The sequence below is a fragment of the Passer montanus genome, unplaced genomic scaffold (genome assembly GCF_014805655.1).
Source record: "Passer montanus isolate IOZ18808 unplaced genomic scaffold, ASM1480565v1 scaffold32, whole genome shotgun sequence".
Lineage (NCBI taxonomy): Eukaryota > Metazoa > Chordata > Aves > Passeriformes > Passeridae > Passer > Passer montanus.
In genome coordinates, this window is record NW_024367930.1 from 5942803 (window position 1) to 6014891 (window position 72089).

The following is a 72089-nucleotide window of genomic DNA, read 5'->3' on the forward strand; positions in this document are numbered from 1 at the left end:
GTCAACTGTCTCAAAGTTTTAAGAGAATGTAGGAAAAATTCTCATTACAGCTGCCTGCTTTTGCAGCCGATGTCCTGTGCAAACAGACTGCAGAGCATTTTGGAAAAGAGGCATCAGTAGCAATGGCATGTTTTCAAGAAACTGTTTTAAAGCAAAAATGCATTAAAATGTAATACTATGCATTGAAATGTAGCATAATGCTGTTCTAACTGTAATAAAAAGGGCACACTTCAGTTAGGCTCGCACTGAACCAAACACAGTCTCTGTTTGCCAAGGCACAGAAACAGCAACATAAACCAGGAACAGGATGGCTAAGGAAAGAATTGGTCATCTCTTCCTGGGAATAGGACATCTGAGTGAGAGATGATGTTGAGAAATTACTGCTATTCCATCAGCCTTCAGTGAGTTTGTGTCAGACATGCTTAGGGTATGGGACACAGGGTAACTTTAACAGGGAAGAACTGAATGCAGATCTCTTGACTAATCTGATATTTTTAAAATCAAGCTGGCTTGAGTAACATCATCCAAGGCTAAAGCACTGCTGAAAGGTCATAGTGAGTTACCCATAGTCAGAATGCTGAGGCTCTCTCAGACCCAGCATTACTGAACATTTTCATCTGTTACCAAGAAGATAGAGAGCATACTTGTTAAATACACACATGACAGTAATCCACAAGGGACCTCAGAGTATTTTAAGGGAATAAATGGATTCTAAGTGATGGATTGAAGCTGCTGTCTGGAAAAAAAAAAGAAGAAAAGGGGCTATGCAATAGCAACGAAGAAAGATACTGCAGGAAGATAGCAGAAATTAGTCTTGCAAATCCAGAATAGTGAAGCTCTGTGGAAAATGGGTGAAATGGAACATGATATAGGCACAAAAACCAAAGAAAAAGAAAAGATTGTTCTGGGATACAAAAACATGAAACAATTTGTTGCTCAGATAATGCTAAACTACTTGCCCAGTTTGGGTGCCACAGTTCAAGGAAGATTTGAACAAACTGTAGGGAGTTCATGGAAGAGCAAACAGAAAGATCAGATTTTCAAAGTCATAAATGTGTGAACAGACAGCTTCTTAGCTTAGAGAAAAGGTGACAGGTTCTGTTAAAAGTTTTCAAATATTCAACATAATACATAGAATGTTGTGGAAAAGGTTCAGAAAAAGAGTAGGAAGGAACTTGTCAAGTAATCAGGGACTTGTCAAGTAATCACGCAATGCATTTTTGTAGCCAGTATGTGAGCAGTTGAGGCATGTACATTTAAAGTCACAAGTGTGAATGGAGAGCAGTTAGTCTCAGGCTTTAAAATTATTTCTTTAAATTTGGCTCACTTAAAGCTAGGAAATTGACATGGCTTCCTGGGTAAACTTCAGTCATCCTGATGAACATGTGCAATGATGTTTGGATAACAAAAGAGAGAGCATGACCACAGTGATGCTTAATTGAGCTAAATACACATATAATCATTCCTATTATAGTGAAGTACTGTAGCATTTAGATGAAGTAAACCTCTAACAAGAGCCTGCAAATATTTTATCGTGTGGCTGTTTCTTCTCTAGCTTGCACTGATGGGGATGAGGAAATGCTCTATTGTAATCCATGGTGCTAGGCAACTGTTAAATATGCTTTGGCATACCAGTATTAAGGCAGACTACTGTCTTATATTATTTGCTTTTTAGCAAATTGTTCATTACTGTTATAAGTGAATAGGCAGAACGCAAAGAAACGCCTCCCAAAATAGCTAAGAAGAACATATGGACCTAATGTCAAACTGCTGATGATCACAGGGCAGAACTTTTTTATACAAATCAGGAAAAGACAAATACGTGTAGCCTTTGTCTTCAATCATCTTTTGCTGCTCAAGTTTCTTATCAAAGGAGTCTTACCCAGATTCTGGCTACATTAAATTTGCATTTTATATAGCCTAATTCATCTGTATCTTTAGGAAAAGCTGTTGCCACTCATGTGCCAATCTGCCTAACCCAGGTAAGCTTATGGCAATATCCTACACTGGTAGCAGTCAATTTATCTGGGAAGAGAAAATACGCTCATTCATTCTGGCCTTCTTTTTTTTGTTCTAATAGGAATTTGGTAAACAGTTAAAAGGAGGAGAACAAACAAAGTCTATGGTTATTTCACATTTGTAGTTAGAAATTCTTTTCTGGGCATGACCTGAATTCTTTGGTCTTCTCTAACCCTGTCTGTGGTGAATGGAGATGGAGGGCACAACCCTAATTTAAAACCACTATCTATCATTTAATTTTATTTATATTATTTTATTCTTTGTTGGCTTCTCAGCTGAAGTTAAATGCTCTGGAATTTACTTGAATAGTTCATGATTTTTTTTTCACAGGAGAAAGTGAAATATTCCTTATCTTCCTGAGCAGTAGTTTTCTTTAAGCCTTTTCTCTATGCTTTCTGTGCACTTGCATTAAACTTTCCCTATATCCTTTAAAAAAATATGCAATCTCATCCAAGTGTGAATTCAGAAAAGCAGAGAACCATGTTTGGCTCTTTTCCTGAAAAGGGCAGATGGGGTTCTTGGCATTCGTTCATTCTTTATTTCTGAGTATTGGGTTGGGCACAGTTTTAAACAGTCTTTGCTTGTTGGTTTTTTCCCTCCAAGATTTGGTCAGCCTGAATTCTAGAACAGCTGGATCTTTTGTGAAAAATAAATGTCAAAATATCCCTTGGGTCCTAGATCAGCAACTTCTTTCTTCCAGTCTTTCATGTTGCAGAGTGACTGATTGTGCCTGACAGTGCTGTGCTTCATAAACCTTTCTTTCCAGTTGTTTCTGACAAATGTAAGGAAATATCTCCAGATATTGCTTTAGACTAACAACCTGTCCTTGGTTTTCTTGCTGAAAGCTCACTAAGATCTTATTATTCAGAACTTTGCAATTCCTGAGAGGAATAACTTCTTTAAGCTGGACTGGAAATTTAGATAATATAGCAATATTTTCTTGAACCCACTATTTACAGTAAAGAAGAGGAAAAATGTGGATGAAACAATGAAAATTATATCAGGTATTAGCTGATGAGAATGAAACATTCTGTAAGTTTGTGGATATTTTCTATTAAAACAGAACAGCAAACCTGATTAGTCCATTAGAGTAGTGCTAAGAGTTGCCTCAGATCCCACTTTGTACTTGGAAAACCAGAAGAAATGTGTTTTCAAAATATGAAATAATATTGGGATTTCTTTTTTGGGATATAAATACCCTCAGCTTTCCAAAGGACTTTGTGCATCACCTGTAGATGTTAAAGATGGAAAAGCCTTATTCAATCATGAACAAAGCTGTTACAGGTTTTTATTCTCTGAAGCAGAGTTTCTAGCATTGTGCTCTGCTGGTTTTGTATTCTCTCAACAATAAGGCTACCTTATCTCTTTCTCAGGAGGCTACTCCACTGCCTGATAGGGGTCACTGCCAGGAAAGATGTATGGGTATCAGCAGCAGCAGGTAACACAGCAGCTAAGACACTATAAGCCTAAATAAGGCTTTGACCACAAAAGAGAATAAGACTTTACCCAGGTCTCAGTGGTGGTGAGAAACTGGAACAGACTTTGTTGGCCAGAGAACCTGTGGGTGTCCTGTCCCTGGCTTTGCTCAAGGCTGGGTTGGACAGGGCTTTGCTGGCCTAGTGGAAGATGTTCCCACCCCATGTCAGGGAGGTTGGAGGTGGCTGATCTTTAAAGATTCCTCACAAACCAAACCATTCAATGAGTCTATGAAATACGTGAGATATTAGGTGTACTGATTCCAAGAGCTCTGGTGCAGCAGTGTATGGACAGTCATTCTGTAGCGAGCTGGTGCTGACCCTTTAACACAGAGAAACTCAGTCTGGGCTTTGGGCTGCTTGAGTTCACAGCAAGGATAAAACTTTACGACATCACTGCTGGATTTATGTCACCTAAAATTAATTCTGAGCAACACTTCTGAAAATTCATCATTACTTGTGAAATATTCTAATTAACCAGGGGACAGTGACTGATAGCTAATCAATGCTGGTGAAACTGGGCTTCTAAAACTTGTCACAGAAGTTACAGTTTCATACTGTGCATTCCAGTCATTGCCCTGGAGCACATTAAATATATCCTCTCTGTGTTTTTTATTACCATATTTTGGGCATTTCCAGGCAATCGATATTCACCTTTTTGCATGGCTTGAATACGTTGTGGACACTTGAACCTTTTAATTCTTCTTTATAGCTTCATCCAATTTGTTTTGCTTGCTTTTGTACTCTGACTTTTTTACTGACAAACTGCAAATGGTGCCGTCTACCAGCCAGGACTGAAGGCAGTTCAGCACATGGAGTCACTCTGGAGCTGCAGAAGCAGGGATTTTTACCTTCCCGATTGCTAAGCAGCAGCTGTAATAAGGCTGAAATGTGTGTATTAATTTTTCTGTATAGCTGCTCAGTTATGTGAATCTTTCAGCTCATCAATAAAGTCAGTTAGCTCAGTGCTTGCAAAATACCAAGGAAGCAGGTTATGTTGTTAGGGATGTTTTAATAGTTCTTCAACCCAATCACTAAACTAGTAATGAAGTTTCTCCTCTGTAGTACCTTTCCAGTATATTTTTGATATGCTTGTAATCTTCTTAGATGTCTGTAGAATTCTTAAAATCTCTGGTGGCTGAGCGGTTGCTGAGGTAGCCTGTTACAGACTTAATGAGGAAAATAGCCAAGAGAAGGAACTTTCTGATAGGCAAAGCTAATCAACCAATAAAGCCTGTTTAGAAATCTCCTGCAGCATTTCTTGGCCTAGGGTGCCCCAGTTCTGGGAAGAAACACTGGAAATAATTCTGTCTGCGTGCTGGATATATGGATGTATCGTGGCTTATCTTTGCAGCCAAGCCCACAGTCAAAGCATTACCAGTATCCAGTTGTTACCACATCAACTCCTTAAGGGTATGCAAAGTGTGACAGGGAAAGCAGGGGGGTATGTTGTGTGCATATGTGTATTAGTGTGAGGGGAATATTAACTGAAGGAATCTCTATTTTGCTTTGGTGGGAAGCTGACTATGTTGTCTTTTGACCTGAGAACCAGATAAATAACTGCACCAAGTTTTTTTCCTGTTTTCCTCAACATGAACCTGAATTCAGGATACTGAATCCAACAGAGGCTCTGTGAATTTATAGTGGTAAACCTCTGCCTGCACCACCTTTCCCATGGTACTGACTTGATTTTTTTCTTTTTTCCAAACTCTTTTCTTTGCCCATATTGCCATACCCATTGAGTCTTTTGGGGTGTGTTTGATAGAGGAGATTCCTGATGAGGAGATGAATCAGTGAGTCTGATGTGTCAGATGTACATTGACATCTACTAACCAAAATGAGTGTGTTAAAATAATGGGTAGCTGTGATCACAGTGTCTGGTTAACCTTTGAGCTCCTGTGACATCCTCTACCAACAGCATTTTTTTGGTAAGGAAACAAGAAACCCTTCTGTTTTCCATGTGCCTCATTCACAGTCTTAGCCTGCTCCAGTTGTGTTATCTCAGTTCCTTTCAAGCAAGAGGGCAGATCCATGTCCTGCCTTCCCTCTTCTTGTGTGTTTTTGTGAATCTGTGTCCTTTTCCTTCATGAAATACATCTATCTGCAATTTCAGTTTCACAGAATTGAGGGCAACCTCTTGGGACAGTACTGCTGTGCACAGCCCACCTCTCTTCATCAAGATGCACAACTCTATTTTCAGGAAGTAGGGCAGTTCTCAAGGCTTTGAATTGAGTTGTTTTATTTTTGTTTTTCTTTATTAGTTGCTTTATACATATGACAATATGTAATGTGTTTGATATCAGGTTTTAACAGTGCAAGTATTTTGGATTTCAATACCCTATTGAACAGAAAACTGTGTTGGTCAGAGAGTGAAACTTCATATTTCAACTGTGTTGTTCCTTAATTAAGTAGTGCTAAATATGGGTAGGAATCTGATTCCAGAGTCTTTCAAAAAAGCAATTTATCTATATATTATTTTTCAATATCCCTCTAAATTAAGGATAATTGAGATTATGGTCTGCTTCTCACCAGGGAGTCTTAAAATACATGTCTTTAAATGCTGGACAGTGTCAAACAAATCTCTGGCTAGTTAAAATACACAAGAAAACTGGTTTTGATAAAAGCAATTGGTAATTTGGTTGCACTTTGTGCTGGGGAGAGTATGCCAATGAAGTGCAAGTAGCAGTCTAAGGGAAGTTTATTTTTCAATGTGGAATGAACAAGGGTTGAAAATGTGCTTTTCTATCCATGTTCTACTTTGTATGTTACTTTCTGTGTGAGCTAAGCTTTTCCAATGGTTATGCAAATGGACATCCTTGTGTCATCAGAGACATATTTTTGTTTATGCAGACTGATACACGTGAAATCCAAGTTCTCTCATTGCAGGCAAGAGCTGTTGAATATAGATTTGCTGTCACTAACACTCTTTATTCCTTTGATTTCTCATGTGCATTTTCACCACGGCATAATTTTTTTTGGTCATTTGGATATCTGGCTTGGGCACATGACATTCCTCTGCTTTATATCCTTGAGGAATCTGCATCTACCTTCTGCTGGGTTGTATGTAATGGTGACAACTCTGGCAGTGCTGTGCCTCCCAGCACCAGGGAATATCTCAGGCACCCCATGGCACTTTTCTTTGTCTCCAGACAACTAGACAGCCCCCCAAAGAAAGTAATGTGATCAACTTGGTGCTGTCTTGACACCTTTTTTGGTGTCTGTCAGAGGGAATATGACTTACAGGGTCCACCAAGGTGTGTGGGATCAAGAGGTCAGTCGCACTGTCCAAATTCCGTGCTCTGAATGGCATCAGGTCTCTCTGGTATTTAATCTTTAGATTGCAGCATCTGTCCTGGATTTTAACCTTTTCTGCCTAACTAAGGGAAAAAGTGCTAATGCTCTAAACTAGCTGATACAGTGAAGCATTGACATGTTTTGGTAGCTTAAAGAAGTGCCAAGGTTTATTGTAGTGAAACAGAGGTTGTATTTGCATTTGGTTCTGCAAATCTAATCTCATCAAAGTTAAGACAGCCGAGATAAACCTCAGGCAACTCCATACATAACATAACTGCTTTATGCAGTCATACTTAGCAGAGCAGCTCTATATTCCCAGGACAACTGTGGCCTGTTTTTTAGGGTGTATTGGAGTGTTTCTGTTTTTAATATACAGGTCTGACTTTGAGGAGGAGAAAAACATGCCTTTTGTAAGTTTTTCATGCTGAGAAGACAATTAAAAGTAATTGCTTCTGTTTCTAAAGTAAAACATGCCTTTTAAAAAGTATAAAATTCACCAGCACCCAGGGAGACACTTCTGCCATGTAGAGACGGTTTCCGTATTTCACTTCGTAGGTGCTCCCATCTGCCCCTCTTAAAGCAGTTCTTCCAGAGAAATGAAGAAGTTTCCTGAAACAAAGCCAGTATAAAAGGAAACTCAACACACCAAAAATAGAAAAGTGAAATAAAAGTGATCATTGCATCAGTTTAAAGGCTTTTTTGCAAATTGCCTTATAAAAATAAACAGTGTCAACTGCTGTGATAAGCAGAGATATTTTAAGGTTGAGATGTTTCATATACATACAGTCATATACAACTCCAATGTTAATTATAAATGAAGATTATATTGATAAACTAATTTTGTCTTGCTTCTTTAGTGTACAAGTTGTTTTACTGATAAACTCTTACAAATAGAGGAAAATAATGTTTCTACTTGAACCTTGAGAGGAGACAGAACAATGTCTGGATGGATTCAGAAACGAATCCTGACCTAATGACTAATTTTTATGAAACAGTTTAAGACAGAGTCCCAGAACAGAATATTCCACATTTGGGATTTGCAATTTTACGCCTGGAAATAAAGACATGTATAACACACAGGTGTAGGGCACACTTTTGCTCTTTCCAGGTTATGGACTTTATTTTTTTTTAATGTAACTATTTCACAAGGAAGAACAACTGGACAGGTATTAGTTTTGCCAACTACCTAATGCTTATGCTCCCTAGAGTATGGGTAGAAGTTGGATTCTTGCCAAATACTATGGGGAAAACCCACAGAACCAGTTCCCTTTGCAGCCTTTCAAATAATTACAAACTCGTGAGTTTCACACAGTGTCATCAGTGTTTTCTGACTTACTAAACTAGCCAAATCAATTTTTTTTTTCCAATTCCCTTTGGACTTTCTCTGTAGCTCAACTTCCTGAGCAGAAAATTGTCCAATGAAGAAATAAATAAATCAAAACCATCTCAGTCTCTGAAGTGATAGTAGACTTAATGGAGACCAGAGCCTCTCTGTGAAAAAGTTTGGTTTTCAGAATCTCTGTTGATGTAGCCATAGGCATAGAAAGTACTTTTAGAGGTAAGGTTGGAGGAGGAGACTGGGGCACTGGTAGGATGTTTGGGAGACCTGGTGCCCTGACATCTTGCACTCCATAGAGTTCTTGCAGGGTTGGGGCGAATGGCTTTGCCTCTCTGTATCAGTTACTCAGTTGTAAAATGGGGACAGCTGTACTCCTCTATTTCTCAGAGGACTTGTGAAAATAAAGGCATTAAAGATTGTGTAGCCATCTGTTGCTATGGTGATGAGGCTTATATAGGCACTGAAGAACCAAGATTAGAAAATAATATGTCTCCTTGTACAACTTATTTAGAATATGGATGGGTGGTGCTGACGTAGAAGGTCTGGTTCTGCCTCCAGTAACGTGGTTACTGATTCTCAGTGGGGACAGGAGCAGTCCTCAGTAGATTACAACAGACACTTTCGTTAAACTCTGTTATTTTAAATGCTTCAAATTGGGTCAGTTGCATAATGTCTTGTGGTAGCCTGTTGTACCAGATAAAAATGATGTGCAGGATTTTAACACCTGCTGTAATTGCTAGATGCTTCCACATTTTTTGTCAGGTATTGCAGCTAAGGTGAATGCAGTGAAAATACGGAAATTTGGCACGGGGGGAGATTAGTAAAATTCCTGTAGGTATTGTGGGATAGAGTGGGGAAACTTTAAAGGGTAAGGGACTTCTGTGTTTCAGATATGTGGGAGTGCTGTGACAGCAAGCAAACTATGGATGAGTCAGAGGACATGGAGCAAAGGGCTCAGGGAAAATGGGGTCAGTGGGATACCTGTGATACTGCCATTGTTAGGGAAGAAGAAACAGCTTCTGTGAAGTGGTTTAGTCTGCAGAAATAAATTTGATATCCAGAGACAGATTTTGCAAATCCCATTTTTTCCCTTATCTTCCAGTACCGTGATAATACCATCAGTACATCAATACCATCAATGTTGTTGAATAATTTAGATTGGAAGGTACCCCGAGGTCCTCTGCTCTAACACCTCCCCACTCCTGCCTGGGCTGATGCACATGCCTTGCTGCTGGCTGGATCCAAGCTACAGCTCTGGGACTGCCTTGTACCCCTTCCCACTGCCTCTCAGCCTTGGTCTGCCTGGGCATCTCTTGGACTGCATTGCTTTCCATCATCTCTGTTTCCACAAGAACATATTTAGAACAGGGAACTTTAATAACCACTTGGTTCTAATAGGTGAAACATTTTGGGTCAGCTGTAGGATGTTTGTTTTTAAACAGCCTTTAAATATGAATATATATGAAATACATCCCCTAAATCTGATATTGAGAGAAGTTCCAGAGATCCATGTCTCATTTCCAGATGGAAGATGGACTGGCTTAATGTATCTGTGAATTATTTGGAACATTTTAAAGATATTCCTCTTTCCCCTGCACCTGAGAGGTAAATATCACAGGATAGTGAATTTGTCTCATTCTTATACTAGGGAAGCAGCTATTCCTTTCCAGGCTTTTTGGTCCATCTTAAATATTCTGTTTCTTTTCAAACTTCACATGACTTTTTTTTTCCCCAGTGTATTTGTGTCTGTGAGTTATTCTAACATCCAGTTCTCACCCAGCTGCTTTTGTCCAGTTTTGCTCCTTTTTCATCTGATGTGTCTGGTACAGCAGGAACATAGGAGCTGGTAAAATAAACAGAGCAGCTAAATGATTGCATGCTCCTGCTTGACCACTGTGAGTTTTTTCTGGTATTTAACCAAGGCAAAAATGACCACTAAATGCAAAATTCTCTGAAGAAAGAGAAACATAAGAAGCCTTCCTTATTTTTTGTATTTTGCCATGGCATTTTAGTTAGAAGCAATAGGAAAACACACATTATTTTCTCACATAGGGGAGAGACATTGATTTTAATGCTGAGAAAAATTTATTTTGGTAGTTATCTGTACATCACAGGTAATTTTGTGAGTAACTTTCTTTAAAAGCAATAAAACTGTGTTAAGTGCCCAAGTAAATATTCTTCTTAACTGTTATCTAGTGTTTAGTAAATAATTTTAGGAGGAAGGGTTCTTGTTTCCTTGAGTTTATATTTAGTTTGTTTAGTCATTCTTTGCTCTTTCAGGTGATTAAGCTAAAGCTCAAATTTTACCTTCCTGTGCCTTTGAATCATTGCACTTTCATTTGCTTCTCTTGCCTGAAGTAAAAGCCAATCATCCTGTGTGAATGCACCTCAGAAATTCCACAGGTGCTACATGGAAAACCAACTTATAAATTCAATTTAGACAGAGTTGGATGCTGCTGAAACATAAAAGTAAAGTCTACATAACTGTGCTGCTGCTGGGACTATGATCTGGGAGATGATCTCCTGAGTGGGGCATGAAAACCTATGGGAATTGCTGGCAGGGCTCAGGCTGATCTTGTACTGGCTGCAATACCTCCACAAGCTCCACTGCCTGGGCTGGCCCATGGGGAAACAGGAGTGACTGCTCTCATGGCTAATGGCTGGGATACAAATGTCAACCTCTTCCTCCTTGCCACTGCCTCTGTGTTGAAGGGAGCAGAATTCCTGGCTTTCTCCCAGCAGTCTGAGACTTTGGTTCACCAGGGATATTTTCACGGAGGGATTGCAAAGCTCTCTTCAGCATGTTTGTAATTAGCAGGCTGTGGCACAGGGCTGCTGAGACATGGCATGTGGCCTTGCAAAAGCAGTTTCCTTGTCACATTCTCCCTTGGAGGATGATTGAGTTCTCTGTTATCATCTGAGGCAGGGAGGGGATGAGCAGATGGAGTGCTGCCACCAAATGGGAGCAGTGCATCATTCCTGGTGAGCCCTGTTTGCTCCTAGCACCTGGGTGAACCCATAGGGAGCAAAGCACGCATGTAAATGGCCCAGACTATCTTTAAAATATCCTGTTTCAGTATTCTCCAAACAGCTCACAGCTTATTGAAGGGTAAGTGTTATGTCCACAAGGTGGGTTTCCATTGCTGTGCCAAACATTCAGTGAAAGGATTCCTGTGCCAGAAGCCTTTGGACCTTCATTGCATCTCTGCTGCAAACATGCTCTGCTTTACACACTGGACCAGTGCGGTTCAAAGGCCAGTGGATTACACCTGGAGGAATGTCACACAGAGAATGACCATTTCAAAGTTAAGTTGCAGCTGATATAGCTGTGGGGTCCCTGGCTGTAGCACTGTCATCCCATTTCAACCCTCAATAACTCAGTGGGTCTGATTATGGTCTCACTCAGCTATGCTTATGCCAGAAGGCTTCTATGAGGGTGTTATTGTTTGTTTTTAACTGTGTCAAGAACAAGAACAGAGCTCTTGGGGGAAAATCTAGATAACTAGAATCTTTCTGTGGAATTTGGCTCATTCTCTGCTGTCCCTTATCCTGACTTTTAGGTTATGGGGCATTAGAGAGTAGGGTCTCTGAAAATGACCAATACAAATCACCAGCTGCAGTTCTATGTTTTGTGTCATCTTCTTTGCCCAAGAAGAGAAATTATTTAAGTTGTATTTATATTTTCTCTAATAGCTGAGATTTTCTTACTGTCTGAATTAAGAGCATTTGGTTTGGGAAAATAAGTAAAAAAAGATAAAGATATTTTCTCCCTTAATGTATATTCAAGAAAATTTCAAGGATGTGGTGATGTTCAGAAATCGATGAAAACTAGATGAGATTTAAATATTAAGAGGCAGGAAATTTCCTTCAGGTGAAGGATGACATTTGCATAGAAACAAGAATGACTCATATGTTGTTAGGTGAATGTCTAGCTAGAATCTAAAATTCCTGTGCATCAGTCACCTTTTACCTTAGATGGCAATAGGAAATATGCTAAGCAGGGTACCCAATATTTCATCATGTTTCAACACAGGGACTGACTGCAGAGAATTCATAAATAAATTGTAGCAAAATGAGATGCTGAACCAAATTTTATCACTGCACAGGCAAAACTTGCAGTGCTTTTAATGGAAAGACTGAACTTTTCTTTCTCTTTTTACCATGAAAACCATGCAAGAAGACGGGACATCTTGTAGCAACTACTTTAGAAGCCATTAACTTCACTTTTGTAGTTTAAATTATATGGGAAAAAAGGTACTGATTTATTTTCTTTACCACATCTCTTCTTTACCTAGAATTATAGTTTCTCAAAACAGAATATCCAAAGGTAGAAAGACTCTACTAAGTTCTGTTGATCTGTGGTACCAAAATGGAAGTGATTGTTTTGGACATAATGTTCTTGCTGTAAAGTTTTGAACCAGCTTTCCTGCAGAGAATTTGTTTCAAGTTCAGTTCCTCATCTCAATTTTTTATTATGAGTTAACAGTTCAGACAGGTTAACATCAACAGATTTTAGTAATTGTTTTCCATTAGGAGGGCAACTCAGCCAGAACTGGAACCTGATCCTCTCAGCTACTAATTCTGTTGCTACAACCACTAGGTAAGGTAAACTTTTCTGTAACTTACACTTCTTCAGAACTCTTAGATTTCTGTCACTTGTGAAAATATGTATCCAACGCCAGCTCGGCTCTTTAATACTTCCCCATATTTTTTTTTCCATTTTTACCTTGTGTCTATGAATTCCCTGCTTATTGGATTTTGAAAATGCTCCATGCAACTACTGCAACTACCCTAAAAAGAAAAAATATTTCTTTCATAATGGTGGCAAGGTAAAAATAGATGAAAATTTTAACTTTTATTTGCTTCTTTGTGCAAAACATCCAAGTGATTGTAGCACCTTTGTCACAGAGACTTGAATTTTAGTGTCTGCTGGAGAGAAAATATGTGACACAGAAACTTCCCTCTTTGTGCAAAACATCCAAGTGATTGTATCACCTTTGTCACAGAGACTCTTGAATTTTGGTGTCTGCTGGAGAGAAAATATGTGACACAGAAACTTCCCCAGTTTGTATTGACAGAGGCCAGCACTTCTCATCTGCAGTATTTCTCATTAGTTCTGGGTGAATTCAAAGAGATATGTGTATGAATCTGCAAAACACTCTTTAGATGAGATTTAAATACATAGTCTGATGATGAGTAGACTTCAGGAAATCTGTGCAACAACAAAATCACCCACTGGTGAGTAAGGCTGACAAATTTTTGGTAGTTCCCTGAAGGGCAGCACTCTGTAGTTTGTGATCATGCAGTTTCCCACTATGACTGGGGATCCTGGAGTTTTGATTTTTAATTTAAAATGGGGTATTTTCCCTTCATTTCTATCAGAGTGAATAAGAAATGACTCCACATCTTACTGGAAAGCAAAGGAGTGCAAAAAGTGTCTTAATAATTTTCTGTGGGGAAATCTTTAAGACCTGGTTGCTGGACTGGTACAGTGATACTTTTGTGTATTTCTTTTCATGGGCCGTGGGATTATTTCTGTATAAGGAAATGTTGTGTGGTTGAAAAGTGTAGCTGTTTGCTACTTGGAGTGATTTTTGCCTAATATTATAGTAGTTTTCAGGGACTAAGCTAAAGCAAACTTACGCTGTCTCTGTGTCCCATAAAGGAATACAATTATCTGTGGATGTCTCTAATCATGTTTTCAAAAGTAGTCGAATACATAAAAACCCTGACCAACTCACAGAGGAGCATTAAGTGCTGATACTGTCCTAGCACTGCAGCTCAACAGACAGGAGTTACAGAATATTCATAGATGGAAGGCACCCCCAAGGAGCATCATGTCCAACTCTTAAATAAATGGCCCATATGGGGATCAAACCCACAACCCTGGTGTTCTTAGCACCATGCTCCAATCAACTGAGGTAATCTCAGGGACAGATTTTCAGTATTTCTTGCTTGTTGTGGTATTCAATGAAGGTTTCTGCCTACAATATTTAAGTCAAATTCAGCATGACCTTTTCCACTGCTGTATATTAGGTTTGAAAATATCTTTGTGTTATTCCTTCCTCCCACATGAAAGTTTAGCTCCCCCCAAAACAGAATCTCTACCTAATTTTTTGGTATACCTAAATCTTTTAACAGTCAGCATTTCATTTGGGTTTAATCTAGACTCATTGATTTTCTCTTCTGTAATATTATAGGCAAGGTCCTTAACCTGTGCCTGCCTTCTGTTATCCACTTTAAAATGTTTTTCTAAATAGCAGCATACTTATATTGTTAAGGATCAATTAATTTATTAACTAATTAACTTAAAGCACTCTAAAAATATAATGTGCTACAGATGTAATTTTGGTCATTAACAATGCTTCAACACTGTTAAAACATTCGTTGGCAATGTCTAGTGGGTACTGAAAGAAGATAACATCAATTAAAAATGGGAAGGTGTGTTATCTGGATACAGGTGAAGGCCATTATATTATTGAGAGTGGCAATGTCCTGATTTTGGGCTTCCCCATGCCAGCTCCAACAAGGCAAAATATCTTCTGTTAATAATGTTGTTAACTGATGCACTCCAACATAATTGTGGTGATAAGTAAGTATATGAACAGTTGGGGCTGATTTTCAGTAGATATAGTTCTATATTATGTAAAAATATTAATGTTTATTCCTACCTTATGGTCTCTTTGTAATCCTTCCCTGTGACCTTTTTTCCCCCTGATCCTATTTTGGGCTGCCTATTTGACAACATGAAAGGATTATCAGGAAATAGAATTTGTTTCTGGGTATTAATTGCTGCAATACATGGTGCTTCTTTGCATGTCTGCCTTGTTCAAAGTTTGCTCCTGTTCAAAGAGTGTGCTTCCTGCTATGCTGTGTTAAAGGGCTTTTAGCACAGGAGCGGCGTGCTTGGTGATGGGGAGGATGTCACTCTTTGATCAGCAGCTTTTGTGCCTACTGAACACCCTTGCTCTGATCTGAGTGCTGTCTGCAACCCTCTAGATTCTTGATCTGTGTGGTTTGTTTGCTGTAGTTCTTGTCACAGAATTATGCAAAGCCTGTTAAAACACTGACGCTTCCCTCCGCCCCCATATTATTTTTCCTGTGTTATTTTTGTGACCTCTGGCTGAGGCATAGCTCCTGTATACCTCATCTACTAATTTGCTGCTGTTTATATCAGAAATAGGATGTTCTAACTTGTTAACTACAGCTATCTAGGTTATGAAAATATATATTCAGCAAATACATCCTCTTAGTTTTGTTACTTTTCTGCTTTCTCTTCAGTGCCTAAGTACAACCCAGACTGACCAAATCTAGCAATAGCTGCCTACTTCTGGCAGATTTTAACCCTTGCAACAAAGCACCAAAGTTCTCAGTCTTGATGTCTCTGCAGCCTGTAGCAGTCACTACAAAACACAACGTCATTGCATTCCATCAAAACTAGGAGATGATGCCTAGATAGCCAAGGTGTGTCATTGGGCAAGTGGGAAAAACTGGCATTTTTTTCTTACCCCATTGGAGAGGATTCTGCAGGACAGAAGTGCTTGCCACATGAGTCATTTTATGCTGTTTGAGGGCAGGCCCCAGATGTCTCTTCCAAGGTGCAGAATATTGCTAGCATTAATTTTTTTAACCCCACAGTATATGTCACACTTTGATGATCATGAAGAAAACATAAGATTCCTTAGTTTTACCCTAAGATATATTTAATGAGATAAGGGACAGTATGGACCTCATGTAATTTATCTGCAATAAAATGTAAGTGGGAATCACCTTGAGATCTAGGCCATAGGAAAGAAGATGTTTATTACCTTTAGTATGTATTTGTAACAAAAGATCCATTTGCATGTAAAATGTATTGCAACGGCTGATCAAAATACAGTATTGGCAGCAGTGATGAGGCACTTGATCATGGGATGTGGTTTGTCAGTCAAAGAGAAATTGCTGCTCTATTCACCTCTTAACCTTTGCAGACACAAGATCAAGGCAGTGAATGACACAATTGACTCTTTTGCAGCATCACAAGCTCCATGTTTGCTCTTATTTGCCAAATACACAAGAAGAAAATTTAAAATTTTCTGAGCGTGTCAGTCAAAGAATAAAATGGGAACTTTTATCTACCCTTTATATGCCATGTACTGTATTTGTTGTCCTTTGCTGCTGCTGAGCCATCCTGTGTTACAAAGAATAGATGCTCTACTTTTACCCTTAAATCCCCTTGGTAGAAATAGTGACCCTGATTCTACTCTCAGACCAGCATCATTCTGAGAGCAGGCCATGGAAAAAACCACATTTTTTAGAAATTCTTACCTACTTTATTAATCTTAAACTTACTTTTATGTATTGTGCCACTAAAAATCCCTCTTTCTGCGAGTTGAAATAAATCCTAACAGTGTATGAGCATAAACAGCTAGCAAACAGTAAGAGTGGTTTTATCTCTGCAGTATAAACCCCACCCACATTTCTTTCAGTTATGCAAACAGTTTGGGGTGCAATAACATGGATTAAAGTGATTTCAGAAAGGAAAATTCATTGTTCTTAGGGAAAGCTGCCCTAATCACTTCATCCTTACATACAGTACTCAGACTTGGCTGTGGAAATACTGCAAAGTGCTCATTCCTGTGATCTAAATCAGCAGCGTGGTAGCTGGCTGCTCTGCAATGGCAGCTGAAGAGCCAATGTTTGCTTTTCCAGCACTGTAGCTATGTAGAGAGGGACTCCAGAACTGTAAAATCACACCTCACATAGAAAACAAAATTAAAAAAACCCCAACCACCAGCATAAATGGCATTTCTTTTAAAATGGAAGTAAGAGAACATGGGTAACCCTCTTCTGTCTGATTCTGTTACTGTAGTAGGACTCTGGTATTAGTTTCATAAGGCTGTTCAGACATATAAACACTCTTTCCTTTGCAAGCTCTCAAATTATTCCACCATTCCACTGGAAGAGATTTCTTCTGCAAAGAGATATTCCCAAATCCCCTAGTCAAGTCAGGTGGATTAAAAAAAAAAAAAGAATAGAGATAACCCCTCTGCCTTAAGGCAGCTGGATATTTAGCCTATAATGTCCTTTTTTTTTTTAAAGCCTTATCTTCCCCAAACTCTCCTTTCCCCCTCCCTTTTGTTCCTTTTGTCATATTAAAAGCTCAGTACGACTCAGGCAGCTGGCAACCTCCAGGTCACTCGGATGCCACTGCTGTCTCAAAATGATCTCCTTGATATGAGCAAGATTATTTTTTTATCCCTAGGAACAGAATCTGGTCCTTTTCAATTTCATCAGTTAATGCAGACTCTTCCTTCTATCTTGGAGTCTGTAATAACATTAATTGGGGCCAAGCACATGCAGCTAGGCTGGGTACAGCATAGGTGACACTGTGGGTGCAGAGAGATGTGGAAGACTGGTGGAGATGTAATGTGCTTGTTATTTAAGGCTCACTAATAATCGCAGTGGTTATGTCTTGGTTGCCAGTTTTTAGATTTGTGTGTTGAAACATCTTGAACAAAATGTTAGTGAGAGCAATTCTGCAGCATCCTGCTGACTGAATTCAAGGTGCTGCCTCGTTTGCCATCTGCCTGCAAGCTCACAGTAGTAATTATAGTGAGTCTCGCAAGTGCTGGAACAAGAGGTATGTCAAATGCATTTCCCTTCCATTTGAAGGTAATTTTCATTTTCTCAACTCATTTGAAACTACATACGATTATGAGGTGCAGGTGTGAGAGCCACACAGAAGCAGACAGACGTGTGTACACACCCACAAAGCAAGATATCAACACCTAGAGTGTCCAGAAGAGTTTATGTTCTTACCCTGGCATTTTTAAATTAAATGCAGTTCTGGAGAAATTTCCCTTCTTATTACTACTCCTATTCTTGTGCATAGAATCTTAACATCTCTTATTATTGTGACAATATAAAAAACAAAAAAAGCATGCTTGATTTTGCTGAACATCACTGAAAGAACATGCACTGGAATAACAACACACAAAAAAATGGCTGAAAGTGAAAGTTACTTGTAGTTTGTTGAAACTTCCATGGGTAGTGGTTTATGGACACAGCCACAGTGAGGATAAGCAGGGTGAAAATGTAAAATCAACACTATGTGCCAAATTCATTTGGTGCTTGAATTCTGCTGAGAGCTGGGGTCTGGAACTGACTTTTCTTTGGAAAGTGATTAAGGACCCAGTGCATTTGAGCATTGGTCACGTGGGAGGAGGAGGAGGAGGAGGTTTGCATCTGTTAAAGCACATGGGAGCAAGGTGGAACCAGGGACCTGCTCCAGTTCTTTAGGAATCTGCATCTTCATGTCATGGTATACAGGGAACCATCTTTCAGAGCTGTGCCTGGAATTCACTTTGAAGCAGTGGAAGAGTAAGCAGGCAGAAGGAACATTTGTCATTACATACTTTCTATACTGATCCACCAAGAAAACTGGGGTAGGAAAGAAGAATGAGTAGAAGTTTGCTTTTCCTGGATTTCCCTGTGGGACCTGCTTGGTGTCACCCACTGGAGAAAACGGCATTCATAACCCAAATGCACATTCTCCTAAAGGTGGTTGTTGTGACTGTCTAAACTGTTTCCCCCCTCTACTTATGAGATTGGAAAGACTAGGGCTGTGTAGGGAAAGAGCAACTGAAGCTGATGGGCTCAGTGAGGAAGGCTTACACAACATCCAGGCCATAAATAGATTTTTAAGGAATATAAAGAAGGGTTCTTTAGGAGAGTATAAGCACCAGGTCTCTCTCAACCTACTTAAACAGGACATTCATGCATGCCTTGAAGTAATGCCTCTACATTTGTACTTGCAGGTTCAAAAGTCAGGCATTCTCAGCAGATTTGTGTCTGGGGTTGATATTTTTAGAATTGTAGAACGACCTGAGATTTATGTCAAAGGCAAGAGCAGATTTAAGCTTTCCCCATTATATGCTTAACTGAAAGCACCACTTTATAGTCATCTTTCTTGTTTAAGATTTAAACTAATTCTGGGCCAGTGGAATATCCTGTACTTTTCAGACAAGAATTTCTATAAGCATCTGGACTAATGTTTCCTATGGATTTGTGTTTCATGGTAACTCATGAGCTCTGAATAACAACACCTCCATGACTAGGATATGTACCCTCTTCTTTTCTCACCTTATTCTGTAGCCTCATTCAGTAGACTCCCAGGTGGCTAATGCAGGCTGAACTGATTCAGTTTCCCCAAACTGAAGGAGTCCATCATTCTGTCAGAGGTAGCTGAAATTATCTGATAGGGTCAAAAGTTATTGAGGAACATATATAAAGTGTGATCACATAAGTCATGTTTCCATAGGAACGGGCTAAAAATACATCTGTATGAACACTCAGCGTCTATCGTGATGAACTATTATGTAAGTGGGATTTTTTTCCTCAGCAAGAACATTGCAGATGCTTGTTAATAATTTGTGGTAGAATTTACAGACAAGTTTACAAGTCTTCATGTGCGCAATCGGCTGTGTGCTTATTACATTGTCTGCCTTCACTCCTGCTGACTAAAATGGAAAATTAACAGAGCATCCTTTCTCAAGGCTTAAAAGCATCCAGAAGATTAAAAATAGCCTGAGGCTTAAAAACTTCCTCACCTGGTAAGACAAACAAGATTCTGTACTAACAGTCATCTAAATGTGAATGTTGTGACTAAAAGTGCTGTATGTGAAAGGTGGAGAGGAAGGCTTGGAGGCCTGTACCTCATGGAAAATGTGCCATATTGCACCATGGCAACATGTGAATATTTGCTATTTGCAAGTAATGAATCTCTGCAGAGCAGGAAATTGTCACCAAATAACTCATTCACATTATAAATACATTTGTACCTTGGGATAAATGTTAGGATCCAGATTTTTGTGGTATGGTGATTTAGGTTGGAGGAGATGAGACAGAGGAGACATTTTTACCATGAGGTGGTGTATAGTGTAACATCATACATCCTCCATGACCAAGCTGAATTTCTGTGTTTGTCTGCTTTTGTCTTTGTTTTCAAAGCCACTTAGAAATTTCCTATTGTGCTAGTTAAAAGATGGGACTAGATGATGGTTAGGAAAAAAAACCACTGAAAATATCTGGCTTGAAGTATTGCATAGAAGCATCCACACTGGACTTGTCAAAAGCATTCTGTAGCCTGTTATAATAATTTTTCTCAAGTTCCAGAATTTATTTTCTAAATATCTGGAAGAAATTTTCATCCTCTTCTGATTTTCTATTTAATCTTCCTTCAAAATCACATTAGGATTAAATAGTAAAGCTTAGCATCAGAAGTTGGTTTTGGTTTGCTTTTTTTTTTTTTAAATTCACATTTTAACAATAAGAAAAGCTAAGACTGTATATGTAATGATAAAATGTAAGAAGTGTGCATAATGTTGTACCATGCATATTGCTCCAAAGAGGGAGGAGAAAAGAGTCCATATGTCCTCTGAGCCTAGAAAATAGCATGCCACTGGACAAATTCTGAATTGTGATTATTAGCAAATGATTAATAACTTAGAGACCTGGAGTTAATCATCAAATATATTATTTAAACTAAAAATGAATTGAAGAATTCAACATTCTGTCTGTGGACAATTCATTGATAGAAAAGAAAAAAGGATGAAATTAATCAAATAAATAATTCATTGTAAATCATTTGGTTCTAATTATAACAAGATGCTAAAAAATAGATCAGGTTCTCAAAGCATGGCAGAGTTCTGCTGCACATACATATCACCACAAATGCAGCTGTCAAAGTATAATCCCTGTTTTAATTGCTTTTGGTTCAGGACAATAGTCAGGTACAGGAGTGGTAACAAAAGCATTGACCTAACCCATTTATTAAAAGCTATTTTGTTTGCTTGCTTGCATGACAGAGCATCCTGAGCTAGTGCTTCTGCAATGTGAGAAATGCCAGCCTGGCCTTCCCAAATCCTCAAAGCAAAGCCCTGCATAAAATTGAGGTTTTATGACCTTCTCTCTCACTGACTGCCAGCTCAGAGGTCTGTACCTCTCTTTTCTGAAGGGCTAGCTAATAAAATAATGAAGAGCAGGCTTTCCTGGCTCTCTTTTTGTCCTTCATGAAGAAGCCCTTGTTGATGCTCCTGCAGGACACTGGCTGGCTCTGGGTGTAGCATCCTGCAGAGAGGCTCTCTTCTCTGGCTGACGCAGGAATCTTGCAGGAAACATTGCTCAGCAACCCAGGTGCTGCCGAATTTTAGATGGAAGATGAGGGAGAGACAGCACAGAAACAAATGAGACCTCTATGAACATGTTTTTTCTGAGGTCTCCAGAACAGTCTATCACCAGGCACTTCAGCTTCCTGAAGTTTTTGATAGCTGGGAGCTGGGTTTAGCAGGCCATACTGGTCCCACTGTGCTTCTGCCAATGGCTTGGATCAGATGATCCTTGAGGTTCTTTCCGACACAGTATTCCATAATGTGATCCCCTCCCCAATCCAACTGAGCAACAGGGAGCATTAAAAAAGCCTGTACCACTGAATAGGCAGTAGCCAGCATTTATTAAGCTTTTTTTTTAAGCTTTCACTTATCTTCCTCCCTATGAGTAGAATGTGGAAGTTTTCTTCCTTGAGATTTTTATTGTGCTTTCAAAGCAGGATTGGATGGGTTCATGTGCAAGAGCTGTGCTGCCCAGCCAAGGACAAATCCAGTGCTATGCCCTGCACTCACAGAGGTCCCAGCTCAGTTGCCAGTAAAAGGAGGGCAAGCAGCTGGGGTGAGAAGATGAGAGCATTTTTCATGAGATTTTATAGATTTTGAACAAAACAGCTTTTAGTGCTGTAACAACTTTTAGGGCAGCCTTGGAACAAAGGCAGGAGAGAAATCCTGAGTGTGAAAATAGCTGACATGAACTGGAGCATCCACTTAACTACAAATGGTGCTTTTTCTAGAAACCCAAAAAGTCCCTATCCTGTCAAAATTGGAGCGATGGTTGGAAATCTGACATGCTTCATGGTTCAGTGGGTTCAGTATTTTTGAATATTTGTGCAGCCTCCTGGATTTGTTACATCATAAATTCAGGCAACAGCTGGATGTCTGACCCTATGACAATGCTGCAAAAGTGTCCAGTCCTTTAGTCATGAGAAATTGCTGAAGATATTAGTTTTCTCTGCAGCCAAATAATAAAGCAGATTGCACCTTGTGTACAGTACCTGCAAGATTATTGAAAAGTAAGGGGGAAGAGCAAGATGAATATAAAGAGGGTTAAAGTTGCCTTTATGTCACCCATGCCACATCATATTGATAAAAATTAAAATCCTTAATACAATGCAATCTCACAAATGTTTTTCCATCAGCATTTTGTCCTCTAGAAATATATTAGAAACAGTTTTTGCACTGTCCTTGTAATATTTGCAGTGGCAGAAAATTGCTTACCATTAATATAATTAATTTATTACCATTAATATAATAATACTTTCTTTTTTCCCCCTTCAATTTCAGATCCCTACATACTACACAATAACCTCCAATATGCTGGTGTTACTGGGATTTTTCTAACGTTAGCAATTTTGAATGTACTCACAATGTTTTTGCCTCAGTGGTATGAAAGAAATCAGCACTGCAGAACAGGGAAAAAAAAGAAACCAATATCATGTATTAGTCAGACTCAAAACATGACAAAATTCAGATTACCCCATGCTGAATACAAATGGGGTAGAAATGTTCAGAAACTGCAATCAAATAGCTTTGAATGTCAAATGAAATTACTTTGGGAGTCTTCTAAGCCCTCTTCTTACAGCACACTGGAACATAAATCCCCTACTTTCATTTGATTAGTCCAAAAGGCTATAGGATGTGTTATTAAATCTAGAAAACATGACCAGAGTCTTAGTCATTAACATCACTGAACACACAAATTCCTTTAGGTCCTTATTTTTTCTTGCTCTATATCTTTTGAATGGAGCATGATCAGTGAACTTTTAAAATCAAAATATACCTGAAACTTACTGACAGCTATAAATAATTTATTTTTTAAAGAAAATGCTTTGGGAGATTTTTCATCTGCTCAATTTGAGTGTCACAGAAAAATAAATATATATTATAATATTAGTGATTATTAGAAACTAGATAAAGATATTTTGTTCCTTGTAGTTGATAAGAATCTGGTTGACAAAGTTCCCTGCAGTACAGGGGAGCTATAATCAGCTTTGGCAACAAAGCTTTGATGTAATTAAGTCACAGAGTCTGCACTTAATGAATACTTGCAACACTGTGCACATTTTGATTTTTTTAAACCTGGGAAAATGATAACAGAGAGTGAAGACAACCATGCAAAAACATTGATATAATCAGTAATAACTAGACCTCCAATCCCAGAAAACACCTCAGAAAGGATTTATGCTTGTGCCTTAGTTGTACTAAATTTAAGAATGAGCTTAGAACTAAGCATGTAGTTAAATGCTCTCCTTGCAGACCCTTGAGTCTGCAAGAAATCTTTGCTTTCCTGTCATGGCTTCTTTTTGCAAGAGGTTTAACTGATCATTATCATGACTGCATTGGACCATGTGGCATAGTATCTTGCACTGGGCAGGCATACAGGATATGCCAACCCCAGAAGTACAGGGCAAGTATTTAGTCCTCCTTGCTGGTAAACTCTTCCAGCCTCTAGTGATTTGAGGTCCTCGTCCTCAGCTTGGCATGATGTTTGGATGTTTAAGAGTCTTCAATGGATTTATTAATTAATTTTTCCCTCCACCAATTTTTTTCCAGCAGTTTTTTTGCAGATGTGCATTTTTAGCATTCCACAAGTTTGTTAACAAATTCTACAGCTGAACTATACATTCATTGTATTGAAGGTACATTCTGAAAACTTTGTTTGATACCTCCTAGTTCTTGTACTGGAGAAAAAAAAAAGAGAGTAATTGTTTCCTGTTCTATTTATGCCTTCTGTGATTTTTCCAATGCCTCTTTTTCTCCCTCTTCATGATCTCTGTTTATTCAAATTAAGGAATCTCAATGTGTTTGTTGCTCCTTGTTTGGAAGCTGCCCCAAAATTTGTACCTTTGTTATGTTTCTTTGTGTCTCTTCTAGCTCACCTGATGTTTTTTCTGAGATGAATGGCTCTTAAATGAACACAGGAATTAAGATGTGGACATAGTGGTCCACTGCTTGGAGTCCCTTTAACTTCTTGACTAAACCAATAGTTTGAGTGACACGTGGCAGAACAGGTAATTGATTACAAAATGGAAAAATTTGTCTGTGTGATGGAAAAAAGGGGAAGATATCCTGTTAGATCACATATTGCCTCATGATTCTCACCAGGGAAGATGTGATGCCCCTTGTGGTTGCAAAATCCATGGCGTATTGTCACTGACTGCCAATTTTGCACCTGTGTGGGGTGCAAGTTAATATCAGCTGACACTGTGGAAGCAGGTGGCTTGAATATTAGCTTCAAACTCTGCAGTTGTTGGTCATATAAACATAAAGGAATGCATCTTCTTGAACAAGTCTTCAGGGCATGTGTTTTCTTGACATGCATTCCTAAAGGTTCCTCTTAAAAATCTACCTCTTAAAGATCTGTGTGGATGTCTTAGAGAAGTCTGATGTTGTTATAGTAAAAGTGTAATTTCTGTACTGTTTTGCACATGGATTCTTTATTGAGGAAGCTTATTTTTGGTTTAACATACTCCATTTACATCTGCTTCTTTGTTGAGGCTGTGACTATAACAACAATAACAACTCATTGATTCTATGGAGTGGTTAAATAAATGTCAGTGATGACATTTCCACAAATACTTTTTTTTTGGTGAAAAAATAGTCCATATTTCCAAGAATGAGAAATTATCTAGTCTCAGAAAAGGATATTGTTATTATTCCTAGCTGTAATACAAATGCAATATTTTATTCACACTCTTTTTATGTTTGCAAATAAATGTTAGGGTGAAAAGGAAAAATAATAGCAACCAGACACAGGCCTGGTTCTGTCTAAAGATGCTATTGATTCTTTTATTTCAGTTTATTTGTACTAAGAACACAGGTTCTGTTTGTGGAAAAAAAAAATGAAATCAGCACTTTTCCCTCCAACCAAGATTTATGTGTATGTTGCAATTAGGGCAACAGATTGTCTCCAATTTTAGAAAAAATTTTGTTTAAAGTTGCAAGTGTTTGTACACCTCTACAAGATCTGACATGTGCTTGATATACAGATATAGATATTTGTTCCGACACTGTGACAGTAGCAGAATTTTTTTTTTAAACACATAAGTGCAATAAGATTACCTTAATTCTAATTTGCCAGTTGCAGAGATTTTGAAATCAAGGATTTTCTGATTTGTTTGCAGGCCATTTTCTCTAGCCCATACCAGTTGCTTCTGAAACCGGTGATATTTCCGTAAGGTGAACATTTTATTCTAAACCTGCTCATACCCTTTTCCCTTACTCCTCCCACTTCAGGCCTTTCAAAGTTAGGACTTTATTGTTCCCTGCTATTTATTTACTGATTAGTGAAGGATATTTGGTCTCAAGAGGTCATAAACTCCAAAATACAAGATGACCTTTGTCTTAGTGTCTGAACTTGTATAAACATGCTCTAAAGCCCTCAAGTGCCTACTCCTTTCCAAGCATGCTAGATGTGCCTCCACATGATACAGCTTAGATCCCATTAAGTCCATTCATGAGCCAAATGATTTTCCAGTCCTTACATCAATTTTTGCCCTGAAGGGCATACACAATGCCATGCAAAGCCACAAAATAGAAGAGGGTTTTCCACAGCTAGCTATGTTGAGATGATAAAATGCAGCCTTTAGTATATGTTTTCTATGTAAACTTGTCTAGTTTATGTCATGCTTCCTGTGCTTTTAGTGAGTTGTAAACTGGTGGTGCTCTCTGTAAATGACTATGAATAATTAAAATTTTTTACCTTGTCTCCAAGTTCCTGACATTGTTTATTTATCCTGATTTTGCTTGGTAATTTCAGAAATTCCATCCAAAATGTGCTGGTTCCTCATAGTTGTGACGAAAAGATGATTTTTTTCTCTTTGTAACCTTTAGTGTTCTGCACTGCTCTGTAGTCATGAACAACTCAGGCACTCCCTCCTGCTTACAGAACTTTTTTATTTTTCAAAAAATATTCTCTCTCTTACTAGACTCTGTTTTGAACAGCAAAGAAGACCTGGATAACTTCATGGCAAAAGACAAAGGTAAGCAGAGAAATGCCAAAGATAAGTGCAGTTCTAGAAAAGTCTAGAAGCAAAGTTAGGAGTCAAGGTCATTTGTGATGTCAGAAAAATATATTTTCTTACACATGAGTCTGGCATTATATGATTATTAGAGGATAATTCTGCTGAGACTTGAGTCTTGGATAATTTTTTACTTGTCTTGTAGTATTCTGCAGCATCTTGGTGCTCCAGAGCTCTGGCCAAGTCTTAAGAGAGAGTCTCACAAGGTAGATTTTTTGGGTCTGGATGCAGAGATAGTTCAGACACTTTGGAAAATGTGAGTCTTTGTTGAACTATTTGGATGGAAACAGTTAATCTTTCCAAACTGTGTAACGCTCTTTCCCTTTGCTTTGTTTAGTTTGCAAGTTCTTTGAGGGCAGTCTACATGTGTTTGTGTAGCAAGTGGTACAGGCAGTTGGGGTCCTACTTCAGCATTCATGATTAATCTCACTATTTCTTCAGAACAATGCTGACTACTCAGTCCCCTGAACATGCACTATCAAACATGTGCCTTATAACAGACAGGTGAAACTCTTTACAAAATTCTTCCAGTTGTGTATTATGGTTATAAGAAAAATAGGGCTTCTAGTTTATGTTATTTTGTGACAGACCTGAAACAAAATTGCCCACTTCTGGAGATTTTCTCAAACCACTGTGTTTGCTGACTCCTAAAAAGGAAAGCAGGAGAGATGTATTTAAGAAGTTATTTTATGTGTGGCTGCAGTTTGCTGTATCTGTTCTTCCTCCTTCTTCAGCCTCCACTCCTGCTGGGCTGTTCCTTCCAATGGTCTGATGGTGCAGCATTTTTACTTGTGTCTTGTGGACGTAGCAACTCAGGTACACAGTAATGATAGTTCTGTGTGCCCAGGTGCTATCAGCTCATGGCGTAGAGAATATGGAAGGATGATGTGCTTGCTTAAAAATATACTTACTGAGGATTTGATTAATGTAAACTTTTCTGTCTCTGTTCAGCACTGGTGAGCCCATGCCTGGAGAACGACCCACTCCTGGGCTCCCTGGTGCAAGAGAGACATGGTCAAAATAACGTCAGTGAAAGACAATAGGGATGGTTAAGGAGTTGGGGCACCTTTATACATGAAGAAACTGGGAGAGCTGGGGTTGTTTAGTCTTGGAAGACAGGATTCAGGAGGATCTCTTCAGTATGTATATTAATACCTGAGGGAGTAATAAGGGAGAGCCAGCCTATCTCAATAGTACCTTATGACAGGACAAGAGATAATGACAAGAGGTTGAGTTACAAGAGATTTCATCTAAACATAGCTTTTTCTCTGTGACCACTGGCACAGGTTGCTCAGAGAGGTTGTGGAGTCTCTATCCCTGGAAGTATTCAAAACCAGACTAGACATGGTCCTGGGCATCCTGCTGTAGCTGACCTTGATTGAAATGGAGGATTGGACTAGATGATCTTCAGAGGTTCCTTCACCCCTCAACCATGATGAGATTCTGTTCTTCATATTTGCTTAATGTTATCATGGAATCAGATAATATGTTGACTGGGAAGGGGTCCTCAAGGATCATTGACTATAACTCCTGGTATTGCTCATGGGTGACACCATGTGCCTGAAAGCATTGTCCAAATGCTTCTTGAACTCTGTCACACTTGGTTCTGTGACCACTTCCCTGGGGAGCCTGTTCCAGTGCCCACCCACTCTCTGGGGGAGGAATTTTTTTCCTGATATACAACCTAAATCTCCCTTGACTCACCTTCATCCCATTCCCCCAGGTCTTGTCACTGGTCATGAGAGTGAGGAGATGGTACCTGCCCCATCACTTCTCCTCACAAGGAAATTGTAGTCTGCTACAAGATCTCCTCTCAGTCTCCTCTTCTCCAGGCTGAACAGAACAAGTGACCTCAGCTGCTCCTCATATGGCTTCCCCTCAAGGACCTTCACCATCCTCATGGCCTCCTCTGGGTACCTTCTAATAGCTTAGTGTCTATTTTTATAACGTGGTGCCCAAAACTGCACACAGTTGTCCTTAAATGGCTCATTAAATGAAACTTGGCTTTTATAAAAGGAAAATAGAAGTCTATGTTACTTCCAATGGTTATAATGTGTTACCAAGTGAAAAGCTTAGTTCTAGTGAATATGGGGTTTTTTGCTGCTATAACTTTCATCCTTTTTCTGAGGACCTTTTTCCTTCTTTAATTATTTGACAAATTAGAGAAGGCTTTCAGTAGAAGATGAAAATTCTTTTCTCTGCTATACGGGAAGAATCCTGGGCCCAAGTGCTCATAAGTTTTGTCTGATGATACCCAGATGCATGTTTAAAAGCTTAGTTCTAGTGAATGTGGGTTTTTTTGCTGCTGTAACTTTCATCCTTTTTCTGAGGACTTTTTTTCCTTATTTAATTATTTGACAAATTAGAGAAGGTTTTCAGTAGAAGAAGAAAATTCTTTGCTATACAGGAAGAATCCTGGGCCCAAGTGCTCATAAGTTTTGTCTGATGATAGCCAGATGCATGTTTAAGGCTACTAAAAAGAATAATTCAAATAACAGAATTGTTCAGAAACAGAGTAATACAGTGTGTTTTACTCTTGTGCTCCAAGTAAACTTCTCCCATCTATGGAGAAAGTGTTAAAGTCCCACCACAGGTTCATTTTATTCTTTTAGGTCAAAATTTACCAGCCCTATTTCAGTTATATCAGTATTTACTAAAATGGTCACCTCCATAAAGCCAAATACTCAGCTTTTCAACATTTTATTGTGCTTCAGGTATATGCACTGATTAAGCCTCTCAACATCCCTCTGACAGTGATGAGTTGGTATGTATTGCAAATTAATAGCTAAGAAAGTTAATAACTCAGTCACACAGCTTTTTTATTTAAGCTTTGGTCCTTTGACTTCTAATTACATGCTGTAGCAACCATACTATGCTTCCCTGTTAGGGAAAGTTTTTAAAGAAGAGCTTTATTCCAGAAAATGTCTTGTTCCCCTCCTGCTAATCAGGAGAGCTCTGCTGGATGGATTTTTGTATCAGTGTGGTAAAAATGATGGATTTTACTCTAAGACAAACTTTGGAAGACACACTTGAAATCTGATTGGCAGGAAGAAAGGATCTGGGTACATGTGGCATTAAATGAGGGCAGCATTTGGTTAAATTGTATGAAGCACTGTCAGTCATTTACTAAAGACCTACCATGAAACAAGAAAATATGCTGGTAGCAGCAGCTGGATAATCTTTCCTCTTGCTCCCCCTCAAATCCAGGATTGGACATATTCAGCAGCCTTTTAGCTCTGTGTTCTGGAGAAGGTAATCTGCACCCATGGCTTTCTATCTATGTGAGGAAGGATTTGAGTTGTGGAAAAGGAAATCCTGACAGTAGGTCTGAGAGGGGCAAGTGTGCAATGTTAAGGCAGCTGGTTTAGCTCTTGGAATGATTCAAAGAAGCCTTAAGATTACTCTAATATTTTCCAGGTCAACACTGGCTCCAACAGCTGCTCCAGCAGCTGGAGGTCTGCGGCTGTGGGCTGCTGCTGACATTTGCCTACATCACCTCCACAGGGAGGGAGAACAATATGGAGTTGGTGCTTCTGACTTTGTGGTGCATGAATTGCAGCTATTTGATGGTTTTATCAACAGAATCCATATTGCCTTATGCAAGGAGAATCTCCTGCTTCTCAGTCAGTGTGACTTTATGGCTCCTTTGGGCTGCTGCAGAGGTGTACATTAGAGCCCACATCAGTGCTGAAATAAAGCAGGAGATGGCTACTACTACTTGTAAGGGCACAGCTAATTCTTTTTACTCATTTCCATCTTTGCTTGAACTCAAGGAGTTTAGCAAGTCAGTTCCATATTTTGCACCCTCTATAAAGATATGTGGCTAGAAACATTTCCAGGTTTTTTTCCAAGAAACTTGCACCATCTGTGAAATTGCGTATGACTGCTCAGATATGATTTTCCTCACAGTTCCTTGTAAAAGGTGGTCAGATGTGAGACCTGTATTGATACAGAGGTTTTCACTGGGTAGTGATGGCAGGGCAGGACCTGGGTCAGAAAGACAAAGACCTGTACAGTTTCCTTGATGCCCAGATCCAAACTTTTTCTCCAGGTTCAGACACTAAATCAAAATTTGAATACTTCCATGTATGCTTTTCTCTCAGAATGCCCCAAACTTTTTCTCCAGGTTCAGATGCATCAGACACTAAATCAAAATTTGAATACTTCCATGTATGCTTTTCTCTCAGAATGCTGACAGGACACTTTCTGATCTCAGTGTCATTGCAGCTTATGTGACGCAAATTCTCACTCTCTGCTACCAGGCAATGTCTCTCAGGGGACCCATTTAATATTAAAAGATTGGCCTCTGCTCTCAGTAACTCAGTATAAATCTAGAATAAATTTTATATTGTCAGCAACAATTATACATGTCATTCAGGGCACAAGTTATGGATACAGGTCCTGCCCAAAAGTTGATTTAAAACTGTGATGATTAGAATGTTTCTCTCACTGCCTGCTACAGGTATTTTCTCTCTGCTTAATTTTTGGCATGGGCTCATTCTTTCCTTTGGTTCTTTTAATTCTGTGGTGCAAAACCAAACTTGTGTACAAGTGCTGAATATGACCTGGCCACATTCATTTCCATCCGTTGTGTTGCATCTGAGCAGACTGTCCATCAATAACTGTGACCTTCAGCAATTTATTTCTTCACCTAACTACATTCACGTGGGTGGCATATGTTGAGCACATGAATACTACTTTGGATGGCTCTTATTTTAGCCATAGATCAGGAATAAAGTTGTCTAAACTCTCTTTCAGACTCTACTTTTTACCAATTAATTAGAAAAAAACCAGTCCTTTCTTAAATGAAGAATTACCACCAAAAATGAGCAACAAAAAAACTTACAGCAAAACAAGACTGCAAAATAAGGTTCAGGAAAAATGTAATAAATATAAACTAATCTGAAACTCTGTTTCAGATTTACAGATTCTGTGATTCTCCTGTTTTTTATGTCAGCCAAGGTTACTACCAAGCTGTAGGAGCTCACTGAATAAACCACTGAACACTATGAATTCTCCCACTATATCACAATTACAGAAGTAGAGGCACTAGATAAGTTTATGTCAGTCCTCTGGGAACATTTAAAAAAAGTTTAATAGCCCTTAAAATTTCTCATTTCTAACCTGTCATAGGTTTACCTCATGACTGCTCATTTTGCTGTGTTATAAAAGCAGATAGAAAATTAGATTTCTGGCTCAAGATCCCACTAAAACCATCATTCCTGTTTAAGTCAGCAATAGCCACATAACATTTAAGCCTGGATAGTAATTTCTTTCTACATCTACTCCAGCAACAGAGCAACACATTGCATGGCTTGAAATGCTTCTGGTCTAATTAGAAGAGCTTACAAAATTCCACATAAAGATTATCTGAAAAGATCACTGGAAATAATAAATAAGAAGAGTCCAATTTCCCATTCTGGGTATCTCAGAAATGAGAAAGGAGTATTTAAAATGTGGATTCTGTTGATAAGACCATTAAATAGCTGCAATGATTATACAGGCTTTGAACCCCAATGAGGAACTTCTGCTATGAATCACAGGAAATGGGGGTTTTTAACTGTCTGATACACTTCCAGTCTCGTAGCTCCAAGTACCTGGATCCTGTCCAAATGCACCTGAGCACAGCACCTGTTGTGGGAAAGAGCTTAACAATGCACATAACTTTAAGTACATTAATTATCCCCCCTTTTTAGAGAGCATTACTGAATTGAGGGAAGTGTCCTTGAAATGAAGGACATTTATCTAAGCCTTGTCAGATCAGAACAGAAGTACCCAATATATTATGGGATTGCATTTGTGAAATAAGGACTCATTTATAGTTTCTTTACATACATGACTGAAAACACAAACTCCTATTAGTTGATTCAGTAGTCAGTGGAGAAATTTGGAAGCTAGCTTTTAAAATCACTCCTGTTGGGATGTTAAATAGCTATTAAAAATGGAATTGATTAAGGGTTCAGTTTAGTTCCAGAGAAAGGTTGTTAATGATTTTAATATCTGCCTTCTCAATAGGTTGACAAATCAAAAGAAAGGCCAGCTGCCAGAAAGCTGCATTCAGAGAGTGCATTTTTACTTTTAAAAATTGAATGCTTTGTCAAATATATCAGCAAATTAAGGTGACAAATGGGGATTATTTCTCTGTGATTATTTTCCCTGCTTTGTTCAGTACCTCTTGGGTGGCTCCTGTCCAACTGAAGCAAAATGCATGAGCAGAACAGGGAGGCTGGGAAAAGACAGAGATCATTTTAGGATGAGCAGAGTACTACTCTATACGGACCACAGTTTGGGGCATAGAATGTACTGTAATGGAAGGGCTGGTTTTGGTTTCATATTTTTGGAGGGGTAGAAGAAGAGTTTCAGGTCAACTGTCTCTCAGCAAAGCCTCTGTCACTGCTCCAGGAATCCAGCAGTAGACAGCCTTTATTCTTTTTCAAAACACCAACAGGGCTTTGCACTGTTCCTCCTAGAGTGGACGAGCCACCCTTTAAACCATGTCAGAAGCTGAGTCCCCATGACTGTAGCTGTGATTGATGGCATGGTAGTCTGATCACCAGGTCTATGTTTAAAAACAGATCATGACATGTTTTGTAATGACATCTACAAGGAGACATGATCTAGTACAAATCTCTGCTTACCTGGGATACTAGGGCCTACCTGAAGTTCTGGATCTACTCAGGAATCTGCCCTTCTGCATTTAATTGGGAGATTCATTGTGATGAAAACAAAAAAACTAACACACAGTTTGCATTGCTGGCTGAGTGTTTTACGCCTGCAGAGGATAAAAACTGAAGGAAAAATTTCATGAGGTCCCTTAAATACCATTCTCTCACATAATTTCATGAATTCTTACTACATTCCTCTGAAAGTGTAAGTTAAAGACCTATCTTTGTCCTTGTATCCTCTTTCTGATGATGTTCTGGTTGACCTATAAATGTTCTGGGTGACCTATAAATGTTCTTCCAACCAAAACTGTTCTATGATGTTCTGGAGTGACTTCTGCATAGAAAATAGCCTTTAACCTTAATAGAACAGAATCATAATAAACCAAGGGTTAAAATTCAGCCACATTTAGACCAAAGAGGAATCAAATCAGGACAAGATGGAGGAAGTAGTGCTGAAGAGACATTAGAGTTCTTTGAACATGTTTTATGGCTATTTTAAGTCCTCATTTTTCTTTTCCCAGATGGGCTCTGGGAAGCCAGGAGTGATCTTGTTGGGGTACAGGTTGCACGCTGTTGTGGGAAGGGACACTTTTGGGTGGGAAGGCACAGTTTTGGATGGGAAGCTCCTCCCACTCAAATTCTGTGCTGGTGTGTCTCTGCCTGCTTTACCATGGTTCATTCTGATGAAATATCTCTGCCTTGTTTCACATTTTCTCTTCCTCTGCCTTCTTTTGAAATCTGAGATCTGTGTGTTTTAAGATTTTGCTTTATCTGTGTTTTTTTCTATTCTGTTAGTTATTGCACCCAAAACACAGCTAGCAAAGTGGAATGCTTTTCCCTTACATATATTTCATTACTCATCTAAGAATGAGTAGGTTCATGGCCAATGCAAGTATCCTGCTTGGAAAAAAGGTCTGAGTTTTGTTCCGTGCTGATGTTAGAAGTGTCAATCCAGAGTATAACCAGCTCTCACTGCCACTTTTGTAAGTAAGAGTATTCTTGGTGCCAAAAAAAAAAAAAAAAAGAAAAGATTATTTCTTGCTTCTGAAATGTAACAGAAAATGAAAGCAATTTACTCCAAGGGTTATCTATGATACTAAAGGCCTTTCTGGAAGTAAGTCAGACTGAAAAAGAAGCCTTATACAGTAGTGTTGGGTAAAGAGTGCTACAGGACCATTGCAAGCAATAATCATGTAAGACTGAGCCCTACTTCAATGAAAGGTTTAAAAAAATATCAAACTCTTCTCACAACATCTTTCAAGCTACTCATAAACAGCTTCTTAGCCATTATCTGCTTAATTTAATACTCATACATTAGAAGATTCAGTACATGTAACATCACAGAAGATTATGTAAGATAAATCTTTGTAGAATTGCTATAACCAGATGATATACTGACTATCACAAATTGAATCATTTGTAAGAAGCTTCCTTCCTTCCTTCCTTCCTTCCTTCCTTCCTTCCTTCCTTGGTATTTTATTTTCTAGTAACAAGCATATTTGTTAGCAGGATTAAGGTCTCAATCTCACCTGTTTGATTTATGCCATGACTTTACCAGGTTATTTCAGGTACTCATAGCAGTATTGATAATTCAGCTGGTTGAGGAAGAAGGGCTGAAAAAGCTGCGTACAAAGGAAAAGAATATCTTTTTTGAACTCTTAAATATCCACAGATTTCAAAACACCAGCTAAGTACAACTACTGATAATTGAGTTGGGAATTGAAAAGGGGGAGTGGGAGGGAAATATTATATTTTTAAGAGCAATACATAAAAATATGGAACTGGAAGGGTCCACCTGGGCTGAGGCAAATCTGTTTTGCAAGTGCTGAAGTCATATAACCATACCAGGAAGAGGATCACATTGCACTCCAAAACTAGAAGGACTTTTTGTTCTTTTTTGAGTTTGTTTTACTACTTCTCTTCTCTTCTGACCTCTGTCTTAATCTGTGATCACGACAAATTGATGATTCTCCATGCATGTATTGTCCTTTAGCTTATCACCTTTCCTTGAAGGTGTTTATTCTCTGTTATGCTTGTGGACAACATTCACAGCTCCTGAAGCCTTTGTTTTACTTCTGTTTGCATCCTTTTGGAAAGTGAAGCTGTTCATTTCCTTAATTATCCTGATTACCTGCTTGTGATTCAAATTTTTTTCTGTTTAAATAAGACTGCCTGGAAGTGTACTGCAGTTGGTACCTCTGTGACACCTATGAACTCTGTAATGGCACTAATATTCCCTGTTTCTACCAGAAACATTTTTTACCTGATAACAAGGGGTGTATTTACACTTTCCATCATGGCTCCGTCATCCTGTCTTCCATGAATAACCCTCAGGCCTTTTTCCCTGTCTGTCATCACTGACTAATGAGTTCTCAGCTCAGAGAAAAGCTTCTTGTTTCTAGTCTGTAAGTGCAAGCTGATGCCACTTTTGTACTAGGCAATTTGATTCCATTTCCACTACTCCTGTTCTTGAATGTCTCAGGTACTTCCCACGCAATATGCTAATGCTCATCTTTACCAATGACATCCCTGAGCAAATGTTGTAGCTCAGTCCTGTTTTTAACTGAAGTTGTTATATGAAGATATGAGATATGAATGGTTCACGCTGGTTTTTCAGCTAGAGCCATGGTCAGCTCCATTTTGCTCAAGAACTCTCATTTAAAATGCATACCACTATATTTCTTGCACTAATCTCTGTCTTTTCCTGTAAAGTCACCTATGAAAGAAAACTGCTAATTTTATTTTGTGTTGTCATCCAAACCACATCCCTGTCCATTAACTCTTCCATGGGCTCTTCTTCCTTTGCTGCTACTGGAGATATAGACAGACCTAAATGTCTCCTGACAATACAACTCATCCACTCATTTAAAAAAATCCCTTGCTAATTTTGAAAACAGAGTGATGTCTTTTTATCCCTTTAAAAACCTGATTTCTTTCTTTTTATAATCTGATTAAGGTTTGCCATCCAAATCCAGGTTGCAGGAAGGCTAGAAGTCATGATCCTTTACAACAGAAATGTGTTCAGAAATAAAAGTCAAGTTCTCTCCTTTTTCAAAGTTTCAGGCTTATTTAGGCTGCCACATGAAGTATTTGTTGTTTTCTACCATTGCCACATGGATGTTTTTCTACACCAGCACCTCAGACTGCTGGAAGGACGTTAGCTAATTATCTGGCTAAAAGACACCCGGTTGCGAAATAGATGTTTTTTGTTTTGTTTTTGTTTTATCTTCTGATAAATTTTAAAATGAAACATGGAGGCAGAAGACTAGGTTTGAAATAGCATCTGCCCAGGCTGTGCTTGTTTTTTTCTAGGGCTCTACACACTAGCCCTCCTGAGCTCCTAAATTCATTCTTTATTGCGAAAGAATGAATGTTAACACTACCTTTCATTTCAGTCTTGACATTTCAGCAAATTTACCTCTCTGAATCACTAACTGAACTCAACGAAAGGTTTTTATCTGCTGATAACTTTCCATCTGAGAGATTTAAAGTTCCAGATGACATTAGCTCTAGCTCAATGATGTTATTAAATTCTCACCTTAAATCTCGCATACAGAAAGCTCTTGTCAGGTCACATGAATGAGATGATTGCATTAGTCATACTACAAGAGTGATACTCATTCCACTAAGTTCACTGTATTCAGTCTGAAGTTTGATCTATGAGAGGACACTTCATATCTAACATGATATGGTTTCTTTATGTCGTGGTGTTTTTACTAGTTATATACTTGTCAATGCAATTTATGCCCTCTTTGCTCTATGGTATGCAATCCTCAGTATACTTGCTGCTTATGTTAAGATGTGATCTGCTACAGTAAAAAGAAAGACCCCATGATTAGTTTATTCAAGACATTTCTTCTGTTCATAGTTCAGCTTGAAACTAACTACACTTTTGAAGTACAGTGTCCCTGAACCGGCCTCTGAATTGCAAAAACTAAATTAGCATGAATGACATTTTGCATGTGGGAATTTATGCAAGGTTCTACTTGTGAAAATTTTAAACACACCAGCTGAAACATTGATGAATTATGAATGATTATAATTAAATGGTTTTATTTTTCCATTGTTTTTATATATTTTCCTCTTTTTTTTTCTGGCTTCTCTAACCCAGTAGTATCCAGATGGTTTGGGATAGCAAGATTTCTGTGTGTGTACATTGTTCTTGAAGCAAACCAGTGCTATTGACTAGATTTGGGGATTAAAATGAATTTATCTATGGATTAAGAACTCCATATGCCAGTTTTAGTGGGTGTTATGAAATAGGAATCAGCTAGCTACAGAATTCCTAATATACTTATGTGCTTTTCTAGCCTAAATCATCTTAGTATCAGAGCTCTTCAGCAACTTGAATGCACCTACAACACCCATGTGAGTTAAAAGGGTTATCTCCTGATTCTCCTAACGGGATAACTGAAAGAGCAGGAAGATTAAACAGCTAAGTCAAAACCAGTAAGAAATCTGCAGCAGTCTTAAAGCTAAAAGACAGTTCTCTGGGTTCCAGGTCATTGCCTTGAACAGAAAGTTGTTTCTCCCTACTTGCATAACAACCTTACTGAAACCAGCAGTGCACCTCCCCAAGCGTTCTGTGCAGGAGAGGTCCTTGAGCAGGGCAGAGCAGGTGCCTGTTCTCCCTCATTTCAGATCTGTAAATCTGTTGATAACGTCCTTTGTGGAAAATCACAGGATGTTTGCAGACTTGGATTGTGCCTTCCAGCCCTTCTGGTAATTACAGGAGGTTTGTAAGTACCAGTGTTTTATTGCTGGTGAAAAGGGAAGATGTTGTGCTTGGTTATTTTATGACCATGAAATGAAGTGTATGAGCCAGGAGACTTTAGCCTTCCATGAGATTGTCCCATGTCTCATCTGTTGGACCCAGCATCACCTCTGGAGGAGACCCCACCTCACTGGTCATGCCAAGGAAACAGCAGCAAGGCTCAGCAGTGCAGCAAGAATCATGCAGTTTATTAAGATTTGCAGATGGTTTAAGAGTACTTTCTTAAGTAACACTGGGGTATTTGTGCTGCATATAATTCTCATAAAATAGTGATGGCATTGCTTTCTCTGTGTTCCTAAACTCAGCTGCCCCAGCCTCCTGTTAGCATGTGGGCCGCACCAACTTGTAATACAACCCTTTTTTCAGAACTCAGAAGCATGAAAGCTGTCTACCTACGTATACCTGTGTCACATTTGTGAAATGAAAACATCGTTGGAATTCTGTGCTGAACAAAAGCAGATATGTTTATTTTGGTGTCTTTTTTTTTATGCTACAAGTTGCAAGCAAAAACCTCAAGGAAATTTTTGGGAGTCCTAGGCCACCATCAGATGTGCCTTTCTGGTCCTGGGGCTAAACGCCTGCTTCAGCAAGGAGTATTTTGCATTCAGCCTTTTTTATCATCTTACCTTTCCTCTTGCTGTTAAATATACATCCCTTGCTCTTCCATATTCCCATTTCTTTCCAAGAGATGATAATAATAATAATAATAATAATTTTGATGCACACTACTGGTTTATTCAGTATATTCCCCATCAGACCTGGGACTATTTTTCCTGAGTTTCAGTCCTCAGCTGGAGTATTTCTCCATGTCCCACAAGGCTGGATTTCACTCTCTCCTGACAGCCCAAGCTCTATTTTCTGCTTTAATCTGCTGCATGACAGAGCAGTGAAAGACATAATTTTTGGTACAATTTTCCATTAGTGTTACCACAAAAAGTGGGAATTAACCTGTCTTTTCTTGGTTTCTTGCCAGTTGTGGCTGAAGGGGGCTGTTCCAGTCTTTTCTGTGGATGCACGATGCTGAAAAGGAGCTTCCCTTTCTTGTAGTGCAGTGCTGAGATCAAGGGGTGATTGGGACCATACTATGGGCTGGCTCCTGCAACACCCTCCATATTCTATGACCCCAAGACAATGCCTTTGCACCATGCTCCAGCAAGAGCAGCCAGTGCCGAGTGCTCCAAAATTCCCTGTGCAAGCAGGGTTAAATGGCTGCTGCTGCAGTAGAGCAGAGCAGTAGTGCAACGGTGCCTGGCCCCACAGGATGCCATTTCTCCTTTGGCCTTGTTTGGCTGTGAGCCAAATAGATGAGGTTTAACCTTTGTAGATGAGCATCCTTATCCTTGGGATAGACTCAGACCTCTGCCCTGTGGTGGTGTGTGAAGAGACATAGGCAATGGTGTGATGTGTCACCAGTCTCCTGTGTGTAAACTTCGTGCTTTCAAGAGTTTTGGCCTTCCTGGTTGCTGACAGGGACGCTCTCTAAAGCTTTTTCAGCTGAATGTACTGGTATTTATTTACAGCTCTGCCTTGACCAAGTTTTATATTATTCTTTCATGGGAAAACACATTGTTCACAAAAGCAAGGGACTAATAGCAGACTGGAGCTAAACCTAGTAAAAGCAGGTGTTATGCAATTTGTCACCACATGACTCTGCTAATGCATCTTTAGTCCAGGACTGCGGTACCCCTGCCATGTTTTAAAGTGCAGAAAGATAAGCGTACGCTGTACCCTGGAGTGTCTTAGTCTATAAATGTAATTCAGAAATATGAGAAACAGTGCTCTGAATCTGATGGCCTTTTTCGACACAATTACAGGAGCAGCGTGAGGTGTTGAACATTTGCAGCAAGGGTGCACACACCAAAAGAGAAGTTGGATGTGCAGGCTGTTAATTCAAGCCTAGATAAGCTTCTGACTAAGAGGGTTTTAATTTGTTTTTTACCCTAATATGATGCTTGTACAGTAACAGTTTTACTGAAAAGAACCTATTACAACCTATGCTCATCTGTAGAGCCACATTTAATGAGGAGGATACCTCACAGCTTTTAATGGGCCTCTACAGACTTCAAGGATATGAATCTAAAAAAGCCTTGAATATCAAAATGTTTTTATTTGGCTGCAGATGAAGACACTTTAATGTGGAAAAAGTTGTATGTTCTTTGAAATGAAATGAAAAGGGCAACAGATGAAAAAGAGTATTTTCTCTCAAAATAGAGAGACACAGAGACAGACAAGGCATTTGATCTCTTAGTGCTTCATTTGTGTCTGTCTTTGTGCTTTCAGGATCACTTTCACGGAATGCACCAGGAATATCACTCCAATGCTTAGTGTTCTCAAACTCCTGCTGAATGATGGGGGATGGAAGACTTTCAGTGCTATAGAAGAGAAGCTTAGTCCAGGAGTCACAGGTAGGAAAGCATATGCCTAGGCTGCAACCTCCAGATGCATACCCTCAGTCTTAAATCACATTGGCAAAACATGCCAAGTAAGGTTGTGCTGACCACTGACAATTTTTCAAATGGCTGAAGGGTGGCAAATCATTCCTCTAGTTACCCACTAAGACCTCAATGAATAATCAGAGCCTGCGATAAAGCCTGGAAATCAATAATCCCTGGCTCATGAATAGTTAAGGACTAGACAGAGGATGGGCAAAGCAAGAATCAGCAGATGCACCTTTACTGGGAAGGCAGAGTCTCCATAATTTCATGAGCATAGAATCAGAGGAAGATTTTCTCTGATTTCACCCAGCTACAGGTGGTTAGCTGGTGCATGTGATAAGTTGAGCTTACTGGTGTATTTGGCTTTCTGTTTCTTAAGGGTATAGAAGCAGATTGTGTGAACAGATAGATGGAGAAATCTGTTTTTCATACATGGTTCCCTTTGATCTTACCTGTTGGAAGTACATGATCTTTAAGCAATTTTCCTGGCAATGAGTTATGACGCTATCTAAGGAGAAGGTTTTGGGATAGGCTAGAGTCCTTTGATCTATGTGTGTGTGCAAATGAGCGTTCATACAGCTGGATGGCAGCTTTTTAAAGCAGTACCATCAGAGAAACACAGTGCTCTTGCTCACTGTATATACGAATGATTATCTTGGTATTATTACTTTGTGAGTTTTTTGCTCCCCTCCCATTTTGTATTCAGTAGGGAGTGTGAGAAATAAGATATTTTCTTTGCATTCTGATGGAGAAAAATTCTCAGGACTTGTTATCTTTCAGGTGATTATCAGTAGCAGATGCTGGACCCAATGCTATTTGGCTTTGCTGCCTTTTTTTCCGATTCTACAGGTCGTGTATCTCCAGCACAGTGTATGCTTGACCAGGCACTTTTTTCAAAAAAGAGCAGAGATTGTGTGCCCTGGGGGAAATCTCATCATAGCCCCAAGGACTGCAATCTTCTCAGCTGTAAGGAATGTGGTCCATCCAGGCACTGCTACCAAGCATGGCAGGCTTTGTCTCCCTTTCCCTCTTGTGCACTTGTGTTGCTAAGCCTGCGTCAGGAATACTTATTCCTGCAGTCTCATGCACAAAGTGGTCACAGACATGCACTAAGGTGAGCAGAAACACCACATAGTCCTCAGCATGACCAAGCCCAAGGTCTAGCACCTCTTCAGAAACACTGAACTCAGATGGGCTGTCTGTCTGGAATTTTGCTAATATTTTGGCCCAGGTTTGGATGATGCTTTAAAGGTATTTCTGCTAGAGAAGCTGAATCTGTCCACTTTTGACCTTCCTTGGCCTTGTGGACCATTCTTCAGGGCCATGTAGACATAAGGGTTCACACAGTTGTTTGTCCTGGCTGTGGTTCTTTCTACACAGCATAAGGCTTGAGCCTGTGCTGGTGATACAGATGCAAAGGAGAAAGGGCATGCCTGGTGCTGGGTAAGGGAGCTCCTGCCTCTGAGGATATCCTCTGTATATTTCTGCTTCAATCAATCCTTCAAATATTGCCCTAAAGATTACTTGTCTTCTTTTGCTATGCCAGGTAATCCTAGTGTTTAACAATGAAGGATGCTGTTCCTGGCTGTTACTAATTAATTTATTTTAACCTGTCAATAATTAATGTGGAAATTGGGAAGAATAATGCTGTGGAGGCTATAGCCTGAGATCTGCTGCCTGGCAACTGTGGATGTGCATATCCGTTATATCAGGAAATTAGAAACTGGAGCAAGAACTGATCTGTCTGACATTTTGTAAGATGATATAAATGGGCCCACTCAACAAACACTAGATTTATGTGAGGGTATGAGTGATATCTGTCTGGGGAAAAGATATTATCTCTCTTATGAAGGTGCAGTTAATACCAGGCATCAATTAAATATAGTTCATTAAAGCCTCTGGGTAATCTTATTTTTGGATGAGATCAGAGGAGCAATTTACAAGGACTGACAGAGGGGTTATCTTGGTAATAATCTCCACTTTTGCATCTAGCATCTCTCATAGGATGAGCTAAGTGAAGTAACATCTAGACTGTAACAACAATAACCTTTTCAGATGGAGACTGTGCAGTGAAATGTAATAGTGGCTTACCGTGTTTGAAGTAGTTGCATTAGATAGGTTTATTGAGGTATGCCAGTAGTGCGATATGAAAATAGTTGGTTTATGCACTCCCTGTCCTCAGAGGGGTGGATTTGCGTCTGCCATGTTCATGGGATGTGGCTTTGTCTAAAATATTTCATTAGTACAGATGGTGTGAGTGGAGGCAGACAAAATTATGGTACTGTTAAGAGGGTGATGATTTATTCCTTCTTGCTATGTGGCTAAAATATTCTTTTATATATTGAGGGTTTTAATGGAATCAGTTTGAGTGTTGTTTTCTTTAATTGGACCTGTTTTCTCCACATTTTGAATTCCAAGTGTAATGTACTAGTTGCAGGAAATAAAGTAAGTGTTCAATAAGTGAGGTGCCAATGGCAATTGAGATCCCATATCTTATTTCCAGTTAGTGATGCAGCTGTCAGGCAAAGAGACAGAGGAACAAATTTCTTCAACACACCTGGAAGAAACAAGGTAAAGCTTGGCATGGAGCCTAAATTTGCAGGGCAACTTCTGAGAATGTCTCACTTTCCAAGGTTCTGCTGCCAAAACAGGCTCCACACTTCATTTTGGCATTAGAACTAACCACTTCTGGAAATGATTACTCTTTTCTGTTTTTTGGTCTTTCTTGTGAAATCTACTGTGGCTCCTTGTTTGATTTGTGTCACAGCTGCTCCTGTGGAATGAAGCATGCAGTCTGGCTGCAGTGCAGGCTTGGAGCTGCAGGAGGCAGGGGCGAGACTGAGCATCACCTGAGGCACAGGGAAACAAAAGCCCCCAGAGTCTGCTGGAGGGTGTCAGGAGGGAGAGAGAAATGAGGATGGGCTGCGTGCCCGTGGTAGAGCTGGGCTCTCTGGGATCATCCTGTCACCGGGGATGAGGAGAGAACAGAGAAACACTGCTCAGGAGACAACAGTTGTGATTTTAAGTCTCCAGCTGATAAGACAAACAGTGTGCTGCCTTTCAGAAAGTAGCTTGCTGAAACTGCAGCTCTTTAAGTCTCTTAAGGGACAATTTTTCCATGCCACTTGTTACGTCTTTATTTGAGACAAAGCTGGTGGCTTCAGCAGCGCTTGGCATTATCAGCACTGGCACTTTGACTTGCAGATCCTATTTGCAGGGGAGAAAAACCATCTCCATACTCCTCAAGTCCCCCACCCCCTCGAGGTGAGAGGTCATTGGAGGGATTCCTACGAAAAGCTGCCATCTATGAAGCCCACAGGATCCTCCAGAGGACCAAAGCTCCCTGGCACTTCTCATTCAATGCTGTGGCATTGCATGCCACTCTTCCCAACTTACCATCTCCTTCCTTTTCCCTTCTTCCTGCAGCACGGATCTTCAGCCTTGCTTGCTCTGGGTATAATACATCTACAGCTTCCCAGAGCTCAACACAACCTAAAGTAGGCTAGGTTTATGGCAGTGTAGTTCAGCTAATCCTTGTTCATATCTGGGGTTTTCTGTTTCAGAGACAAGTCATGTCAAATACCGTATAATGAGAGAAAACTGGAAATGCTGACTTACTAAAAGATTATTTGCCGTGGGCTGTTCATACCATCATGCATGGTGTTGGAGTTTTCTGCTTCCCACAACTCTCCCCAAAGCTTTTGGGATCCTCAGGAATCTTTTTCTAGTAATTATTCTGCTTTGTGGATTTGGGTCTTTTCCACTACCTGTGTTAATTGGACAAACAATCATACACCAGATCCAGAGGAAAGAGGTAATCCATGGAATTTCTTAGACTTGAGTGGGATATTCAGAATAGCATAAAAGTAAATCTGATGATACAACCTGAGGGAAAGCAGAGTCCTTTCCCAAAAAACTCAGCTTAAAACATCCCTATTAACAAAGTTTCTGCACTCTACTTAAAGAGCTGGCAGTAATATAGCTTGCTTCAAAAGCACTCAATTTTACTGTATTACCTTGCCTTGCTGCACTATAACCAGCACAGTTCTTTGCTAGGCCATGCTGTGCTCCAGTCCATAGCACCTGGCATCTCCTATGGAAGAGAAGATAAGAGAGAAACAAGTTTCATGGTGCCAGACTCTGTCCAACGCCCAGTTTGCCCTCATTTTCAGGGCAGCCCTTGTGCAGATTTCTACTGTGGGGCTTTGAAGCAGCAAAGCCTGGAAAAAAAAGTGTCTGTGGGACTGCTTCACCCTTTCAGAGCACAAGGATACTCACAGCTTCCTGATATGGAAGGATTTTAATTAATTAATCTTTCCCCCCTAGCTCAACACTCCCCCTCCCTGCATCCCACCTGGCAGTTTTTCTGCTGTGCTCCTACCTGATGTTGTTTTTCAGGTTTATTTGCTCCTGCCTACATATGAGAACCTGATGTTTTCCTCACCAAAGTGCTGTACCTCACAGTAGAGCAGACTAAGCAGCTTTGCTGAGCCAGGTGAGGCAGAAGGACTCTGTATCTCATCCTGATACCTCTACTTTCAGCTTAGCCTTGGCTGCTGCTGCTGCTTGGCACCACCTGAGGTCCCACTGAAACCTGAGTTATTCTTCCCTGCAATGTGCAATTAAAAAAAGGCAGCGTTATTCCCCAAAGCATGCATGGAGCAGCAGGAGGAAAGACAGGAGGTGCAGAAGAAAGGAAAAGGGTAGATAGTGAGCTAGATATCCTTTCTGTTTAGGCTCTTAATGAGATGAATTAAGAAAGGCACATTTAATAGCAAATCTCACTACAGCTTTCTGAAACATCTTTGCTGTGAGAGACTTCTAAGGTTGATGTTCTCATTAGACAGTGTGCTACTGAAGGGTAGCTAATTAGCAAAGCCACAGTCAGGCTGTTATAGTAGGTTCAATCACATATTGCAAAAATATGGGAGAGATGAGCGTCTTCAAGTCTGTTTTCAAAATGCTTCCTTTTCTTCAGGCTGGCTAAATGCATAATTTCAGGGTTTATTCCAGTTCACATCAATATCACAAATTCTCACAAAATATATATGGAATAATTTGCTGTTCCAGCAAAATTTCTGTAAACATTTAATCTCCCACGGCTTTTGTGTATCTGTGTTGCCTTTATCCCCACTGCTTGCATTCACTGGACATCTATTAATGCTCTGTAACCAAAGGAAAGAAATAATCTTTTGAAGTTTTGGCACTGAAGGCAGAAGCTTAGAATGGCATAAAATTATCATGGTGATTTGTTTAAATAATTAAAATTTTTCCAGATTAGTTTTTCAGTTTATGCATTTGAACCAATTCTAAAAACCAAACAACAACAAATGAACCAACCAAATGAACAACCAACAAATGAACACCAAATAAACAATCTCCCCTGCGACCCCTGCATCTAAACTCCCATAAAATAAATGAGCATGAAAATATGATACATTCATTAGAAGACCCACAGACTTTTATACCTCCATCAAAACTTTGTGTTATGTTGAGCATGGTGAGTTCATTTCCTTACACTACCTTTTCAGATTTCTTCTTAATATATAATTTTTTCCAACCACAATTCACCAAGATTGTCTCCTTTGTAATGTCAGAATGCAGATGGTGACTGTCCAGTTCATAGTCTGTAAAACTCTTATGGTTTCTTATATTTTTCATCTAGTCCCATTGCATATCTTAGGGGTCTCAACAAGCCTTGGAATAAAGAGTGGGAGCATATGCCAGCAGAAACCATTGCTATGGAAGGCATAAATCAGAAAAGACTTCACAAGAAATATCTGTATCCTTTTTACTGAGTGGGTCACTGAGACACAGCAAAATGCTTCAACCTTGGTCACCCAGAAGGCAAATAGCAGAGCCAAGATGAAGACCCATGTATTCTGAGCTGTGATTTAACCTACATCCCACTGTACAACTCTGTCTGTGAGGCCCTGTCATCTGGAGAATATTGGTTTTTCTCTTAGTAAGCAGCAGACCCCCACAGAGATCTTGAAGAGCAATCCTACTGAAGACAGTGAGGATGACTTAGGTCTTATTTTCTTCCCCCAGTGGTAAAGACAGAAAAGAACATGAATCTCCTGCCTTCAAAATAGAGTTAATAGATGGAAGTATAAAAAGGTGCCGTCTCAAGCAAAGAGTCAAAGATACACAGCCCGAGAAGGGACAATGAATTACATGTTGGTGCTAAGTATCCTGCATGTAGTATAATTTTGAGGGCCAAGAAATTCCTATCCTGGATATATATGCTGATTCACTGAGAAAATGTGCAGTGTTAAATCACTGTGTCATACTTCTTACCCACGCTGGGGTTAGATCAGAGGTTACAAACTGGGTTGTCAAAACACCACACATGGGATTTCACCACTGTGAAATCTGGCTTTTTTAAACACCCATTCAAAATCTATCTTTGCTTAAAGAAGCTAGAAGGTGGGAAGGTGTGCCAGGGGAAGGATCACCCTGCTGCATGTGTGTTTTACAGCTCTATTTCCCCCATCATCTTCTTCTGGCAGTCGTCTGAAAGCGGGCTACAGATGAGGTGAATCTCTGGAGTGAACCTAGGGAGCCATCCATATATTTTTATGTGATATTTCAAGAACCCAAAGAAATAAGCAGTGAGTGCATCCACAGCACCAGAGCTTGTAAAAGCGACACTGTTGTGTTTAACATTTCCTCTACAGAGTCCTTCAGCATTACTGTAAAAGTAATAGTGGATTATGCCCACAAAGTGTAGTAGACAATTTATTTTGATACCTATTGGGAGAAAGTGAAAGAGAGGGATTTTCACTACTATCATAACCCGCATGGCTCTCATGATTCTCAGTGTGATTTTGTTCCCAAGGGGAGATAGTATGATTGAAGAAAATTACACTGCTGTGATGTCTTCAACTTTTTTCCTTTTTTTTTTAAGACTACTTGATATCAAAATGTAAATGAAAGCTATTAGCAGAGCATGGACTTAAGAACTTGCCTGATGATTTGCTGAACTTGGACCTCAGATTTCAGTAGCTTTTTTTGTTTTCTGACATTTTCCTGAGAAACATTACTATGAATTAGGTCACACATACACATTAGGTATTTAGATGCAATTTTTCTTGAGGGCTAACCTATATATAGTGAGAAATGATTGAAGGCTACTTACTTATTTTGGAGGAATTGCGTTAAGTACAACTGGTCTGCTACAAGGCATTTGCCCTCTGACATATTGATTAGAATATTGACAACCTAAGCAGAAGTAGTTGTTTAAAAAACACTGAAGGGTTTATCAGTAAACTCACTGAATTTCTAAAATCTGAATTTTCCCAAAGTCAGCACTGAGAAAGATGCCTCCACTCTTCTGTCTTACTGTTAATGTGAGCAAAATTTTAAGGACTTGATAAGCACCAAGACTGTCCTCTTTCAAGTCAAGACTGGTGCATATTACTGAAATGATGTGATAACATTTGCGATTTCCTCTCTGCTCAGGCTTGGTTTGGCAGCTTGCAGTGCTGCTGGGTGGCTGGAGCAGCAAGGTGCTGCATTTGACATTTCTGTAACCTCTTGTTGTCTCCTTTGTAAGTACTTCATCGGAATTTTTTTGCTGGTCTTGCAGACTCAAGTAGTAGTAGTTTAGGTATTTTTAAAAAAACCTATATTCCAATTTATACTTCAGATCTTGTTCCTCATTGCAGGCAAATGCATATTAATAGCAGGAATATTATATGTTTGGCAAATTATATCACAGATGAAATTGTCACACGCAGTATAAAGCAACTATTTGTGCTGAGATGGATGGATGGTTATTACCTCTTTGTTTTCTTTTTCATTATCCTTTTGAATTAAAATCTCCTTGTAAAGCCATTATCCTTGCTTTAACAGCTCTCTGTATTGAATATGCCTCTGCCTCTTCTACTAATTTTTTCTTTGCTTAGATTGAGTTTTATTTTTCTGTGATTTCTGAGCTCTAATTTCCTTGTTGTTTCAAATTTTTACAATGTCCTGTTCAAAAATTCAGTATGCCCATACACAATTTTGTTTCTCAAATGCATGTAGGCCAGAAAGTAGCAGGAATCTTCTCTAAAAACTATATTTACAGCTCTAGTGGCAAGCACTCTCCTCCCACACTGGAAAGCTGTGAAAAACTGTCAAGATGTGAGTGTTCATTACAATGCTCCTGACGACTGGAGCTGGTTTATTTTTTAACCATGGCTTCATTTTGTCAGTTACACCAAATAGAACAGGAAAGAAGCTCTTCCAATAAACCCCAGCAAAACAGATCACACAACAGCATCTCAAACTACTCCACCCTCTTCTGTAGTGCTGCATAGACTGCATACAGATACAACCACAGTTAGAAACACCAGTTTTGATTAGGTCTAATTCACTTTTCCAGTTCCGAAATAATCAGAATGTCTCCCTGAGTGTGAGAGTACTTGGTGATGTCCAGAATTTTTCCTGCTACCCACAAGACTCACTTGAGGACAAGAGTAGAAGAGGATCTCAAAATTGCCCACCTGCCACAGGAAGGAAAGAAGAATGACTGTGGTTGTCCTTGGTGTCATGGCTCTCTGCAATGACATTAAGTGCACTCCTTAAAAGAGGATTGTGTCTCATAATACAAAGGAAAGCAAATACCTCGTCGACTCCCTTTTGGTCTCTTTCTTTTAATTTAATGGTTGATTTCACCCTAATCATCTGATGCATAGGTTTCATCCTGTTTCATTCTAGTTTCAGCCAGGCACCTTTCACAATGTGGGGATAGAAATGGGGTTAACTTCCCATAACTCTCTCATTTTTAGCTGATTTCTGACACTCCTCATTCTGGACACTATTTTAGCAAGGGCTGATTTGAAATGGGAAGTCAATGCAACCCTTGGCTGCAATACAGCGTATATGGAGTCAGCTCTAATTGAAAAGTCCAGTTAGAGTCAATGGGAGTTCTTGTGAAATGGTGTCATTAATTGGAGCAAAAATGTTGCAATGTGGCTTTGTGTCATCTGGATGAATAACAAAATTATTTCAATTGTGTATATATAACATTTACCTGCAATGTAGCATTTTTTTTGGCAATGTTTTATGTACTCAGGGTACATAAAACTGTGTCCATGTTCTAAAGGGAAATACCAAGAGACAAGAAATGACTGTTTTTTCAGTTTGTATGATAACTTTAAATGACTATCCAATGCAATTTTAAAAAAAAAAACTAATAGTAGAGAGAAAAAACATAAAGACTTTGGCTACAGCCCTGGTTTGTTTTCTTCATTTTATGGTCTTAAACTACTGGTGGTATTAAGGCTGAATCCTTTAAAAACCCATCTCAAAAGTATCTAGTATGAAATGGAGATAGGAGTAGACTAATACTGAACTTCTGTCAAAAAGATGCAGGGGTGATGTCTGTTTCCTGCAGATTTCTGTGACAACTATTTCTCCCCTGTGACATGTTCTCTCCTAGACAGCTTTCAGGTAGAATTTTTTTTTTTTATTAATCAATGAGACTTAAGGTTTTTGGAGATTTGGGGGTGTTTTAATGACTGATTTGATCTTGCAAAGGTGTCCCTGTCTAAATCAGAGCTTCTTGCGCTTATTAGATGAGATACGTTTCCATGGCTAAATGGAAATGGAAGATACCTAAATGGAATGGAGATACTTTTCCATTGCTGGTTACCTGCTTGGCACTATTGGGAAGAAAATCTACCTGACTTTTCAGCTGAGGTTTAAGCACTCTGAAGCCTTTTGTCTGGCTTGTGAAATATCTTCATCATAAGTCTTTCAGTGATTGATTTCTCAGGTGCTTTCTGTGTGCATTGAAGACAGACCTGCACTCAGCCTCTTCTCATGGGATGTTATCCACCATTCCTCTTGGGTTTCTCCAACTCTGGAACAGACAACAAACTGGGTGCACAGCATAGGAACTGGGAGAAAAGAAAATATGTGAAAAAAAACTCCAAGGAAACACAGCATCAAGAAATGGTAGCTACTACCTGCCTTTGCTAGGCAGATGATGGATGGGAAATAAGGCTCATGGAAGGGTGAAGAAGTGTTAGATTCAGCTATTTGGAAATCTGGGACATGGAAAATAATGTCTGAGCAGTTGGGTGGGCAGCAATCAGAGGTGGAGTAAGAAAGAGCAAGACCAGTAAGGGCTGAAAGAGATGAAGGGACATCAAGGGGAAAGGGGAAAGAATTTAAAGTGAAGAACAGACAAAATCAAAAGAGATGGAGATTATTCAGAGGCATATTTTCACTTTTTCTTATGCAGGGAAGAGAGTACTGGCTCTGAGGAAGCTCCTGCTGGAGAAAGGATAAGGAAAGGGAATGGAAGGGAAAGGATAAGGAGGAAGGAACAGGTCAGCTTCTGTCCACTGTCAGCTTCTGCAGGCCTGACAAATAAAACACCTTTTGCTTATCTGAAGAGCACACACAATTTGTATAGACAAGTGTCATTGTTTATTTTCAGCAGATAAATAAGTTTGCTATGTGGGCATAGCTGCTTGAAAGTCTGTTTTGGGACATTACTTAACACCCCTTATCACCCCTGTCCTTCATGTTGTGAGTGGGTTACATTTTCAGCAAGGGCATCTTGTTTTTCCAGACCTTAATTGAAAAACTTAGCAGGGCATTTTAGAACTGACTTAGGAACTACAAAGGAATGTCACACCAGACTGGTGTTTTTGCATGTTACATGGCTCTCCAAGCACTTCTGCATAGTCTGTTGTAGGATTTGTTGTTATGAGAAAAGATTCAGCTGTTAGAAAAAGAAAGCAAGGCACAGACAGTTGGGTACTGACCCATCAGATCAATGGTTTGGCAAGAAAGCACACAAAGATGCTTCTGAAATTTGTAGGCTATGGTCTCACTGAATCACTTAGAATAAGGAAAATAATTTATCAGTAGCTTACATTTGCTATAGCTAGATTATAGTGTCCTCTCAGGGTGCACAGAGACAGATGCCTATGTGAAAGGTGCAAGAAATATTTTCACAGTCAGTTAAGGATTAGATTCTCAGTAGAACTTTTCTTCTAAATTTCAGCAGCAGCTAGTTCATGTTCTGGGGCACGATCCTTTATGTAAACATTGCTTCACTTGCATAGTGTAATAAGAGTGTAATAATATCTTGGTGTTCCTTTAACGTGAAAAAGTCTAGATAAAGTTGCTTATTTCCTCCTATTTCTGGTCATTACTCTTTTATAAGTGTGAAATCTTTGTACACAGCAGTCAGTAGTGTGTGGCCCTGTTATTCATGTTCTGCTAGTCCACTAGTCCATTAATGGAGAACAGCACTGAACGTGGGATGCCTGTGTGATCAACAAATTGCTCTGGCTAATCCTCTGTGTACTACTTTGTAACAACAAATATCAGTCAGTCAAGAAAAGAGCAAGACAGCCACAGGAATTCTCTTTTCCCCCTCATTTTACAGATTTTAGGAAGTAGGGTTTTTTTGTTCTTTATGCATGCAAACTTCATTTTTCTGCACAGCTTGAAATGCTGAGGTTTCAATATGGGTAATACTCACTCTTAAGCCAAATACAGAATTTTTCTGAAACTTGTTTTGGGGCATGGACCTCACATCATTCATCAGGGAAATCAAGCTTAACTCAGTCCTCAAACCTGTCTTAGCTCAAAAATGAGAAAGATCAGTGGACCTAAGCAGACATTTATTTGGGTTATTGAATAACTGAGCAGTTGATAGACCTGAGAAATTGGTATGCCACAGGGAGGAAAGGACCAATACAATTTCTGGTAGGAAATTTTGTTGTAAGTATAGACAAGTTTTATAAAATCTCATGCTTTTTAGGGTAATATAGACCCCTTACAGCAGTGGTTTTATGAATTAAAGATAATGATAATAATTCTAAAGCCTTTCTATCTTGTTAGCAGAAATCAGTTAGCAGAATCTGGAGACTGAAAGGACTGACTGGAGAGTCCTCTCTCCTTTATTCCCCAACATCTACAGTTACTCTAACTTGAGTGTTATTTTCGAAAGTGTTAGCTAAGTGCCCTAGCTTCAACATGAAAAGTTTATACTATTTGTGTCTGAAACTCATCTTACATAACAGCTGTGTCACAACATTGATACACATTGAATTGACATGATATTCATTGATTTTTCAGCTCATTTCCCCTTGGTTATTAGCAGAAAGAGAGAATTATAAAGTAGCTATGCTAAACATTTGAGCCTCTACTGTTTAATCGTACTGGCTTAATGATTGCTGATCTTGTGTGTGAAAATAAAAATGTTTGGTGATGTCCAGCTAAGTCGATTGTTCCTGTTGGACAATGACCTAATCCCTTCTGCTTGTAACTGGCAGGTCTGACTGATTTTTTTCTTCAGTGCTGAAAGGAACATTCCTCCAAATTTGCCAATGAGACCTTGGCTGTCTCTCTTTTTTTTTTTTTTTTTAAAGGTGGGCAATGTTTCTAACCAACTGGAAATTTGGTTTTAAGGGAAGGGAGGTGTTCAAGCAGAGCTGCACAGTGCTGATGTAATGCAAAAAGGAAAGGTATCCAAACCAGTCTTGAAGAATAGTTTTGAAAAATCCTTTTAGGAGATATCTAGAAGAGCTGTGCTCCTGTCCCCTGACTTCCATAAGACCACCAGGAGCTGCATGTTCCCAGATCATGCAATTTAAGATCATACAGACCTCACTTTGTAAATTCTCTCTTTGCCAGTCATTGCTGCGCAGCATACAGCTACATAAACACATTTGTTTGCTATCCTCAACACTTCACACTTGCCTGTTTAGTTTCTGATGGATTGCTAGCAGAACACTTCACGTCTGAGAAGTCACTCCTAGTCACAAAAGAGTTGTGGTCTCTGCAATACTTCTCAAAAAAACTTTGGAATGTGTTTCTCACATGAAGATCATGGATGGGTTTAGCTTCAGAGATGGCAATAATAATCCCCTCTTTGGTCTGTCTTCAAGACATATCATGTAGTAAAGAGCTGAGCTAATGTTCTCCCCCCCCGACTCCCTTTCTGAGTGCTTTTCTCTCTACTGGTGTTTCTACTCTTTTTCAGTTCCTAATGTGCCAAAGAGAACAGCTCGCTTTTGACAGCGAAATCACATTTGCAGGAATTGACAAAAGAAAACATTTGTCCTTATCTTGTTCCTGAAGACACCAACTGCCCCAAAATATGCCATCCTCTATATTAGTTTTCTCAGTTGTCCTGTCTCGTGTTGTGGATGGATTCTCTCTACACCCTCACATCCCTTTCCTCCTGTCCCTGGCATGGGACAGGGAGGAACAGTTCAGAAAGATATACCCTTTGCACTGTTTATTTATAGCTGAAAGGAAAACAAATGGAGAACTAAGCAAATCATGACAGCAGATTTTCTGCCACACACATATCAGACTGGAACTGTAACACAGCCAACATGCTTAAATCCAAAAGCCATAGCATTTCCTGAAGGAGTGGGATCAGATTAGGGAAGAAAAAGATCCAGGTCTAAAGCTTAGCTAAAATGTCTGGTAGAAATGGGAGCTGACGAGGGTTCCTCCTCTGCAGAGAGCTGCACCAGAAAAGAGAATGCAGAGGGTGGTGCAAGCAAGTGATTCAGGTGTCAGAGAGGGCACTGCTTCTTCTCATGCACACAACTAAAGCAGCACTAGTGCTGCCTTGGAGGGACAGACACCATGAGGGGATATTTAGACCTGGAAGTGAAACATAATCTCTAGAGATGGAGGTATTTATGTAGACTGGCCAAAACAGTGTTAAGATTGACCTGAAGTTAAGTTATTTTCTGAAATATTGCCTTCAGCTGTCTCAAAAATCTCAAAGCACTGTGATAAGCAAATTATTTTGCCCTCTTGCAAATAAAATCTTGCTTCGCATTTTGGACACTATATGGAAAAAGGAGGGTAGGTGCAGGATGACACAAAAGAATGCAGGAAAAGCATCTGTGTAAAACTGAAGCAGGTACTGGAGAGCTAAAATGTTAACAGACTAGAAAGACAGTGAAGCACAAAGGAGATACCAAAGACAGATACTTGTATATATAATGAGTTAAACCAGATTTTCTAATCTAATCTTCTAATTTTAGAACCAAATAGAAACAATTGGAATTGCGTAAATTCCTATCTCCACACTCTGTTTGGCTTGTGATTGTAATTTAAGTTACAAATTTGTATGTTGGGCAGATAGCTACACACACAAACCCTAGTTTTTAAATATTTTGTGACTTGTGATAATTAATGTTGTTTCCTTTAGGGTACATAGTCTTTCTTTTAGTCCCTCTTCCAAATTCCTTCTTTCCTTTTTGGCTTGGAAGAACCTTTCTGCATTATCTACTTTCTGAGCAGTGTCAGTGAGAAAATAATTGTTTATCTATCATGAGGAACATGCACAACAGCTATGTACTGTTACAAGACCCCATGACTTAACACGTGGTTACACGTATGCATAATGTATGTCCAGATTCCTAATGCCTGGAGAAGGAATGTACAAACCGTTGGTCCACACTGCTCCTCGAATTGTCACTGAGATGAACTCTTTCTTGTAAATGTTTATTATGTTTAAAGTAGAAAGAGAAATTTCATTCAGTTCTCCTGGAAATAAATTCTCCTAGCAAAATGAGAGGTATTTAAATGTGAATTTCTCTTAAGCAAACAAGTATTTGCAAACTTACTGCTGGATTTTTCATAGGGGAACAGTCCAGTGTTTAGTCCCCCTGGGCAGCTAATCCTCACCCTCTGAAAAATATGAATAAATCAATATAATTTCACAATCTTACACGTGGCTAAGCTGAAGCAAAGCCTTCACTCCTTAGACAGCATAGATGTAGTCAGTGCTGATCATGACAAAACACTTATTTCAATCCTGAGGAAGGCCAGAGTATTTGTGGTGTAAATGCAGAAGAGTCATGCAAGAAAGCATGTACAGAATGGTACATCTTTCTTAGAGCCAATTAAATATTAGACAAAGAATTTATTTTTTGGAGCATGAGTCATTTTGATTAAACATTAAACTGTAAAATCAATCTTCTGATTGTTTAGTCATTATTCCAAAGGAATGGAGATTTATTTGCAGTCTCTTTCATTAAGTGCCTTTACTGCCCTTTCCACAAGTTACAACATTTTTCAGGAGGTTACAATAACTTTATGCATGAACCAATATTTCTTCCCAGACGCATATAAAATATATTTACTTACATGACCTATGAACTGGACCATGAGACTGCGAATCAGGAGGTCCCATTTATTATTCCTGATGTTGTCTTAAGCTGTAGAGTCTTGTGCAAATCGTGTTTAAAGATTGCTGTATCTCTCTGGCTTTTGTGGGAAGGTAGATCTGTGGAAAGGGCAGGCTTTTGTTAGAGGAGGGTTGAAAAAATAAATTGAGCTTTTATTTACATAAGTGCTCATAATGCTGGTGAAGGGCTTGTTATTTGATCCTAATAGCATGAACTTCAGGATTGTTGTGGCGATTCCTTAATCATTATGTGGCTACAATAATTGTGATACCCGTGATATTTTCTTTTTCTGAGAGGTTTAAAGGAAGTCATGTTTCAGGAAAGATTGTTGTTAAGCTGTGAAAAAGAGCACTGTAGTCCGTACCCATAATCAGGCTGTAGAAAACCTGTTGATAGTGTCCAAAATCTTCTGTCAGGGCTTTTATCTCAGGTTCAACATGCAGTGAAAATCTAGATGCACGGATATGTGCATCATGTTTACTAAGCAGATCAAAATAGAGTTCTTTCTTCTGCCAGACTGGAGATCTTTGCTTCTGCAGCTCTTGTGAGAGAAACATTCATTAACCTCTATGGGGACATTCATTGCCTGTCGTTTGTGCATGTGCAACTGAGGGCAAAACTGAGATGTTAATCCCAGAAACAGAACACGTTGTTATGGATAAGGTGGGAGACTGGGTGCTGACTGCCCGCTCTGCTGATTGTACATATGCAAATCTGAGCTGGAGAATAATGTTTGGTCTGGGGAATTTTGCTTGAATTTAACACCCAAATATGGCATCAGGGAAGCATACTGAGAGGAAATTTTTTATTAGACATATGTTGTGCGTGTGTGCTTGTGCATATGTATTCTGTGGTGGTGTTATATATACTTTTTATGTATTAGCTAGATGTGGATGAAAAGAATGCTTTTTTAAAGGTTTAATTTCTGGGGTGTTGAGAGAGAAAGAATGGATCAATTTACAAAAAGAACATACAGTAACAGCAAATCAAACTGACAGTTAAAAACCCTATAAAATTTCTAGCACATTAGAAAAGCATTATGTATCTCATTACATTCAGGCTATAGGAACAGAGCAAAGAAAAGATGGCTAATTACACGTGTTCAAACAGAGCACTTTGTGCAGATTGGATAGAATCATGAAATTAATCAAGTATACATCTTGAATTAGTCTTCAAAGGTCAGAGAAAAATAAGCAGGACAAGTGTGAAACTGATCTTCCCCCAAAAGCAAGTACACTGTACAAATTAATGTCTGCACCAAGACATTTTGTCAGCAGTTGACAAGACTTTCACACATGCTCCTGTCTCCCTAGGTGTATTAAATCTCCCTTTTTCAGAAAGAAATTCTGAAGTAGGGAAAGAAGCATGTGATCCTTTACAAAGGACATTTGGAAGTCAACCAAAGAGACCTTGTTATGAGTCTTTTTGATAAAATGTTCAATCCTCTCCCCCATGCCCTGCCTATTAAGAAAACGACATGATAGGGAAGTTGGCAGAATATTGAATCTGAACGTGTGTGACTTCAACACCCCCAACAGCTAAACTACCTCTGCTGCTGAGAAGCCAGAAAAAGTCTCTTCTCCATTTGTATCTATGGGAAGCTTAAAAAAGTTTTTGGACTTACGTGCTTTATTGTTTTTGTCACTGACTCAGAAAGTATTTGCTGCCTTAATTTGATTACAAAGGGAAGATTTTTTTTCACTTCTCAAATTATATATCTTGCACATATAATTTTACATCTTTTCTCAAAAGATCCTCTGCTAATGCAAAAGACCTCTATTATGTCCCAAAGTGAGCTTTGCAAAAGTCAAGTTACTATAACAACCAAGTACACCTTTTCAATAAGAAACCATGCTCTTATGCTGGTGCTCCTCTTTCTTTTAGAATCAGAGAATCATTCAGTTTGGAAAGGACTTTTAAGGCCATTGAGTCAAATCTTCATCCTAACATTGCTAAGTCCACTGTGTTTGTATAAATGCTACATCTACATGTCATTGAAATATTTCTACTTCCATTCCAGTTCCCTGGGCAGCCTGTTCCAAACGTCTGGATAACATAGATACCCTCACAGATGAACACCAGGTTTACATAGACTTAAAAAGTTTTACAATTTGTACATGTATTTGAGAGACATGCAGCATTATGCAAACGTATTCCTTTCCTCATCTCTACAACTAATCTAGACATGAAGGCAAGAATAGAAGAAGAAATTTGCCTTGTTTCTGTACCAAAATGCCTATATTATTTTTAATATGACCCTTCTGAAAAGCCAGTGGAGAATATTAAGAAAGATCATTATTGGATGAACTGTATTATTTACCTTTGTGGCTGGGATCCCACTGTACTTCTCCTTTGCCTTTCTGTGCTGTGGCTTCTTGAAGCTGCTGGCAGCTGATGGAGGAAGAGCAATCTTCAGATAACTTTATATATATAACTGAAAACAATTTTCAAAACAAAGGCATGGGCGAAATTGTGTTAGTTATCTTCTCCCCACTTCCCTCACAAATTGCTCTCTAAAGTCCTTAAAAGTACTAAGAATTGGACCCTCTAACAGAAATAAGAAGTCACAGTGTAGTACAATTTAGTTTATGACCTATCTGTTTGCTAAGCACAGTTACCTTTTTAACTTTATAATTTGCTGTCTGAAAAAAATACCAATAGTCTTAGAATTACATTGTCAAAAACGGAAAAGTAGCACAGATGAATGCGCACAAAAAGCCACAGCATGCAACTCAGCCTTGACCCTCTCCAATTCCATCTGTTCTCCCCAAGTAAATTATTACGGTATGGGCTCTCTACTTAAAGTGCTGCTGCTTCTGAAAGAAAACAAGCTGGGGTAAGCTATTAAGAAAATAGTGCTATTTTGGCTTTAAGGATTAAGCAGGGAAAAAATAACTTCATTTAAGCTACTCAGAGATTTTTAAACCTGGAATTGGTCTTCCCTGGTGTCTATTAAATGAATAAGCCCCCAACCTTTCTCCAGAAATCTGTCAGAACTTCAGATGAAAAGGTTTTGATGTATGTGATAATGATTGGTTTGGAAGTGGTTGAAGGAAGCAGGAGTGAAAATACTGGGCAAAAAGTCTGTTCTCCAAGTCTGGAGTGTGCTGGAGAGAATCAGCTGCAAACAAACATTGTGGTACAGGAACTTTTCCATGTCCCTTAAAGTGCAGATTGAGACCTGAAAAGCAAAAGTGCCTTTATATGTGCATCACAACATTTTGGATGAGTTGTTCCATGTTGCTGTGTGTACCTTTGTCAGGCTGGACTGTGACCTTCCTATATAGATGTGAGCAAGGGATTTGGAGGATGAAATGGCAGGTGAAAGAATGCAGAGTTGGAAAAGAATAGCTAAGATGTGACCTTTTAGCTCTGGGGCACTGCTAGAGGTCTGAAAGAGAAGCCTACTGCCAGTGGTTGGTCAAATGAGAGCACACTTACTAGTGTGCTCTGCAAAACAGAAACAGAACATCTGGCAGCATTTAGGATTTTAGGTCTGTGAAGACATTGCACTGCACAGAAAAGAAAGAAGGACAAATCCTCATACTGAGTTGACAAAAGAGGTGGGATCAAAAAAGAGGGTATTGGTAGTACTTTTTTCATGCTTACTGAAGGTAAAAAATAAAAACCCAATTGAGATTCTTGCCTGTAATAATGCAGAAAAAAAGAGAAGAGCTGAAAGAATACGCATTCAACATTACTGATCCCATCAAGACTGTTATAAGCTTCATAAGAGAAATGAAGAAATAAAAGAAGTCCTTGATAAGATGCAGGATCCACATATGATGCTCCCCATAGAATGGCAGTCAGACACCAAGGATGCTGCTTTGAGAAAGGCATTGTGATTCTTGGTTTTGTTGGGAGATACAGAAGGGAAAGGGGTTGCTTCACTGCAATGGATGTAGAAGTCTGTGCTCTTCAGATCACCCCTACTCCAGAAAGATAATTCAAATCGGAAAAGATAGGAAGGAAGGTAACTAGAGTAACTAAGAAAATGGAGATCCTTATCTTACAAACAGATATTAATGGGATATGCCTTCTTTAGATTAGCAGTATTAAGGATAAGCAAGGATAGGTGCCATCCACACACACATATCAAGAGAGTAAACACTGCAGAAGGATAAAAAGCACTTTAAGGCAAAGAATGATGATGAAAAATGAATAAAAGATCTCTGCTATCTGTTAATGAGAAAAGTTTAGAAATTAGAATAAAGTTTTCAACTGTCAGGGCAATGTGGAAGACCCCTTCTTGATGGTTTTTAAGAATGAATTTGATAGGTTTATGAAAGGAATTATTTGACACCTTGTTAATGATTTAGAGGGCTGTCCCTGATGGACCAGATTTGTCTGCCTAATGGCATGTTCCTGGAGTGAATAGACATGTATGCTATCATGCTGAGATCTCTGCCCTCCTTACATTACTTTGGAAGCATAATTGACTGATTAATTAGAGCCAAGGAAAATAATTTGTACGACCACTGACATCTGTTTACAGGTGAGATTACATAAAATCTTGTTAATCCTTAGAGAAAAGCAGGCAAATAACAGGAGCAGATCAACTGTACAGAAAAAAAATTTAAAAAAGTAATCAAATGAGTCAAGCAAGTAATGGAAAACAAGTAAAAGACCTTAAGATAGAAATGTAATGGTAGGAGACAGAGAATCTGAGAATTCAGAAGTCTTGCTCTTTAGTGTGAGGTCTGGGGAAAGTGATGGATTGAGTAAGACCACTCCTTAAGAGTCCATACAATGAGAAATAGGAAAACTTTATGAACTGTGGCTACTACTGCTCCAGGAAGAAAAAAGCAGGAGAGCATAGAAAGGATTGATGATGATGTGAGTGGGGGCCTGAAGCTGTGCTCAAGCTGCAACTTCCCATGTATAAGAGCTCATAGATGAAATTTGTGCTCAGGTGGAAACTGAGAGAGTTTTATGGCACAGGTGGAGAGGAAGATCAAGACTGGGCTATTTTCTTCATATGGCTGAGCTGTTGCATAAAGTTTTCTTGACTAAAGTTGACTTCAGAATCTGTCTTTGCAGTGACAGCAGGTGGCTAATTTTGAGTTGGTAATCTGGTCACAGAAGTCTCCTCTAGAAGGTACTATGCTGTATTTGGCACAAGAAGTCTGCGCTGGTGAGTAATCAGGGAATAATGCTAATATTCCTTCTGAGCTGCAGGTGTCCTATCATGACTCCTTGGCCTGTGCTCCTTAGATATCACAGAGACATCTGTGCAAGATCTAAAGACATCCATCTTTAAGATGTTTAGAGAACTTGCATCTCTAGCAGGCCAAAAGGGTCTTGGAGGAGCCAACAGAAGGAGGAGCCAACAGAAACTACAGAGAGCATTATTATGTTAGTGACCAGATGGACTTCATCTTCCCCGTGGCCCAGCCTCAGTATAATCCTGGCAGTGCTGACAAGTAGCAGGCCTAGGTCAGAGTTGATCCCACTGCTGTGGAAGGAAACCATTTAGAGGCTAGCAGCCTATGCAAGATGCCAGCAAGAAAAGCAACTTGTATCTTGCCAAGATAACCCAGTACATTAAAAGATGTGATCAAGGTCTATTGTGTGTTGCCAAGACCTCAATATGTTGAAATGAAGATAAAATGTTTCCAGGAAAAGATATTAGTGTACCAGCAGCTGGAAATCACTATCTGAGTACCAGAGGTAGCCATGTGGAGGAAGAAAGGCACTGGTGTTAGCTTCTTGCATTTTTGTCATGAATATGCCAGTGGTCCACAAAAGTACTGAAACAGGGTGTGTTACAACAGGCAGTTGAAATATTTATCTTGTAATCTTGACACTTTTTGAACAGACCTCAAAAGTAAGCAGCAGAGGAGATTGTATTCTAGAATTAGCTGTGGGTACAGAGTGGGATTTATTTTAAGGAGATGAATGTGAATTTGAGTGGGGTTAGGAGTTATATTCATTAGCTGTATTAGAGTTTAATATGATACAAACTTCTAAAAATTTGGTGTAACTCAAACTACTTCTTTCTCTCTTTGCCCAGGAGTTTGGTTTGATGGCTGTGTTGAAAAAACATCCACTTCATGCCCAAATTTCAGCTTGGAGAATACTTTGCTAGGGACTCAGATCAGGCAGCTAAAAAAGTTAGATGCAGCAGAAGTGAGACAAGCTTGAGAAACTTTATCTGGAAGATTTCTGAAGTCTCATATTGAATGGAGTGAGATAGGTTTTAAATAACTCAGATGAAGCTTAGTTAGATACTGTATATATTACAGCTAGTCTCAGATGAATTCTTTATACTGGAGCATCAAATTTGTAAAAAATTCTTTCCTACCTATAGGAATGAAATGGAAAATACAGGGATTTTTAGAATTGATTGGCATCTTCATGTTACAATTCTGCAAATCTGGCTGAATATTTTGGTCTTTACATGACAGTAGATCTCTTCTGAAAATTTGTCTTTAAATATATGTTTCAAAGATACAGAGGCTATCACTCTTGTAAACAAACTTATCCAGAGCCTGATCTTTTGCTGTGGAAGCCTTTCAGACTCAGGAGTTTGTAAACTCTAGAGTCTCACAGACTCCAGAATACGGCAGCAGTATGCAACCTCCCTGGAGAGTATGACATGTGTCACAAAGTGGGCTTGGGGACCCTTGGAGAGCTTCTGTGTGGGCAAAATGCAATTACTGCCCAGTGCCTGTGAACCTTCACAGATTCTCCATAATACACTTACAGGGAGGTAGCCCCAGAGGCTAAACTTGGAGTTGCTGATGTAGTTTTCATTCAGTTCTTGCACTTTAAAACTCAAAATTATGCTAACCCAAAACAAAATAAAATTTCAGGATTACAGCCCTATATACAGCTGTGGGAGAAGAAAACCCAGAAAGCTTTGATAAATATATTAGATGCTTAATTGTTCAATTTAGTGCTTGGCTGGTAACAAAATCAGACACATATGGTAATAAGGCTCTTTTTTTACAATTGTAAGACACTTTGGGACATTTTGAATATGCAGTGTGCAATGGTATATTAAACCAAATTGTAGTTCTGTATTTGACAATTTGGCTTTGTTAGCATAATACAATTTGTTTTTATTGTAGCAGTAAAGGAGGAAACATGTTGATAATAATTTGCTTTCATTATCCATTTATATTGCTTCTTCCTACTCAATATTTTATTTTTTAAGCAAAACAGAGAAACTTTACAACCAAAGGAGCTGACTGAAGGGGAAAAAAAAAAGAAAAGAAATCCCAGTCTGATTAGTTCTGTTTTCAATAATATTTAGTAAGGAGATTGTTGAAATAAAAACACAACTATAATATCCATAAACTCTTCACATATTCCAAATATGTTTACAGGAAAGACAAAATATTATATTTTAAAATCAGCATGATAGTAAAAGGTTATTGCACTTGTGATTCTCTCAGGATGTAAGCGGGGGATGGTTTGGAAGAAATTATATCTTTTATTAGGTCAACTGGTATAACTGAAAAAAAAAAGAGGTGAAGCATATGAGATCTGCTTGTTTTTTTCTACCTGTATCAGTCTTGCTGATAAAAGGTATCGTTTCATTCTTCAAATAGTGCCTCTTTTAGATATCTCCACGCAAAATCTTGCTAAAATACCTTTTGCATCTTGCTAAGGTATTATTTGCGTCTCATGTCCCTTAGTCTTTTCTATTACATTCAGCTAACCCTAGATCTGTTAATTTTCTCTCAGAGCCCAGTCCTTCCTTATGCACCTGGATTTTTGCCATCTGCATGAGTGGCCATGCACAGCTCTGCCACTCCCTTTCTGCTGATGATGCCTAGTCTTGCTTTTCTCACAATCAGCTTTCTCTTATTTTTCCTCAGTGTCAGCCTCAGCAAAAAAAAAAAATTAAAAAAATCCCATTTATGTTGGTGGTCTGCTGACTTTCTCTGTGTTTTGTCTCTAATCTGAAGGTGGAAGACATAGTGAAATGTCCTTTTGGTTATCTAGACTTACACCCCAAATGCACATTGCACTTCTGCTGTGGGCTGTCTGTCCCCCACAGGGACACTTGTGAGGGCACTGGCTCCTGCTGAATCTGTGTCTGGGAGATGCCTGTGCAGTATGGTGTGGTCCATACTTCATGTGTCTGATGGTGGGTCCTACCTGCCTGCAAGGAAGGAGTAATTGCAAGTGTGACTTAAAATCTGTGGCTGTGCATCGCCTGCGTTCTTCAAAAGGGGACAATATCTGCATTTTGGTATCCTACATTAACCAGCTTTTCAAATTCCCTTCTCATGGCTTTGAGTTGCTCTTTTTGCAATGTAGGTATAGTCTGTTCCAGCTCTTAGCTGTGGTCAGTCATTAAATAAGATAGCGTTATTCAGCTAATTAAAAAAAAGTCTAGCAGGAGAGTAGAGGGTAGACTTCTGCTGGATATACAATTAACCTTAAGTGAGTGAGGAAGGGAAACATCAAATTAACAAACCAGCTGCCATTACTCTGTTCCTGTGCTTGGCTTTCCTCTCCACGTTAATCGGACAGATTGTTACATGAGTTGAGAAGTTTAGCTGACTTGCCGTATCAGCACAAAGCTGATCAGAATCCCACCGAGGAGATCACACAGTATTTCCAAAAGCATCTGAAGGAATTTATAGCTTGTGAATTACAAAAGCAGCCCTAATTAGTCCCGAGAGGCAGTTGCATAAGAAAAACTGAAAAGATTGCCTTGTCATATTTGCTGCCTTCTTGTGATTTTCATAGAAGATTCTGATAATGAATGTTTACTAACAACTGGGGCTCAGAGACTCCATGGCTAATAACAGTCCTGAGTAAACAGCATCCTGTATTTGCAGTCCCACAAAGATAGGTTGGATACAGGTGCTTCTTCCATGTGTCAATATTGCCACAGGAACACAGAGGTTTCAGCTGGAAGATTCTGTAGCCACATGGGAAATGCCTGAAGGAAAATAAATGCCCTGACAGTCTAGCAGTAGCCAAACCACTTGACAATGCGTCATTCTTCAATATGTTTTTTTTTTTTTTGAGGTGCAGGCTTTGTTCTAAGCTCTGGAGTTATGAATTCTTCTTGGTGCTTTTCTAATGGGGTATATTCCTACATTATGATAATCAAAGAAGTTTTGCTATGGCATCAGTGATTGCAGGGGGTCTGGAGCAGGAATATGGGTGAAGGCAAACCATCCCTCTTGAATATTTTTTAGGTCTTACCATTCCTTACCATTCCCTGTTCTATTCTCAGATTTGGAAATGACACAAACCAGCTGCCCACAAAAAATTTAAGGAGCCTGAATTTAGAAATCAAAATTTTGATATCTTTCATTTCTTATACTAGGGCAAAAGTTTCTGGGAATAGTTTTTCTGAAGTAAATATTTTCAAATATGAAAACCCACAGTTAGACATTGTGTATAAGTACTCAATTTTTTCTAGCAATGAAGAAAACAAAGTGACTAGGGAAATCAATGAGGATTGCTGGAAGTTCTGTATTTTTTTTTAAATTGGGTTGTTTATTTGGTTACTTTTATATGGATTTATGTGTTTGTCATTAAGCACCCAAGTACAAAACTCTTGGCCTTGGGTGGTTTGTGATTTCTCTTCTATTTATCTTGATTAGTGGAAGATTGCAAATCCCTTACAGGAAAGTGAAGAAAATGTTAACTCTCTTCACTAGTGAAAAAGAAATATTTGAGTTAACACCTGATGATTAAAGAGTTTTATTAGTTTTAAAGGGGAAACAGTACCTCAGAGGTTCAGGGGAGAAAAGTAAGGAAAGAAAAAGAAAAGATATGGGAAGAGAAATCTGAAAACTGTAAAATGAGATTAACAAGATTATTTCTCATTTAAGGTTTATGTTTGATCATGAATTAAAGGCTTTGGGGCCAAAAGAATCTGCTTTTTTCTTTTTTTTTGATTGTTAGTTAGCTTTATTTTTAATTGTAAATTCAATGGCATAATTCCTGATCAGCATTCGGGTGTAGTATTTGACAAGACTAATCTGGTATTCTGAAAAGATGTGTGCAGAACTGTAATACTTCCTGTTTCTCAGTCATGGTCTTTGCTCTATATATATATATGTATAAAGTAGTCTCTGACTGAAACACAGAACAGGGACACCTGTGAGATCACATTCCTGAGGTGTGCTTAATGTTGTTAAAGCTCATTGACTCCTTGAATCAGCACCTCATGCGAACACACCTCAAAAGATCAAAAAGCTGTAGGTAAGTAACAATTCATTGAAAAACTTGCTCTCTGCTGCTCCAATAGATTTATTTGATAGGATGATTGTCTGTGCTGTACATTTCTTTAAATACAAATAACAGCACAGTATCTTTGCTCTTATTCTAATAGAGGATAACTGCTGCTTTTGCAATGGTATTTGTTCATTAAACGCTCAGGAAAGGTGATCTATTTTGCCACTGCATGAAGTTGTTACAACAATGTAGTCCTCAGGCACTAATTCTGCAGTCTTATGTGGTAAAAAGCATATTTTCTAGGCCATTAAATAAAATATGTAAAACATTGAATGGCTTTGAATATCTGATTAAAAGCCATTCAGCCCCACATTCCACCGACAGTGAAATACCATCCTAACACCCCTCTATCAGATTAAAACATTACTACTCAGATTCTGCACGTGCTGTGCTGAGGGAATTGCAGCAGGACCTGCTTGATCACTGAAGCAAGGGAGAAAGGACCATGATAAAATCTTGATCTGTGTCTGATCTCTGAAACCATATTGGTTAATTGACCAAGTCAGCAGTATGTACAGGTCCTAGTAAGAGAGAATTATATCAGGAGTTATGGAGAGGAACGACCCTTCAGATAGACTCTGTGATTTTGGTGTACTTGCTTCTGCCAATAGGCTGCCCAACTGGCACTTGTCAGGTGATGACCTTGCAGAAGATGAAACAAAGAAAGCAATGCTGGTAGGAGAAGAAAAAAATTGTTAAGAGAGATTGTTAGAACCATAGATGTTAAGAATTTTATACTTTCTGAGTTAAAAGGTGCAGACTCTCAAGAGAACAGTACATTTGAACTGAAGTGGTAGAGAAGGCTTCCAAAATTGAATGATAGCACTAGGATTATAGGTATGTAGTTTGAATAGAAGTGTGTAATATCATATGGTAGAAAACTTAGAGTTTAAGGTTTTAGAATATAGTAACATATATAAAACAAGATAAAAGTTTTTGAGCAGTAGCTAGTCCTTCTTCTTCATCTTCTTCATCTTCTTCTACAGAGGTTTAGGTGGTATTGTATAATTAGACAGAAAAGTCCACATTGTGAGACACAGGTGATTAGTTATTAAGTTAAAAGTAAAAATAATTTAAGTGTCCTTTCTTAATTAGATAGTTTTTCCTTAGAAGACCTTATAGATATGGAGGCATTTTGTAGCTTGTTAGTGAAATACTGTAGAACTCATGACTTGTAAGACTGTAATATAAGTAAGAATAAGTAAGAATTAATAAACATCTGAGTCTGAATACAAAATACCATCTCTATGCATTTAATCCCAACCCTGAGCAAAGCAAAAAAAAAAAAAAAAAAGATAAAATTTGTCAAGAGATGATATTTTGAAGTGCCTTTAGTGCTCCACAGTAGGACTTAAAGGACTCTCTGGTCTTTCCAGCCTGTTAGCAAATAAGTAATTGCTGAGAGTCAGTCAAATGATGAATTGAGACAATGGTTATCTACAAAAGGCTTATTTACTGTACCTTTTATCTGTGAGGCCGTGATCTTTCTCAGAGGATCTGGAGATGGCTTCCATTTACCTAGACAGATGAACTCATTTACAGGAAAAGGAGAGGCAGAGACACACAGGCTGACATTTCTACTGTGTGGTTTGAAGCTACAGTGTAAAGCCCAGGGTCTCTACTGTCCTTGGGGTGCTCATCTGCAAAGGTGAGTAAAACGCTAAATGGATCTAGAGGAAAAACGACTGCAAAGGACAGAAAACCACTCTGTTCCTGTGGATCTATTTCTACGTGGAGATGAAAAGACGATGAATACCAGAGGACTACTGACATGCCATGCCATGCCAGTCACCTTTGAAGGTGAGATTAATTGACAGCAGGCCTACTTTAAAGGGATCTTGACGGCTTGGTATGAATCAGGAGTATGTGGGCAGCAGTCTGTGGGAGTCTGTTGGCAGCTTTTGGCTGCATGTGGATTCTGTGGAGCACAGTTGAGTGCAAAATAGGCCTTTCTCAGGTAAAGATGGAGAAAGGACATTCAGAGAGAACAATGAGAGGAGGTGGGGAATTTAAGGAGAGGGTAGGAAAAGGATGGGACAGGTGCTGAAGAAGGGTTGAGAAGGGTGAGGTAGGAGCAGTGCTAATTTAATATGAAGGCAGTCTATAGCCTTGAAAATGAGAGCCAGACAAGAGATTTATAATAACTTAATTGAGGGAATGAAAATGATAATCCAGGAGACCTGGCAGGTACCAATTAGATTGAACAGAGTGAAGGGGGAATGTTTATGGTAAAGAACAGCGCCCAAATGCTTCCTGAATTTGAGGGAGATGCGCAAGAACAAAAATGTTTGCAATGAATCATTAACAGTGTTCCACCAGGTCATTTCTGCACTCTCCAGAACTCTGAGTCCTTTATTGTTTCTCGATTCAGTCTTTTCCTTTTCATTTATTAGCAGTTTTTGGCCTGATCATGCAGGTTTTATTTAAGTAGATTTCCCTTTCAGTCCCAAGTTAGTGAGAGTTTCACCTAAGTAATGCCTGAAGTGTTTGGTTCTTCATGCTATTATTTCAGTATTGCAACACCATTATCCATCAGTAGTCAATTTATGTGCGTACCTGATGTGCTCTACCTGAATTGGAAAAAGTCACTGCAAGAAACTGTAAGACAAAGCTTGGAGCACTGTCCATCAGCAGTTCTAAGAATAATTTTTACTGATGAACAAAATATAATAAATTTAAAATTGATTTCTAATGTTTATAAAAATTGTAATGTCAGTCAGGGAAGTTGTGCTTAATTGAGTACAAATATGTTTGTTTTGAGTTTTTTAGTAGTTTCACAGTGATAGAAAATTCAAGAAGTACTTCAAATTCTGAACAGGTATATTCAAACATTTCCTATGATAAAAGGTATAAATGCTGAAGACACCTGAAGTGACTTTTGGTGGGTTTCTACAAAAATCTGAACATTTTTGAACTCTTTATCATTGTGATGTGAAGGAAGTTTTCCTTTGCTTTGCTTTGCTCTGCTCTTGGATGTCTACATTTCAGCTGCCCTTAGCATGTGAAGTTCTCCTTATGACTCTGTCCTTTGCTGAACTTTTCAACTGTGCCACTGGCATCAAAATACGTTTTACTTTTCCCTCTGACTCTCTGCCAGCAAATATCCTTCTGTGCTCACCTGATATCAAAGAGGTGACTATCTCTCTATGGGTTGCATAGTTCATTGCAGAGTCTCTCTAATTTAGAATGCATTTTTACTTTTAACTTCTTTATTTTATGATGACTTTGGCCTTTTTTTTTGCCACATTTTCTCAACTTTTTTTAATAGCTGTGTTCGTTTACCTTAAACCTGCATTAACTTTCCCCTACCTTTTCTGTACTTGTTTCAGAAATGAAAAAAAAAAAAGCCCTGTGATGTTACCTGTGCTGTGTGATTGGCAAGAACACTCTTGCAACCTGTATTTTTTTGAAAAACAACTGAAGACTATTTTTTCCTTTAGATTCATGTTCTTCAAGGGAAGTGAAGCTGCATTCTGGCTCAGAAGCTCATTTCTAGGAGCAGAGATTTGTGTTTACTCGTTTATTTATTTTCATTGTTTGGTACCATCTGGAGATGACTTATTTTGTGGGAAAAGAAAAACAAATCAAACTTTGTAATGACAGAGGACGCCAGGAACTTCGATTACTATCCAAAATATTTCGAGAGCTAATAAAAGCAGACAACATGCCATTTCTTGATGATCTCTCTCCTCTTCACACATTCTTTCAGAGCTAATCCATCCAGTGCTCTGAGAAAGGGTTCTGTTTGATAAAAGGAGTCCTTCATTGTCACAAGCCTTAGCATACTGCTCTGGTACACGTGCCCCTGAAACACATTTCATGCCTCATCTGTTACCTAAATGAGATGTGAAAGCATTTCACACCTCGTTTACATTTGCGCAGTTTTACGGAACAGCGTAGATGCAGTTCCACTGAAAATAACGAAATGAGGTCACCAACCCCCTTCTCTCTCCTTGTATTGCATCCACACGGCCTGATCCTTTCAGTTCACTAAACTGGAAATGAATCTATTTTTCTGAAGAAAGTTACTGCAAAAAGCCAGCATCCTCCAGCGTGTGGCAGTCATTGGCATTTTACAGAGATGTAAGCTGTCCACGCCGAAAAGAAAAATGTAAGCTATGCATTTACATGAGATAGCTGAACCCGGAGTGATTTCTCCTGCACTGAGCAGAATATAATCAAGGTGAATAAACAGGAAAATTGACTAAACTGATATGGGAATAACACCACAAAAAAGGCAATAAGAAATCCATGCACCTCCCCTACTCCCTCCTTGGCTGAGTTTGCAGCAGAAAACTGCCAGGAGTGTGTCCAAGGTGTCGAGGCCAGCTGAAAGTCAGGGCAGATCCATGGCTCTGGAAATCCTAGGTACTACTCCAGATCAATTTCTGGAGAACTGCAGGGATTTTAACTCCAATGCCTGGGTCCTTGCTGCCTTATATTTTGTACCAGCAGAGACAAGTACAAATTTTTTTCCTTTTTAAAAAGAAATTGTTATTTTTGAATCTTTTTGTAAACAGCTGTGTAACAGAGGACAGTGAAGGTCCAAGTATGTAGTGATACAAATTCAGCCACTTCTGTTCTTTCATCAGCTGAGCTCCCAGTGTTGAAAATGGTGGAAATAGAAAGCTTACAAGGTGCTATCTCTGTTTGTCATCATGCTATTTCAGAAGACACAGACTGAAAATACTAACTTTCTTTGCCAGGGAACCCTTGTTTTTCTTCTAGTGCTCTATGTTTTTTATATGATTAGAGTGCTTTGGCTGGACTTCACCTCATCTAACTCTGAGAGTATGAAATAACCATTTACTTCTGAGCAGTCCACCTTTGCTGCTGTAAATGGAAAGAGACCACATTTCAATATCATGGCTATCATCACAGGAGAAGATGGAGCATGGTATAAAGCATGATAAGAGGTGAGAGCCTTTTACTTTCTGTGTCTACAAAGGAAAACTAAGTTGCATGTGTGTGTACTGATGTTAGGCCAGATGAATCCCTCTCCTTTACCGTCTAATGTAAGGCAGATATTAGGATAAAGGAGAAAATTCTCATATTTTCTTGAGGTGAGGCCATACACACCTTTTCAGTGTCCTGCCCCAGGGATGCTAATGGTTCTCATTTCATTTGATATCTACAGGAAAGGCAGGTCAGGGATGCAAGTGCATAAACAAAGAAGCAAACAAACCAAACCTGTCTTGGCTCCCAACTTGTGACAGCAGAAATATTATTGGCCAAGAGGAAAAAGACAAATACTTTTGAGGAAGAAGTGTTATTTCCAAGCTTTATAAGAGGAATCACAAACATTAAGATGAATTAACTGGAGAATACTAAATACTGGTTATGTTTGCAAAAATAACTAGAGGGAATGTGGTGGGCCTGGTGGAGATACGTGAGAATAATGTGCTGAAATGCTTGTCTTACAAGGCTCTGGGATTAAATCACTATGCGAGCATGAAGATTTAATGATTTTGGTTTCTTTTAATAGCTGTCTCTTTAGCTCAGTTCTGTCTGGTGCTGTGGCCCCTCAGGCACCACTGGAGGAGGTGCTTGGAGTGATTCACAGGATCCCTCTCTTTCTATTCAGGTGTAATGAAACAGGGAAAATAGTTTGGCTTGCTCCATTGTTCAAGCATGTACCTAGAATGCTTTTCTCTCTCTCTGCTCAACCTTTTATGTTTTTCTGTTATTATGTGCCTGTTTTTTCTGCAGCTTTCAGGCAAGGCCAGTTTGTGAGGTGTCTGTCCTGTGCTACAAGGCACTTGCATACATGGATAAACACAGCTCAAAGCAGACTTGAAGTACCTTTCTCTTGTGTGGGCAAGTGTTTTGGCTGCTTCACTGGGGAGCAGTGCCATGCTGACTGCATTCCTGATAAAATACCCTCCCCTTATTTTTCAGTTTTCCACACCATTGTGAGGTTCAGAAAAATCCCAGCCCAGTGCTTTTTCTGGCCCCTGTAATGCTAAAAGTGTCAGGTGTATATTTTGTTTCCCATTTTTGTTGTATTTTGCTTTGCTTTCACTTTGTTCTGGCTGCAACATGTTGGAGGATTTAAGGCATGATTCCACCCTCGCTTTTGCTCTGCAAGGAAATCTTCCTGAGAAATACCCTGGGAACACGATCCTCCTTCAATTCATATCTGGAAACACTGAAAAGAAGCAGTATACTAATTGATGAGGAAAAATATCTCCAAGGCTAAATTACTGTGTGTGGATGGACTGGAAATATTTGCAGTAAACCCTGCCAGAGCTGAGGAATTAGGTGCAGTGCCTACTTTTACAGGGAGAAATTTGACCAACTCTAAAAGTACTAAGGAGATTTATTCACAAACTCCTGGAAATCCTGTATTTGAAGTTTTTTCAGGTCAACATAAATGGGCAAGCAGTTAAAGGGGGAAAGTGACATTTTCCCTGGCTTGGCACCAAGGTCCTACTAGTGATCTAAATTGTAAAGCTCAGTGAATGTTATGAGAGAACTTCACTGAGCATATTCTTCAGGTTAGTGTAAAGGTCAGAAATAAGCATCCTTGAAGGGTTC